The 72,089-nt window shown below is 41.6% G+C and overlaps 1 protein-coding gene across 1 annotated transcript; it reads left to right on the top strand.

The window, feature by feature from the left end:
- Positions 1-402: 402 nt before the first annotated feature.
- LOC146491727 (sodium/potassium-transporting ATPase subunit alpha-1) lies at positions 403-26,775 on the top strand. Its single transcript, XM_085151806.1, has 23 exons — positions 403-656; positions 12,623-12,736; positions 13,441-13,500; positions 15,179-15,280; positions 15,404-15,505; positions 15,691-15,804; positions 16,016-16,150; positions 17,848-17,965; positions 18,040-18,308; positions 18,388-18,696; positions 20,661-20,795; positions 20,962-21,154; positions 21,242-21,417; positions 21,503-21,639; positions 22,034-22,184; positions 23,240-23,408; positions 23,499-23,653; positions 23,788-23,911; positions 24,743-24,888; positions 24,969-25,099; positions 25,784-25,885; positions 26,025-26,116; positions 26,410-26,775. Exons 1-23 carry the CDS (start codon positions 645-647, stop codon positions 26,436-26,438), a joined length of 3,075 nt encoding a protein of 1,024 aa, XP_085007932.1. The 5' UTR covers positions 403-644; the 3' UTR covers positions 26,439-26,775.
- The last annotated feature ends 45,314 nt before the right edge of the window (positions 26,776-72,089 follow it).

Below are 72,089 nucleotides of genomic sequence, written 5' to 3' on the forward strand. Positions count from 1 at the left end.
GTAGAAGACTAGGAAATAAGGAAGGGGTCATAGACTTTGTAAGCTAGGAATTTTCCTCAAAAACAAATAGTTCGTTCAGTGAATGAGCAAAGATACATAACATTTAACATAGAAAATTAACAGCTGCGATGATATTTTAATCGTTAGTATTGTCATTATCATTATTATTATTATTATCATTTTATTTTGGACTACTTTCGGTGCAGATTAGTGCCCATCAGTGTTGAATTGTGTGTGTGTTTGTGTGTGGCGCTTAAAAAGAAAAAAAAGAAAAGAAAAACTAAAAAAACGCCCAATAATGGAGGATGCCCCGCCTTCATCCGTGGGGTTACCATGGCAAATGGCGTCGACGTCACTATGGAAGAAACGCCGTCTATAAGTATTGGAGGGTCTGCCGCGACGACTCGCGAGCTCGGATGTGTGCTGCGGAGGAGTGACACGTGCTGACTACAAAAATAAAGAAAAAAAAAAAAAAATATATATATATATATAATAACAGGCACATCCAGGAGTTTTATTTTTTTTTTTATCTTTGTTTTTTGTTTAGCTTGTTTTTGTTAAACTGTATATAAATTTAAGGTGGAGTTTCGTTGCTCTTTTTTTTTACTTGAACTGGGAAGAATTAACCCCGCATTTTGGCAACCATGGGACGAGGAGTGAGTATAAAAAATGTTTATTTTTTACCTCTTTGTTCGACTCCACAAATGCTCTTATTTGCTCCCGCTGAGAATAAGCGGTAGGCAAAAGGAGATATTTGAAAGTTCGCCATTCAAACAAGTGGTTCGCTTTAAGTCGACGCTGATGCTACACCATGTGTTACAATTTGCTCAAAACGCTTCAAAATGCCTTCTCCTCAAATGCCTCTTGAGGGGTACTTCCGTGTTTCGAACCCTCAGAGAGTAGAGACCCCCCCTTTTCTCGTTCTTCTCCTTCTGTTATTTATGTATTTTGTCATTGACTTGAGCCCGTCAAGGATAAAGACCGCTGTGAAGTAAGTTTCCATCGCTCACAGAGATGCTTTTAAGCGGCGTCCCGTTACGTAACGAGATGTTCTGAACCGCCTGAGCTGTCAAAAGTTTTCCAGTTTTCCAGCTGCGACGGTGCAGCTGTGGAAATAAACCCGCTCGAGAAAGTAACGGTGTGCTTACTTTACTGACTTTAGAGACACTTTAAGCTTCAACTCGAGTGGGAAAGCTCTTCGTGAGCAGCACATAGCACGGAAATGTATGCCTTTAGGGAAGAACTGTGGCTTTTCTTTCTCGCTACTTGTATTTATTTATTTATTTATTTTATTTCAGCACCAGGCGTTTTTATTCTGGGAATAACAGCCTGGCAGTGGGAGGGATATGTTAGCAGCCCGACCCATTTTTCTCTGCCTGCAACTGTGAGCAGCTATCTTAAACTTATCTGAAGTCAGCCGTACCTCCTTTTAGGGAGAATTTCTTCGACTGCTTGCTGGGTAGTTTTGTGTCATGCGGGTTCGCTATTGTGACTTTAACTGCAGGAATATAATGGATGAAAGGGTAATTGTGCTCCACGGTGGCAGCAATCCATCACTGATAGATTAAAATTGCTATAAGCTGCTTGCAGGCATTGTTAAGAGAAAAAAGAAAAGAGGACAGTTTAAGCCCTTTTTGTGAAGTTTTAAAATTGATTTAAAATTCCCACGCCTCCTTGTCTTTTTTCATCATTATTAGTGTCAAGCTTTTTTACATGGAAATATTCAGTCTGTTATTGTTCCCCTGTTGCTTCTTGGTATGGCTGATATCGTCTCCGGCTTGAATTGTAGGAGATGAAACTGAAGCCAGTTGCATGTAATGTCAGCAGTCGCCACACCCTGCCATTCTGCGCAGGGGAAGCACTCATTACAGATTCAGCCTGCAAGGGATGGAGAGGTGGGATGAAGGGGAGAGGGAAGATGGGCTGAGAGAGATCTGGCGGGAGATGTGAAGCAGAACGCCTCATTCAGTCTATTCCTCTTTCATTTTTTTCCCTCCTTCTGTTTCTGCAGAGTTTTCTCCTCACTCTCTCTCAGCTTCTTGGCCACCGCTTCTTTTTTCTCCTTCCCATATGTGATGAAAGCCATGCCCTGCCCCCATTCGAGCCTCCACTTCCCCCACAGTGTCTCCCCTCCTTTCCTGCCCCCCTCCCTTTCCTCTTCTCTCCTTTTCTCAAATACATTCAGTGATGGCACGGACAAATAGCTAGACTTGGAAGAGATGATGGCAACCATAGAGCCTTCTGGGGGGTGGGGGTGGGGGGTTAAGTTGCAATGAAGAAGAAGTGGGGCAGAGAGTGAGCACAGGTACGGGAAGATCTTTTTTTTTGGGGTGGGGGGGAAGTGTGCCTCCCACTCGCTCCCCTCATAATATGAGGATGACATTACTCTTTCGCCCTTTTTTAAAATATTTTCCTCATCACATCAGCAGCAAGTGCAATAAAGAGACAAAAGCAAAGTGAGCTAGGTAGAGGGTGGATTGATTGCTTGAAAAGAGGGAGGTGGGGACACATCGGGGGGGAGCCAAGAGGCACCAGTTGCCGCTTTGCCACTGCCGAACAACTTCCAGACATGATGGAGGGGCTGCGGACATTTCTGTGCAGCACACTCTCAACCTGAATGATCCATTCATGGATTAAAAGCTCTTTAGGAAAGAGGAGCAGGTAGCTGAAGCTTATCTATATTTATTTATCCCCCACACACACACACACACTTGTTTTTCCTTTTGTTTAAATTCGCAGTGCAGAAGCTGATGGGAGGTTACCTCACCTGTTCAAACTGCAGCTTCTGCACTTGAACTAGGCGAGCACTGCGGAGTGGGGGATCTGAACGCAGAGGCAGCTGTCAACGCTTTCAGGGGAGCAATGGGGGCGAAGCAGACTAAATATTTCATAATCTTACCTAACTCAACCTTTAAGATCTTTTTCTCCTCAGTTGGCTGAATTATTAAGAAGTTCCAGGTCCTCAAAATCATCCTTTATCCAAACGCTTTAGCTATAGCAGTTTCCTTTCACCAACGAAATCATCCTGTTCTGGTAAATGGGTGGGGTAGGGTGAAATGGTCACAGTTGCATGAATATTGGGTTGTCAGGTTGAATTTGTTTGTTTTCGTGCAGCATGCGTTCTGCACTTATAGGGAGTTAAACTACCCAGTTGTCTTAATCATACTTGGATGGATGACACATTGAAGAGGAATATTTTGACCTGCGTGGTAGGGGGATCCAGTGGCTTTGAGCTGGCATGGTTTGGGTCCACTGGTTTTGTGTTGGTTTTTTTATTCAGGTGGCTCTCTACGTCCTGAACTCCGTTTCTGGGGGATTCAACATCAGCCTTCCAGCAAGCTGAAAGTGCATCACTCAAATGCGACAAGGGTCTTTCTAACTGGTTGAAATGTCCATAGCTGCCATAGCCTCCTTGACATCTCCCATCAGTTTCTAGACTCTGTGTTGCAAAGCCTCAGTGTTTTGGCTCCCACCCTTCTGGGGTTTTCTTTTCTTTAGTGCTAAAAGTGGCAACATTTGACTTGCGTTTATGAGGGTTGAGTTTTGACCTTTCAACCAGAGCTTACGTCATATTGTTACAATGTGACCGCTGGTCATTTTCATTCTGATGGGAGTAAGCTTCTTCAGGATGATAATGCCCTCTTTGTAGGACACGCATGCCTCTTTTCCACTAGCACCAACTCGACTGTACTGGATTCGACTTGGCTCAGTTTCAGCCTTTTCCCTTTCAATTACCACTCACTGTGGGTGGGGTCCTTATAGCAATGTGGCCCAAAGATCCTATGACAACATTTGCATGTGACATAAATACAACACAGCAATGGAAAACAGAGGCGACTGTATACCTGCTGTTAAGCTGATGGTAAATGTCTGCACCTAGTCTTTGCAGTCAGTCCTATTAGAAAATTTTAGGACGGACATGTTGGGGAGTTCCACCACCATCCTTAGGAATGCCAAATGAGGACCCTAATGGAGTTCTAGAAACTTGGCAAATCAATACAAAGGATGACCAAAGCAGGTGTACAGGAACGTACACCTGCTTTCACTGTTCATAGCATGTACACATCAATGTTTCAACTACACGCTATGAACAGTGAAAGGACGGTAATATTGCTGTTTCCGGATGGCACTCCCATCACTCGTATCAAAGACTTTTCTCTCTCATCTTCCCACCATAAGCTGACTTGGCATGCTAGTCCCCGCCCACTTTTAATCTACACCTTCACATCCATTCCTTACAGTTCGTTTCCCCCTTGTTCTCTGTTTGTACCTGTTTTCCTTCCGCTCTTGTCCCGCTCCCCCTCTTTACTGGGGATTTAACATTCTTTCCGCTTGGCAGTCACTGTGAATTAACTGGGACTTTTGTCACACAGTACCCCTTGTCTGTTTCCGAACACCGTGTACCCCCTTCTCTCTGCTTCTTTTTCCTACGCTCAGTCAATCTTTACCCGTTGTGTTTCCTACGTTCCATCAATCTGTTTGCCATCTTTAGCTCCTCTCTTTCTTTCCTGCTTTGCCATTCTTTCTGGCTTTCCTCGTTTTTATTTTTAATTCCCTCCCCCCAATTCTTCCACATGCCATCCCTCCCTGAGCCTTCCCCTCTGTTTTGCTAAGAAGCTTGAGCCGTGTGATTTGTTTTCCGTGGCAGCTCTTTGAACTTTCCCTGCGAGCCTGTAGCTGAGTAAATGTGGAACATGGACATAAAAACCAAAAACCTGCAGAGAACACATGGGTGGCTGTCTTTTGTGCTCCTTTCCTGCATGAGGAAATATGGGAATTTTCCACGCCATGTTAAAATCCAGATCCAGGATCTGCAGGCTGAATCACGGAGCTGTTGGCTCGTGCGATTATGACATAAGATTGCAGTTTGAATTCTTGAGGAAACACTGAGTTTCCAGCAAAGCCAGACATTCATTCATTCACTCACTTTTCTGTTTTTATGGGGGGAAAAAAGAAAAGCTGAGAGTCACAGGGACGTGGAGGGAGTTTTAAACACGACCCCCCCACCTCCCCCACATGTAAATTAACACACTTTCTTTTCAGTGTTTAAACAGAAAAATGGGTAGTTGGAGGAAATGAAAGGATAAAGGAGGAGGGGGCATGGGAAGAAAGGGGGAGGAGGAGGGGCTGTGACACGTGACTTTGTCCATTCACACATCTCCAGAGGTGTGGCAACAGTCGCTGGTGGCAACCGGGCAAAGTCCCAGGACAGTCTGTGTGTGTTTATGTGTGTGTTTGTGGGGGCACAGTTGAATGAGCAGCTTTTGTATCTGGCACCAGGGTGGACTCACTCACAGGAATTCTGCCTGTAATACGTTTTCGAACACTTTAAAATATGTGGCTGCTCGACCGCTTTCTTCTGATGTCCACTTGAGCCTCTAGGATGTTGTTCTCCCATGCGAGGAGCAAAAGCCGGGAGGAAGGGAGTGGGGTCAGCTTTTGAAGTTGCTTCTGCTCGGAGATGCAAACCTTCACTGTTTTCCCAAACTTTGTCATGCTTCTTTTTCAATCTCAAGCCTTCTTCTTACCGGTTAGTTCTAATAAAAGCTGAGCTGAACTCAATGTCACTGATATCGGTCTGTAATGTTGCGAAATCTTTCTGACAGTTCCTGGACTGTGTAGCATTTTTGCAGACAAACAAAAGAGTGGGGTTTCAGCCTGTTTTGAAATTCCCAAAAACCCCAAAAAAAAGGCTGCAAGAAAAAAAACAATGAGCACTGGTCAGCATCATAACAGATAACATGGCCCACGTGCCTGTGGTCTTACCAAGCACATGGAACGATTCTGTGAGGCTGTTGTTTGTGTGTTTGATGCAGATTTTGTGAGGGTAGTACAAAAGGCCATTGTTCAGGGAGAATTCATACCAGTTTATTATGACGTTTGCTTTTGTAGAGCAGATCCTTCCCTCTCATTTTTTCCCTTGCTCATCATCTGTCGGTGTATTGTCTTCATACCACCTCCTTCCCCACTTTCATCTTTGCATTTTCTTTCTAATCTTAACCACCTTGCTGCTGTAAGGAGTTCACTGACCTTGAATGCTGCTCTTCAAGGTTATGAGAAGCCTCTCAGTCTAAGTGCACTGGACCCCAGAATCCTCAAAGTAGTAGTATTTGTTTGCAGCTGTGCTTCGAGCTAAATAAGCATCAGGAAATATTCAGACAGCGATGTCTTGTGTGATATCCTTAATCTAGTTGATATCTCTGACTCTGTGCTTTGATTTGTCGTCTTGCGAGTGAAAAAAGACCGCGAAAGCTTCAGAGTCACCTGACTCTCTGTTGCCTCTTCTGAGACCAGGAAGATGAGCTGTCAACATGTGACTGTGGAGTAAGTGCAGGTGCAGCGCCGTCACGGGGGATGCAGTCATTTCTGTACAGTGCAAGGTAGACTGGGGGAGGGTGGGTAAAGTCCCAGATGGGATTTAGTTATATGTCACCCTTATTTGGCAGGACCAGAGCAAGTTCACTGGGTTTAAAACTGATGCAACTGATGAAATGGGGCTTTCCCCACACAGAGGCAGGGGCTTCAACAGTAATGCATCAAAGACCGAACAAAGAAATGGCACACAACTGTGGCTGACTTTAAGGCCACGTGTTGGCAGTGAGCTACAGAGGGATCATTAACACTGTTTTGTCTTTATAGTCAAGGCAAATGCCTTTAGAGTTAGAGGCTGAATGCTGTCAGTAGCAATGAGTTGAATGAAATGCTGTGTGATTACAAATAATCTGAGTGTCACTTGATTAAGAATAAACTTCGGTTCCAGTTCAAGGCTGGGAGGGAAAAAAAGTGTTTTGGCTGAGGCGCACAATGACAAATCAACTGACTGAGGTGCGAGACACAGGGAACGTTACTTATCAATCTACTCGGTCTTTTAAAAGAAAAGTCAAGAGCAGACTTAGGGGAGCGGTGCAGCAGCTCCGGCTTGACTGTTGCTTGTCAGCTGCTTTCTTTTTTGAGTCTGCCGTCGGGGACTTTGTGCTCTGTAGCAGGTTAGTGTTTCTATTCTGGCATCTTCTCAGACTCTGATCATTTACTTGAAGTGAAAGACTTGAAATAGCAGGTGTTTAAAATCTCACAGATCACCAGTCCAAGTTGGGGTTTCTCTGCATTGTTGTGGCCTCTTTTATGTATCATTCATATTCATAAATACACTGTTGCTGCGACATAAAATACTAATGACTTATTAATGTCATTTCTGGATACTTCAATTATAAACTTTTATCTTTCCTATTAGCACTAGAGCCCAACCATTACAGCTGACTAATACTGGGTATTAGCCGCTATGTCAGTATCAGTGTCTACAGACAAACACAAAAACCAAGTGTCAACAATACAAATAGGCATATAAAATTGTCATTATCCTAAAACCAAATTAGTAGCTACACATAACAAATGTATGAAGAAACTGGTTTGTGTGCTTGAGAATATCGGCTAATATATGATTTTTCAATCACTGAACATGAATATTCGTCTTAAAAATCCTGTATCAGTCTGACCCTAAATAGAATAATTAATGTAACTACTACTATTCAGTAATTAAAGAACCAAAAACTGTAATTATTTAAGCTAACAGATATTTAATTATTTACGTTGGACAGTCAAAATTAAAATGGTTGCAGTTCAACTTCTTTTTCTGAGGATGATTAATGTTTGCACAAAGTCTAATGATATATTTGAATTGCGTTAGTCAGGTGATACGTTCCTGAGGCCATTCAGCTGAGGAGTGCATGCAGTCCTGGATTATAAATGATCAAATCATAATCACAAGCTATCAAAGACAAATGCATGATTTTTCATTGATTGATTAGAACGGGTGGTATACACAAGCCTGGTATTCTTCATATCTAAAATTCCAGAGGTGAATGAATTTTTATCAATAAAACATTGTTCAGGATATGAACTTTTATACGTGGAGGACATGGACTTTACAGGCTCTTCAAATTGGTGTCATCTCTGTTGGAAACAAATGTGTGTCCAACTTTGGGCTCTGGTCTTCTCTTCATGAGTGTTCTCACTAAAGCCAGATGTCCCCTGAGGGCCCCCTGAGGCTCCAGAGGCTAAGAGCAAGAACCAGGCTCGATGTTTTCCCAGCTTAGCTGGCCAGGGGGCTCAAGCAACAATAACAACATGTGCTAGGATCACACAGTGCTCTGGTGGCTCTCTGGGAAACTTTAAGGGCTAATGTGGTAGAAAAACAATATTAGTTAGCATGTTTCCATGACTGGGACTGTGGATAGGATGTTCATTTATAGTCATTCTGGGTCCAAAATATCACCACCTAAAGAGTGAAGCAAATTGGTAGTCACTTGGTGTTGGACAGCCTCCTTCTCTGCTAACATGCTAACACCTTTAAAGTGCTGTACCTTGTACAGCACTGAATTATTGATGGGACTTAACCACTGATCGATGTCTGCTTCTAGAGTTGCTGTCTTCTGTTACATACCTGAAGCACACACTAGCTTAGCTTTCTCTCCCTCGTAGCACACACCCTGAGAATCAAACATGCGTTTAACCTGTTAAAACACACAGCTAGTGGCCCATTTGGGCAATAGCTACTAAAACCAGAGTTATCCAATTGTCCAGGTTATATCAACATTATCTTACTTGAAATATATAAAAACCTACATCCCGTTACTATGCTTCATATATCTGTGATATATGAGCTGAACTATTGGGTATTTGCCGGTATATTGGTAGTGTCATTGATAACAACCAATAAATGAATTAAGTAATGGGAAAAAGACACTTGAACATGGTATAAGTGTTGCTGTTGCATAGGCTGACTACCAGGTGGAACTCCCCTGTGTTTGAATTGGAACAAATAACAACCAGCTGACTTGATCAGAGTTGGTTGGTTGACTGAGATCAATCTGCAATAAAACAATAATTTTTAAACTAGTGAGGATTCATAAATGCCTGCATTTTACAAACCTGTTTCTTTCAGAAGGGGAAACAGCTGATATGTGGGATTTTTCAAATCTCCAAATATCAGTATCGACTGTAAAATAAAAAATAAAATAAAATAAAAGATGGTGATGGTTATCAGTATTCCTAATCACAGTCAGAGTCTTTATTTAGCCTGCTAATGTGCCACATTAAGGCTAAAGGCAGCTGAAGCGTTCAGTCTCATGGTGGCCCTCGAAGAAGAACAGGAATTTTAATGTCTGCACTTAGTCAAGTGGCCATGTACAAAATAATTGTTGAAATATTTCATTTTGGGCTTAAGTGGATATCAGCTTTTGGCTGATCTGTTAAATTGGACAGTTGGAATAAAATAACAATTTGAGAATTTCGGTTATCTTCCTTTGAGAGTTCAACATTGTAAATGTGACTAAATAATAACTGATCGGTGGTAAAAAGCACATCAGTTGCATTGATTCAGAAACCCTGCAAATCTGAATGAAAGTAAAATTGTATAATTTCCTATTATTGCCAGATTGTTTCATCATATCACGAAGTCTTTCTATAGAGGCTATAACTTTAGTCTTTTAGGAGTATCATAATAACCACTGGGAGTTTGACAGTCTGAAAGCAGAATGTTCATGTCCTCATATATAAGGAGTGGTTATGTTGGCCATCTGGTTATGGTGTCAATAAACTGTAGGCTCATTATTCACCTCATTTAAAACCCTGGACAGGATGAAGGTGTTCAGCAGCACATGGAATTGCCTTGCGATGTTTCTCACTGTTGAAGAAAGGAGTTCATAAGTGCTGCTTCAGAGCTGTGCGTTTTGAGCTTTAAAAATAACGCTACTTCTACCCCTAGCTGTTTCCTGTGACTTCCTTTCTTCCACTTCCCCACTCTGTCTCACCGTCTCTCTAGCTTGGCCATTTAGAAGACGGTCTTTGCGCAGTCTTCCTCTGTCGTGAAATGTAAAATCAGAAGAGTTTCCTTATTTGATAATATTTAAACCTGCTTTCACTACTATGAGTAATTCTATGTGGACACTGCAAGATCCAAATTTAGAGAGATTCTGTTTACTTGCCTACAGCAAGAGAATTTGTGTCCCAGTTGGAGTTTCAAATCAACAAAATAGGGTGATATATATAAGTGTGACTACCAGTAAATGACTAGTGTGGTTTCTTGTTCCACTCTGGTGTTTGGCTGGGGTGAATAACTGTTCACGTTGTGTTTAGAAAACTGGCGAGTGAATAAAGTGCTTTGTGTGTGCATGCGTTTGCATGCAACAGTGACACCTTTTACTGCAAACGTGGGTGTTTTCAACAAGTGAAACTGGTTTCACCCAGCACCGTAATCTGGCTCACCACAGAGAAAGTCTTATCTCGCAACTGACCGGCAAAAACGCGCAAAAACGCTTGCTCCTCTCCGAAGTGAGAATATTGATGCTGGCAGATAAAGATGTGCCTCTAGAGCTCGACTGATCCTTTGAAAGGTTAATTGACTTAAATTTTCAAAATTGTCAGTTGCTGAAACACAATTTTACAGATGGATTATTGTTTATTTTATTATTTTTTTTAAAAGAAGAGGCTTTTAGAAGTTTACTGGAAAAAAAAGAGAGAGAGAGCTGTTTGCAGTGACAGATGGTGTCCACATGTATGTGACAAGTTAAGAGGTGACTATTCTTTCTTGGACTGTCGGCTGAAGTTTGTGGCAGTTTGTCTCACCAGTTTAGGTCAAAGTTTTCTGAGGTTTAGACAAGGCCATGTTTGTTATTTTTGTATCTGGCTTTAAGTGCACTGACCCACATGGAGGCTTAAAGAGACGCAGTATGACAAAATGTCTTCTGGCATTTTGAGTCATGAGACATCAGATGCACCTCGGCAGTAGTCATCGTGTTACTTATGCATGATTCTGTCTGTTTCTGCACAGAAAAGGTTTGGAACATGAGGTTTCACCTTCAAGTTGTAACATTTTATTATTTAGCATACGTGTGCCATCAAGTGGTTGCAGTTCATTTAAATCAGTGGCACGCACCCCCACTTAAAGTGTCATGCAGTGATTAATATTCACTGGCCCAACATTTAAACCACTGACAGGTGAAATGAATAACATCCATCATGTTGTTGCTATGTTGTGCTAAAAAACAAAACTTGGGTTCTGAATGTCATGTGGATGTCACTTTGATCAAACCATCCACCCAAATACCAATGCAGAAAAGGCACCCCACTGTAAGGGCCATGGCAGTTACCAATGGCAACAGTCTTCCCCCAGCAAGGAAATGCACCATGCCATGCAGCAAAAACTGCTATTAAAGGACTACATTTACCAAATAGAGTGACCCAAGCGTTCCTCTGGCCTCTCTAGAATGCGCCCAATACCGCAAGCCCACATGACCCAGATGACCCAAAGAATCCGGGGTCAAAGTCTCAGTGTTAGAAACCACAGGATACTCCCAGAGGTTTTATGTCCTTTCCCCAAAGGATCAAAGCTGGTTTGGCATCACAGGAGGGAACCTACTCACTGTTAGGCTTGAAGATTTGATGTTATATGGCTTTATAACTACATGGTAGAAGTTGTATTATAGGCATGTGGATATAAACCCAGAATGAATTCTGAATTGTCCAATGCCTCAGAATTAACTGCCTCACATGTATCAGTTTCTTTTTATCTGTGCTGGTATGTTGGTGGTGGCACATCAAAAAACGACTATATCAAGGTCATGACAGTAAGATTTTGGGACACTTGGAAATCTGTTTGTTTTTTTGTTTTTTTTAATGTCCTTTGTGTTTATACTCTGAACGATTGGTTTAATGTGTTGATTTAATGTCAGATCTCATTAGGAAACCATTAAAGAAATTCATCCATAACAAAAGTTGACAATGGCTTTATGAGGAAAATCATTATTAGTCATCATCAAAATTTTTGGTTGACGAATATTTCATACATAGGTCATTTAGCAAAGCAGCAGTTTGCATACATTGTTAGCAAAGTGACCGCGGTCGTTGGCGAGTTCTTAAATGTGCGTGGTTGTGGGGGGTGGGGGGTGGCACTTTAATCACCCTCACCCAGCTGAACATGCACATTTTAAAGAAGCTAACATAGGAAAACCACCTCTATCTATCCAGAATTCTGAGCCGGCCGCAAACTAGCAGCCTCGGTATGAGCAGCAAAAAGGCAGATGCACTCACATAAAAAAAATGATGTAATGTAACGTGTAAAAAGAGAAAAAAAAATACTGGAAAAATGTAAATTGCTTTGGGAAGTTTTAGATCCCTTGCTCTTCCAGTGTGGATGTCAAAGTATTCTTGGGCCAGATACTGAACCCCCGATGCATCCATCTCAGTGTGACTGTTAGGTTGAAAGCATTTAGGTATAGAGAAAAAGACTTGTATGAATGTGTGTGTGAGACTGGGTGAATATGACTTGTAGTACGAAAGCACTCAATTAGCTTGCAGTAGAGAAGTACTATATAACTCCTGTGACTCGAGAGAACAATAAGCTTAAGGTTTTTTCATCTTTAATGCAAAATCGTTTCAGTGGTGTCTCATTATTAACACTATACTTTGTACCTTTTGACTGCCAATTTGTGCATTATTGGTATCATTCACAAAGCTTCTTGAGATAATCTAAAGTTATTTCTGTAACTAAACAGTATCTCATTTTCTGTTGTTGTTGTTGTTGAGTTTGTTTGTTTTTTAACCCCCATCTGCCTTGTGTTTCCAGGAAGGACGAGAGCAGTATGAGCTCGCTGCGACCTCGGAGCAGGGCGGCAAGAAGAAGGGCAAGGGTAAGAAGAAAGAAAAGGATATGGATGAATTAAAGAAGGAAGTGGACTTGGTGAGTGTGTCAGTGGTCACTTTTGTTTGGTTTTTTTGCTACGTTTGTTCACCTCAGGACCTTTTCCTGTGATTGTCCAGTCCCCCGCCTTTCATTTGAACACTCTGTCCTCTCCATTGTGTTCGTCTTCTACCGCTACTTCCTTCATATATACCTCTCCACAAGGAATACCAAAACTCAGCCAGTACTAAAGAGCATAAAATTGGTGTTTGATGTCAATGTATTCACAAAGCTGTCAAAGTAAAAAGTTTCATTTGTTGATCTGTCATACCTTATTTTACCAATCGCATGTTAATTTCTCATTAAATTCTGAATAGTGTCCTTTAAGAAAAACATAATTTTTCATCCTGCCACTGCCCAATTGTTGTTTTTCTCCAGTTTTTTTTCCTGCCTAACTCCTTCCTCTTTTCCCTTTCTTGCTTCCTCATTTCATGCTCCTGTTTTGCCTGCTGCCTTCCTTCAGCTCATCCTCCTACTTACTTTACATTTATCTTTTCCTTTCTCATTTTTCACCTCTTCTTCTTCATCATCTCCTCTCTCTGTCTTCTGTTGGCTCATTATCTTTCCATTCATTTATTCATCTTATATGAGGAAGTTGTTGTAAAATGTAGGTAAATATCACTGGTTTTCAGCACATTGAGCCCACACACACATGGATTACATGAACTCTGGTCTGATGCCACTTTGTCTCTGTGTCCCTGCAGGATGATCACAAGCTAACCCTGGACGAGCTCAACCGCAAATATGGAACGGACCTCACCACTGTGAGTGAAAGCTGAAAATGTGCTGCCCTCTGGCTCTCTGTCTGCTTTAAAAACCTTAAACAGTCTAACTTTTGCCAGCCGCTGTCCTCGTCTCCAGACTCTGGCATCGTAATGTAAATTATTTTGGGGCGGGGGGGGGGGGGGGGGGGGGGGGGGGGGAGGAGTATTTCCATCAAAGTGTCTCCATCTATCACGGAGATTAGATAAAACAAGCTGCAATACCAGCTGCAAACTGGCTGCTGTTTCCCTTTAACTCCCCCCCCCCTTTTTTTTTTTTCTTTCTTTTTTTTTTTTTTTTGTTTTCCCTCTTCGGTCTGACAGCTGACATTCAGCACATGAATGATTAATGGTGCTCGGATGAATTAAACACGAGACTTTGTTTAAAGAGGGGAGTGATCTGTGCTCGCGTGACGAAGGGTTGTCAAGCTGCTACTTCATCTTCAGGCTCTGCTGGTGTGTTTCAGCCAGGAGGGTTCAAGAGACTTCTGGGGGCCCAGGGAGAGAGCCCTCCCCCCAGTCATAATCCTAACACCAGTTTTTAGCTGTGTCACTTGATGCTGTGGACTGGCTAAAATATTTGCCTGTGCTCGCCAGCTGGCTAGCAGGATTAGCCAAGCTATGCAGTAGCAGGGATGGTTTGCTGTTCATGACAGATTGATGAGGCATATCAGAGATTATGCAGGTCCAAAAATAACGTGGGAGGGAGTGATGGTCGCAATATGCTAATTTTACTGGTATAAACGACTTATGATTTTTAGAGAAAATATTTCTCCTAGCCCTCACTTTTAAGTTGACTGCATTAAGCTAAAACCTTTAATTGAGAAACAGTGTAGCAATGGAAATTGAACTGAGACAAAGAGAGTTGAATCAAGTTTAAAATCTTTGCTGTCGATCATTTGGAGGAAGCGGAGTTCAGGTATGTTCCCACCTTGTCATAACTGTAAGTTGAAAAGCTCTTGTTTTTATTGTGACAGACCCTGCAGTGCAGAACCTCACATGCCACTGTGTAAAAGGAAATGCACTTAACTTTCTTGGTATTAGCCCAGTGGCAAGACGACTGTATTGTATAATTCATACACTGGCTTTAATGCATGAACTGTAATGCACACTCCTGTCTTAAAGACACTCCCCCAGTCTCCAGCCACTGCCGTCTCAGTCGCACCCTCCAAACGGCCCCCTTCTCCTCATGCAAATGTGCTCCTGGTCATACAGGAGGGATCAAGGAGAGTAGTTAATCAGTGCCTCTAACTGGGGTCTCCGAGCTATGCGTGCGTGCGCATGCATGTGTCTAAAGCAGCTGTGAATAATTTATTAGTCACAGACGCCCCTCTGCCCTGATTTCATATGATCCCATTTGCCTCATCTTTCTCTCCTCTCATCTTCACTTCTTCATCTTCCTCCTACCTGCTGATGAAGTAGATGGCCCTGTTGTTGTTTTTTGTGTGTTTTTTTTTTTTTTTTTTTTTTTTTTTTTTTTTTCCTGTTGATGATGTGTTTCCAGGCAACTAGTAGCACCTACCGTCCCCTCTGGGCTTAAATATCTGGCAGTGTGTGTATTTGTCCCTGGTTGGGAAATGGTGATGAAGACATTTAAAGGCAGACATCGTTGTCCAAGCTCTCTTGCGTGTCAGCTTGGCGCAGTTTTATAACATCCTGTTTTGGTATTTTCTCATGTCAGGGGTTGACCAGTGAGAAGGCTGCTGAGATCCTGGCCCGTGATGGACCCAACGCCCTCACTCCTCCTCCAACCACCCCAGAGTGGGTCAAATTCTGCAAACAGGTAACTTCAAAATCTTCCTTGTTTGGAGATTGTCGGGGGGTTCGGCGTCGACGTTAAATTGTGACACGAGTTTCATAAAGTTCGTGAGTTAAAAGGCAAGTCCTGTTCTCGTTTTTCCTTCAGATGTTTGGTGGTTTCTCCATGCTTCTGTGGACTGGTGCCCTCCTCTGTTTCCTGGCCTATAGTATCCAGGCTGCAATGGAGGAGGAACCTGCGAATGATAATGTAAGCTACAGTCCTTAACTGTGTGGAAAATGATTTCAGCCAGTTTAACATCATAAAGCAGGCAGTGCTAGACACTTATTCCTAATAGGATTTACCTTCAGAAGCTTAACAGAATAAAGGAAGCTAAGTTGGATAAGAAAGAAACTGCTGGGGAAAAGTCTGAACTCGCTGTTTTTGCCATTCAGTTATACCTGGGTGTTGTGCTTTCTGCTGTCGTCATCATCACTGGTTGCTTCTCCTACTACCAAGAAGCCAAGAGCTCCAAGATCATGGACTCCTTCAAGAACCTGGTCCCACAGGTGCCTATTACATTTGAGCCTTTTTTTTTCCTTTGCTATTCTAATGAGACCCCTGCTGACGGATTACATTACACTGAAAGCAGTGTTGTCACAGTGATTATTATTGTGTTTATTAGTGCTTTCTGAAATCAGCTGAAACTGACTCAGACGTTCCCCCGACTCTATTTGTCTCACATCAGCATCTGTTTCTCTCATTTCTCTTCTCTCATAGCAAGCCCTGGTTGTTCGTGACGGTGAGAAGAAGAGCATCAACGCTGAGGATGTGGTGGTTGGTGATTTAGTGGAGGTGAAAGGTGGTGACAGGATCCCTGCCGACCTGAGAATCATCTCCGCCCACGGCTGCAAGGTAGGCGCTCCAAAATAAGTTATTTATATCTGCCTCTATTTCATTTTTAACAAACAATTTCTCATCAGTATCATCCAGGGGAAACCTTTTAATCCTTCAGTTCAGTGCTTGTTAGTGATTCGAAGCTCCTGAAATGTCTCTCTAAAAATAGTGCTTCCTTTCATAAAATCCAGGCTCGCTGTGACCAATTAATTCTGTTTTTGTGGATTTCAAACAATGTCATGCACTCTGTTTGTATTTTTAACACTTCATTATCAGATTGCCATGTGATTGTGAAGTAGAGCATGAAGAACCACATTACCCTCTCTGACTCTTCCTTTGAAGTCACTATTTTAGTTACTTGACTTGTGCCTCATTAATTAACAGGCACTTATTTTGTTATGGAAAACAAAAAAGAAAATCGCTGACTAGGGATGGGTATCGTTTAGGTTTTATCCGATACCGGTGCCAAACCGGTACTTTTGAAACGGTGCCGGTGCTTAAACGGTGCTCAAACCGGTGCTTAAAGAATGGAAAACACAAAAGTGGTCCAAAAACCTCTCATGTTCAGCTGTTTTTTTGTAAAAAGATAACAATGTTAGCCTTTTCTGCAGCTATGGGGCATATATGGTATCACTCTTGGCTGGAAGCAGTGCTTAAACAATGGAAAAAAACACAAACTTTGTCCAAAAACCTCTCATGTTTAACTGTTTTCCACTTTTTCTTTGGTCATTTTAGCCTTTTTGGCCAGGGTGAAGGGAGTATCTGCCATCAAACAAGAAGACAGCTGCATGTAGCTATGATGGTGTTTGCTGTTCACCTTACATACATTAATGTAATAACGTGGTTAGCCTACTCAACGTAAATTACACACGAACAACATTAAGCTACTCACGCAGAGAAGAACGGCTGCTGCTGCATCATCATCCGTCATCATTTCTGCTACACTGGCAGGGCTAGGGGCCAGGACTCTCCTCTTCGGGTTTTTGGGGGATGTTGCTAATTCCGGGTCCGATAACAGGCAACCCACAAGCAGTAGATGTGCTCGGTGTGAGGTCTCGCAGCAAGCTATCAAATACGGCGCATTTCTCGGCTTTAAAAAAAAACACTATGCGTCGCCAGGTGTTTCATCAGATTTGAGGTGTTACCTTCTTTGACAGTATCACAGTATCAGCTTAAAGCACTTGTTGCAGCTGCTGAGTTTGCATCTTTTGCTGTGAAGTACAGCCAGACTTTTGACCGCTTCGCCTTGAGCATTTTTAATCTGTAGCTCTGCTCTAAAAGAACGTACGTACCTGGACCCGCCTACTATTCTCGGAAACTTAAAATGATTGGCTAGAATCTAAAGTGTATCATTCCATACCAGTTGGTGGCGGTAATGCACCTTTCAGTTGTTTGCCAACCGCCAATACAAATGTAAGGAAGAAGAAAGTGTATCACAGCTCAGGAAAAAAAGCACCGAAATAAAGCACCGAAATGTGCGCTGCTTTTCGGTCTGGTTACTACCGTTTATGTCAGAACCGGTGCCATCATGGCACCGGATACCGGTACCCATCCCTATCGCTGACCCGTTTTGGGTCCCAAACCTGAAGTCAAGACCCAAGAGAAATGCTTCAGTTAAGGCAGAGCTTCTTCATGAGCCACTAGGAACCTTTCAGTGATTTTATTTTAACTAAAGGCAGATGTTACCATATGTTTGTTGTGTTGTTTCCACTCAGGTGGACAATTCGTCTCTGACTGGTGAATCAGAGCCCCAGACTCGTACTCCTGATTTCTCCAACGAGAACCCACTGGAGACGAGGAACATTGCTTTCTTCTCGACCAACTGTGTTGAAGGTATAATGACACAGAATGAACAATGAAGCTAATGTTTTACTGATTTTTATTTAATGATCTTATCCCTGCGACAGGAACTGCCCGTGGTATCGTGATCAGCACTGGAGATCGTACCGTCATGGGTCGTATCGCCACGCTAGCCTCGGGACTTGAAGTCGGACGCACCCCAATCTCAATCGAGATTGAGCACTTCATCCACATCATCACTGGTGTGGCAGTCTTCCTCGGCGTGTCCTTTTTCATCCTTTCCCTCATCCTTGGATACACCTGGCTCGAGGCCGTCATCTTCCTCATTGGCATCATTGTCGCCAACGTGCCAGAAGGTCTCCTCGCTACTGTCACTGTGAGTCCAGATGTTTCATGTGTCTTAAAGATCCAATGGTTCTCAAACAGTTGGCTGACCCAAGCATTCTCCTCTGTAGGTGTGTCTGACTCTGACTGCTAAGCGTATGGCCAAGAAGAACTGCCTGGTGAAGAACTTGGAAGCTGTCGAGACTCTGGGCTCCACCTCCACCATCTGCTCCGACAAGACCGGCACCCTGACCCAGAACAGAATGACTGTGGCCCACATGTGGTTTGACAACCAGATCCATGAGGCCGACACCACTGAGAACCAGAGCGGTACCTCTTTTGACAGGAGCTCTGCCACCTGGGCCTCTCTGGCTAGAATCGCCGGACTCTGCAACCGCGCCGTCTTCCTGGCCGAGCAGAGCAACATTCCCATTCTAAAGGTAGGCCTTTCACCTGTCCTTCTGTTTATTTGGATAATTGGAATCAAATTGAGTCATTCTCTGGATTTTTTTTCCCCCTGCATGGATTGTGTATGTGTATATGTATTTTAGGAAATGACTACCTTTAAGAGCTAAAAACAGAAGCCTGTGTGCTCTTAAATCCTTTGTTCAACAGCAAGAAATGTTTTTCTGTTGTTGTAAGCTTTTAGTTTGTGTGCTCATTATGTGGGCAGGATTTAAAACTCCAGTACTGCTGACTCATTATCTAAATTTGAATATGCCCTTTTTCAAATGATTTGAAAAACACAAGTGTTCCTCTGCCCTATTGTTTGGTTTTTATCCTCTAATGTTGTTCACTTCATTCCCGGTGTTTGTAACACCTGTGCGGTTGCGTGAATGCCTCTCTAAATATTCTAACAAAGGACAAGAGACCAGCTCGGTTCTATGAAAGGAAATGTAATGATGCTGCAGCTTTTGTGTATGTTTCATGATAAAGCAGTTTAGGACATATTTATCAAGAGTGTCAAAGCTTCAGTACTTTGTGTTGGCGTTTCCAGTGGGCTGACTTAGCTGGGAGATCCACTGATAATTTCTGTGGCGTGCTACTGACCAAAGAATCCTGTAAAGCCTATGATAAAAGCCCCCTTTTAAATACAGGCCCACATGACACTTCACAGCATTCATCGGTTGGGGGAGGGGTTGCAGATTAAACTCTGGTAAACAACCTTTATTTTTGTAGAGCCCGACTGATATGAGACACAGCTGGTAGCCCATTTGGGCAATAGCTACAAAAGCATGACAGTCATAATCATGCTTTTATCCCAGTGCTCACAATGGCAATTAAAACCCAACTGATATATTGGCAGTATGTCAATGGCTGATATTTGCTGTTTATAATGGCAAATAACTCAAAATTCTAAGAATAGAAGGGAGAAACGGCCTTTAATGGTGTAATCAGTGTTGATATGGTGACATTTGTCTACCAGAAGGGACTTTGCAACTTCCCCGTTGGCATATCTGCCAACTGATCCGAGGAGAGCCGGACAGAGCGTGAACAAGTAATCCTTGACTTGTTGTAACAATAAAACTAGATTATTATGGAACTGCATTGTCGTCATCATCAATATAAACCTAACAAAAGTTGGAGGAGAACTGTTTGTTTCGTGTGTGGCAAAATTGAAGAAAAAAAAAAAAAAGGCCGATATGTTGAACATTTAAATCACCAAGTTATCGGTCTTAAAAATCATATCTTCATATCCAGCTCTACATTATTCTGTTTATGAATGATTTTGAAGCTTCTAACAGGGGTCCAATTCTGTTATTGTGCTTTTATTTATTTTTACCCCTGCTGAGATGTTTTCCTCTTAGACAGACCGGCTTGTTTTCCTTCACATAACTCCCACTGCAGTGGCTCACATAAACACATACACATGCACACACACATGTAACTACATAATTACTGTGTACCCCACCTCCCCAAAAACACACAACAACACACACACGCACGCACGCACGCACGCACGCACGCACGCACGCACGCATGCACGCAGCTGCACGTAGGTCTCTTGGCTCCAAGACTTTTCCCCCGCGAGTCCATAACCCATTACTGTGTGGGAGTCTTGAGTGCGCACATGTATCTGTGTGTGTTAATCAGCTGCAAGCATCTGGCTGGTATCACTTGTATAATTATCAGTCATGTTCTTTTAGTGCTCATTATTTTCCTGTCTGTCACTGTTACAAGAATGAGGCAAGGGTAAACATGGGGTTGGTTTTCATCAAGGCCTATTATTATAATGGGAAGAAAAATTATAACGGGCATTTTGTTTCTTGTGCTATGCCTTATTCCAAAGTAAATTTAACAGAGAACAATTTTCTAAACTCTCCGTACAGTAATTTGGCAACCCAGTTGAATAGTTGGATAATCTACTTAAGATTGTTTGCCCCATTTTATCTTCATCATCCAGAGAGATGTGGCTGGTGATGCCTCTGAGTCGGCTCTGCTGAAGTGCATTGAACTCTGCTGTGGCTCAGTCCAAGAAATGAGGGAGAAAACCCCCAAAATTGCTGAGATCCCTTTCAACTCCACTAACAAGTACCAGGTATGGCAAAAGTATGCAGTGCATTATGAAATGTCACATTTATTGTTATTTACATGAAATCTACAATATAAGATGATCTTAAATGCAAGTTGGGTTCATAACTGTGCAAAAAAAACCAACAGTTTTTTAAAAATTTGTTCCTGTTTTTTTTGTTCTGTGCTCATAGCTTTCCACCCACAAGAATTCCAGCGAAGGAGAGTCCAAGCACCTGCTGGTCATGAAAGGAGCTCCAGAGAGAATTCTGGACCGCTGCTCCACCATCATGATGCAGGGCAAAGAGCAGCCTCTGGATGACGAGATGAAAGACTCTTTCCAGAATGCGTACCTCGAGCTGGGAGGTCTGGGAGAGAGAGTGCTGGGTGAGGCTCTGTGGCTGCTGGAGGTTTAAATTTCTGAGTTCATAATACTGAGTTGAAACCTAAACGACCACCTCGTGTCCAATCTAGGTTTCTGCCATTATCACCTGCCTGATGAGCAGTTCCCAGAGGACTTTGCTTTTGATACCGACGAGGTGAACTTCCCCACTGAGAACTTGTGCTTCATCGGCCTCATGTCCATGATCGACCCTCCTCGTGCTGCTGTGCCCGATGCCGTGGGTAAATGCAGGAGCGCTGGAATCAAGGTATGCATGCGGAGATCACGTTCAAAACAGACATTTAGACTTCATAAATGAGAGCGTTGACTTATTGGACTTACCCTCGTTCTAGGTGATTATGGTAACAGGTGATCATCCAATCACAGCTAAGGCCATCGCTAAAGGTGTGGGTATCATCTCTGAGGGCAATGAGACTGTTGAAGACATTGCTGCACGTTTGAACATCCCGATCAACGAAGTCAATCCAAGGTACCAACTTTCTGTGGGGTTACCTCATGGCCACATTCTTGCTCCCTTTTTCTTTTTAAATGTGGCTGTTACATTCAGCAAAAGGACTAGATGTTGTCGTCCCTGACAACGCATTGCTTTAAATGGCGAGAATCTTGAGGGATGGCTGTTATGAGGAAAGGCAGCCCAGAAACTTTACCAGCAGCACACATCGTTGTGTGCCTCATCTTTTGGTCTTTTACCCAAGCTAATCTGCCATTTTTGGAGGGGATTTGAGATCTAATCGAGGTTATCATATTAAGATTTGGGACATATTATCAGTAGTGGACCTTGGATTCATCGGGTGTTTCGGCCATTATCCATTATAATTTCCACCCTCAGAACATTGAGTATGAATGTCGTTTTTTCCCCACAGAGATGCCAAGGCCTGCGTCGTTCACGGTGGTGACCTGAAGGATCTGACCCCAGAGCAGCTCGACGATATCTTGAAGTACCACACGGAGATCGTCTTCGCCAGAACCTCGCCACAACAGAAGCTGATCATTGTGGAGGGCTGCCAGAGACAGGTATAACAAAACAAATGTGAAAATGTGGCACAGTGCTTTCACCTGTGCTATGGAGCAGACCGTCCTGCTCGCACAAACACCTGCAGCGTTTGTGCTCGTGTTTTTTAGTTTGGCAAACACAGCACCTGCCTTTGCTTTGTCATGTAAATGCATCTGTGAGTTTCTCCCAGTGGTCGGTTATGATTGTTGCTTTGGTCTGATTTATCAAGTTGGCTGAATAATCGAGCGCCAACATCTGTCAAGCTGTGAGCTCAACCGTGTGCATGAATATCTATGAGCGCATCAGTAAGCGGGGAAAACTCTCAAAGTTGTACGTGGACTCTGACTATGGAGATATTTATTAAAATAATTCCTGTTTATAATGTCTGATCAAGGGTTTCGGTAAACAACTCGGCGTCACAGACTCTTCACGGCTATTTGCAGGGCGGCGTTTAGCAGGCTGTTACGACTGTAACGTTTCAAACACGTCTCTCATCTCCGCGCTTTAACAGCCAGTATTTGCCACATCAGGTGCAGTAAAATATAGATCTGGTGGTTTACTGATGCACGTTCGGCTATAAATAATTGAACTGTCGGCTTGTTTCTTTGTCACCGTTTAATAAATTTCAGAAATATGCTTGGTGCGCTGTTCATTAGCTCGAGTGGGAGGCCTAATAATAACACTGTGTGGAGCTAATGTGACAAATAATTGAAGCGCTCACCTTTTTTTAATTTATTTTTTTAATGAAGGAAATCCCACAGGCTTTTGTTTTTTGTTTGTTTGTTTTTTGTTTGCCTCTGTTGGCATCCAACACAGCCACTGAATACTTTCAAAGCCTTGTCACACGTAACACTGGAGTGGCGAATCTTCCTCCACTGATTCCACATTTATGTCTCTTAGTCACTTTTATCACAGCTGTCAAATACAAAAATGGGAGTTTCCCTGAAACCTTTTGAGGCTTTTCTTTCACAAGGCAGGAGATTGTGTCACACGATGTAACGTCATTTGAAAGAAAGAACGTCGCCTTTCCCCTTCTGTTCTGTTTAATTTGACTTTGGCACCGCCTTGTGTGCAGGGAGCCATTGTGGCCGTGACAGGTGATGGCGTGAACGACTCTCCAGCTCTGAAAAAAGCGGACATTGGTGTCGCCATGGGCATCGCTGGATCCGACGTCTCCAAGCAGGCTGCTGACATGATCTTGCTGGACGATAACTTTGCCTCCATTGTCACTGGAGTGGAAGAAGGTAACAGATTGTACAAATTGACACTAGCTTACTTGTGTGTAAGTAGTAGGAGCATTTATGAATACAACAAATTTGCTTTGGTCTCATCAGGCCGTCTGATCTTTGACAACTTGAAGAAGTCCATCGCCTACACTCTGACCAGTAACATCCCTGAGATCACTCCCTTCCTCCTCTTCATCATTGCCAACATCCCTCTGCCCCTGGGAACCGTCACCATCCTCTGTATTGATCTGGGAACTGACATGGTAGTGTTTTAAATTTTTCTGCTGCCGGTTAGGGATTCATCGCTCAATTGTATGATTTTTAAGTTATTTGAAAAACAAGGAACTTGAACTTTTATGTTTTTTGGTGCTTTGTGTTTATGCGTGCTGCCTCTCAGGTCCCTGCTATCTCCCTGGCTTATGAAGCGGCTGAGAGCGACATCATGAAGAGACAGCCCAGAAACCCCAAAACAGACAAGCTGGTGAACGAGAGGCTCATCAGTATAGCCTACGGACAAATCGGTAAACAGATGGCCTCGACTTGAATGCGAATTCTGGAAATTGCCCACTGAAATGACATTTTCTAGACATGGATCTCTGCTAGATGTTTTTTTTCTTTTCTTTCTAAGAGGGCAGCTCAGTGTCTGGGTGGAGCAAGATAACAAGAAGAGAGGCATGCACCATAAATAGTCCTGTAGTGATAGAGTTGAAGTGTATGCGTGTTGTATGTTTGAGTGATGACAGAGCACTGCCTCGGGCTTTTGATGTTTCCCTCTTCGGTAATGAAGCCAGAAATAAACCTGACCCCTCTGACCATTTTTGAACTTCCTTATTAAGAGCGTTACAGACTCAAACAAATTCCTCACCCTCCTTACTGTTTTAAAACCATTATATAACTGTTTTGGGGGTTTGCATTAAGGAGGTTTTGAATATCTGATGATGATCAGTGCATCTTGCCAGACATCACAAGTATCACAGCATCTTTTTATGGATTATTCATCTTATCGATAATGATTTTAAAATGAAATTTAGTCGACTTGTAATTTTTATTCTAAGTCGTTAATGCCTCAAAGACTGGTTAATCAGATTTATTTACTTAATTACTCACCCATTGACAAATGGTTTGATCTGGAAAATTACCCAAAGAACTGGATAATCATATTCACCGACTCAGACGGCGACGTTCTCATTCGTCTCGTTTTTTCCGAAAGAGCACAAAGCTGATCTGTTTAATCAATAAATGATTGATCCCAGTTTAATTTCACACAAATTAACTGCATGTATTCATCATTTTAGTATTAAAACATCAGAATGTTATGAAGTGTCTGATATAATGATCATCCCCTCTTGCAGGTATGATCCAGGCTCTGGCAGGCTTCTTCACCTACTTTGTGATCTTGGCTGAAAACGGCTTCCTGCCGGCCACCCTGGTGGGGATCAGAGTTTCCTGGGATAACAAGTACATCAATGACCTGGAGGACAGCTATGGACAGCAGTGGGTGAGTAACATTTGTAAGGAAGACTTCAAGTAACAGTTTGTTCCATCATCAGCGGATGCAAACGATGTGTTTTCCATCAGACTTACGAGCAGAGGAAGATCGTGGAGTTCACCTGCCACACTGCCTTCTTCGTCAGCATCGTCATCGTGCAGTGGGCCGATCTGATCATCTGCAAGACCAGGAGGAACTCAGTCTTCCAGCAGGGCATGAAGTGAGTAAAATGCCCTCCGTTTGTGAACGCAGAGGCGCATCACTGTTCTCAGTCACCTCTGTTTGAACTTAGCCGTGGATATTTCATTCTGAAATGGTCCTGAAACAGCTGCCACCTTTAATGTCATGCTTATTTATCCACAATGCAGTAGCAGTGCTTTTTCACTGGGAAGAACTCCAGCTAACCTCTGCATATATTCTGGGCTCTAAGAAGGATATACTTGATTTAAAAAGCACTCGGGCTGTGGTTTGCATCGGTCGCTCAGATCAGTGTCAGTTGTTTAAAGGGAAACTATTCTCATCATTTCAAGTGCCACATTGTTATTCATGGACTTGACTGGAGTAGCTTTGCCCATTTCACAGTTCAAAAGTCTTTTTTTTTTTTTTTTAAATAAGTTATTATTATAGACTGGACGAAGGTGCGTCTCAGGTCAGCCACTGTCTAAAACAAGCAGTCTTAAAGGCAGTCCTTACTTTTCAGTCAACATCCTTGTGATTGGCCACCACAAACAAAGTTTAAACCAGTTCTATGGTCACAATTGAAGTCTGCGAGCCTGACATAACCCTATTAAGAACTTGTGGAGCTCTGGTCATATTTAATGTGTGCATCCACCGCAGCACAAAGACAATAAAACCATATAAAACTAGAAATATTCAGTCTGATTTATTTCTGTTGCTCTTTCAGGAACAAGATCCTGATCTTTGGACTGTTTGAGGAGACCGCTCTGGCTGCCTTCCTCTCCTACTGCCCAGGCATGGATGTTGCCCTCAGAATGTATCCTCTTAAGTAAGTAAAGCCCTCCCCCAGAAACCACCAAGAAGTACTTTACGGACTCTAATCTGGTTTACCTACCACATGTCGTTCATCCAGACCTGGGGCTCTGGATCAGTTTCTCATCCTCTTTTGTGTTTGTGTGCGTTTCCAGGCCCAACTGGTGGTTCTGCGCCTTCCCCTATTCCCTGCTTATCTTTATCTATGATGAAATCCGTAAGCTGATCCTCAGACGCAGCCCAGGAGGTGAGTCCAGAATCCATGCCTTTATTATCCTTTTTATTCTGTGTGCGTGTGTGCGTGTGTGTGTGTGTGTGTGCGTGCGTGTGTGGACTAATTTCTCTACTACCCATTCCTCTCTTCTTTCCCTTCTCCTTCTTTTTTTTTTGCTCCCTGAGGCTAGTGGCTAAAATGGAAAAATTGGCATCTCCTTAATCTCCTGCCTATTTCCATGCTTTAAAATAAAGTGTATAATGAAATGTGTCCAATGAGTTTTCCTCTAAATCAAATGAGTTTTTTCTCCTCCCTTTTGTATCCAGGCTGGGTGGAACGGGAGACCTACTACTAAAGACCTGTCAGTCCAGTCAGCTCGCATCTTCTCCTCCACTCCCGTCTTTGCATGAATATTGTCTTGCTGCTCGGAATAAAATTTTAACCTCTGTGGAAAAAAAAATAAAAAATTGGAACGTGTTTTTATATTAGGGAATGCTTGATACTACTCTTAGACAAATACTGAGATGGAACATGCTGATGATGATGCTGATAAATGATAATGCTAATAATGACATGAACACTGAACATTGACATGACTATGCGTGCCTTGTTTCTGAAACAGGACCAATTTTATACATGTTTTTAACAGTTATGAACGTTAAATAAAAATGCGCTCGAGTCAGGTCCCAAAATGTTTCCTGTCATCATTAATCGTGTGTGCTTGTCTGGGAAATCTCCAGCCTTTTTGACTGAATCCATGAAAATGTAATGCAAATGGCCTGAGCTGCTTCTTTGTTGTTTCTTTTTTTTTTTTTCTTTCGAAATGCAAACCTAAATCTTAAAAAAAAAAAAAAAAAAGTTGGGATGTAAAATGTAAAAAAAAAAAAAAAAAAAAAAAAAATTGAATGATCTGCAAATCTTGTAAACCTTTAGTTATTCTTAATAGAACATGTATCAAATGTTCAAACTCGTTTTTAACAATTTAATTAAAAATTGCATAAAGGGGAATTCGACAGCAGGGCGGGGGCAACAAAGGGCTGAAGAGGTGATACTAAAGGGTAACATCTGGAAGATTTTCTGACTAACTGTTTCATTGGCAATAGGTCAGTAATGTGATTGGATATAAAAAGAGCATCTTGGAGAGGCAGAGGTTCAATCTGCAAAAAGACATCGATAAGTTATTGAACAGTTTCAGAATAATGTTCCTAAATGTGAAATTATGAGAACTCTCCTCGTCTACAGTTTTAATATCAAATGATTCAGGGTATCTGGAGACATCTCTTTGCGCAAGGGACAAGGATGGGGAAACAATATAAAATGCCTGTGAACTTCAGGTCCTCAGGCAGCACTTCATCATTAACAGGCATGATTCAAAGATTGCATGAGCTCAGGAAGTACGCCATCCACAAATGCAGGTGAAATCTCCATCATGCAAAGAAGTCATCTGTGAACATGATCGTGATCGAGCCAAAGCTCATTTGAAATGGAAACTATGGGCACAGAAATCAAATGTTGGAGTTCGTTTTGGAAAAGATGGATGTCGTGTCCACTGGACTGACGAGGAGGGGGATTTTCCGGCTTGTTGTCAGCGCTTCAGTGTCTATGGAAATGGCAGCTTGCACATCTGGAAAGGCTCCATCAGTGCTGAAAGGTATACACAGGTTTTAGAGCAACAAAGCTCTTTTACAGGTCTTGCATGTTTGAGCAAGACGATGCTTCACAGTCAAAGAGTCCTGGTGCTGAACTGGCCAGCAGTCTTGACATTTCACCAACTGAAATCATTTGGAGCATCTTGAATGGAAAAAGATGTGAATGGGACACATTACCTCCCAACAGTCCAGCAGCTGCTCTCCTTCAGCTCCACCACAATTACAGACTGTTGTTAAATGAAGAGGATGCTACACAGTGGCAAACGTGGTCCTGTCCCAACTGTTTTAAGATGTGTCGCTGCCAGCATGTATGTTTTGAAAATGTATGTTTTCTTTGTTCTGTCATGAATAAAATTTGTGCTTTGAGATTTGCAAATCACTGCAATTTTGTGTTTTAATTTTACACTGCATCCCATCTTTTTCAGAAGCAGGAGTGTTTATTTAAAAAAAAAAACAGCACGACAGACACCAATGTACTGTTACCATTTAAGAGATCACCCACTCATAAAGATGGCTAGATGGGAACTCTCTGTTACTCGTTCTCTTTGAAATGTAAATAAAGGGGATAGAAACACAATAGCATTGACTTTATTCATTTCTTTTTTTGCTCGACACGAAATTGCTGCTATGGTTTGTTTTCCTCACATTTCTTCCCTGCACATCAGGTGACCTTAATTAGAGTTAAATATAGTGGTGAAATCCAGGTCTAATTAAAACAATCCTACAGAAATACAAAGGTGTCTTGCACCCACAGCAACCCCAAAGCATCAACACATGTCCACGAGAAACTACACTGCAATCACAGTGCATGCACTAAACCTGAATTGTGTGTAAACACTGCTGTTGGTAAAGCCTTCATTTTTAATAAAAAATCTTTTGGATTTGTGCAAATATAATCTTGAAATAATGTCTTTTATGCTTTTAAACTCAAGGTTTGTCACAGAATATCTGAACAGGCTTTGATGAAGTGACCTTGATCAAGTGGATTAGAGTAACTTACTGTATTTCCTAGCAGGCTAATGGCTGATAGAGTGACTTCTTACTGTGCAAATCCTTGCTCTTCTTATATGCAGCAAATCATTCATAAATTGAAAACTTAAAAGCCTCCTTTTTTTGTTGCCTTATTACCTTATTGCCATCTTGGCAGTGTTAACCCGTGGGTCAAATTGTGAGCAGCCTTTTATCAGCACAAAAAGGGGAAGACTTATCAACGAGTTGCTCCCAGCTGGTTACCGATCTCATTCCCTGTCTACATGCAGTGTGTGCTTACTGCTGCGCTACTAAAACACTTTTCAGGAGTCAATCAAGGAATGCTCACATCAGACCACTTTGATGCTTTAATGAGATTACCCAAAAGTCTTTCAGAGTGTACCTGCTTTTTGCTGTTCAGAAATCACACGGGAGGTCCAACCATCTTTGCAAGACAACCCCAAGAAGAATATCTCACAATTAACCCCACAGCATCCATCAGCCTCCCAGATGATGCTACTTTTTTTTTTTTTTTTTTTTTTAAAAACAAACAAAACAAAAACAAAATAAAACACAGTTTACACCATTCAAAGGTGCGTTTGCAGCTCCTGCAGCCATACAAGTGTTTCTTCTGTGCTGAAGCCCTTTCATTTTGGCTCAAGAGCCAGATGTTTGTTTAAAATAAAGGGATTTCTAACTTTGCTTGACCTTTAAAGCAGCAGCACTGTCTCTGAGTTGTTTAAGGCCATGGTGGGTGTTTGAGTTCGACAAGATGGACCGGCGTGCCAAATCCGATTTCCATTATGTTTCAGGCATCTACTGTATGTGGTCTCAGTCCTCCCACTCACTGCTTGCTGAGTCTTGACAAGCGCACACACACACCAGAACCCCCCACACAGAAAAGGAGACTTTTTAAGACTTTAAGAAGCAAAGAGCACAAACTCGGCAGCTCAGCATCCTCCAAAAACACAGTTACAGACGAGGAAAGAGCATTAACACTGCCAGCTCTCTGATGGATGGCAATAAAAAGTAAGAGGAGACGTGAATGGTTCTGCCCAGATATGTAGCTGGTTACTAACAGGTGAAGCAAAAGCAGCTTACAGTCATCATTTCAACTTTGCATGCTTTTTATGGCATATTTTCAGGACTTCTGTGTTACATAACTGTAAGAGCAGCTGCTACTGCCAATACCACCACTGCTGTGAAGTAATTAACTTATTAATTAATTTATTGTAAGCCAATTAAATAGAGAAGAAGTAAACACCTCTTCCATTTTCACTAGGTTATTGGGACTTAATTATTTTGTCCCGCACCCCCCTCAGCCTGGAGCCACTGGTTTAGTCCACACCTGCACAGGTTGGAAGTAGGGGTGCAACAATACACAAAATTCACGGTTCGGTTCGGTTTGATACTTTGGTGTCATGGTTCGATATTTTTTCAATACAAAAAAAGAGTTCATGCCTTTTTAATTTGTCATTTATTAAAATTATAAATATATATTTTAACTCAAAAGTAGAGTTTTTAAATTTAATGTTGCTGAAACAACAAAGTAATAAAATAATAAATCTATCTGATCGAGGAATCCCTCATCTTTGGAAAAGAGAGTTTATTACAGAGAAATGGCTCTTTCCAAAATAAAAGCTCTACTATACGCTTCTTCTGGGCTATATTCTCAGCAGCATATTAAACATATCAGGTCCCCATAAGAAGAATCATGTGCTAACGGCTGTCTAAATGACTCAGGTAAAGTTTGTAGCACGCGTGCTTGTTGTTTTTGTCTGCTTCCACTTGTCTTTGCACTAGGATGATGTTGGTGTAAATGTGCAGTCATATTCGTTGTGTTCCCACTAGTGCTGTCAGTGTTAATCTCGCCACAACACGGCAAATCTCCGTTAACGAGCTACCGCGGATCGACCCGTGCGCGGGGCTGGACGGCATCAACACGTTAACGAGCTAACTTGCTAACGCACTAGTTCCCACCAATGTAATTGAGCATTGCGTGTCACATCCAACATACTGTTTTACTTTTGTCCATGACGCGCTTACCTTCAGGGTCATACGTCACATGAAAACCAAAAAAAACCCACATCTCCCCCAAAAACAGCAAATTGTTTTATTACACACAATATAATGCAATCGCTGAAGAGGAGGAAGAGATCAAAAGAAGATTGAACACCAACGAATCAGTCTCTAAAGATGAATTATAAAATTAATTGGTGTATCAATTTAAAGCAGGACACTGAGACTCAACAACTTGGTTGTCGTTTCGTTCCAGATCTGAATGAGGGTGGGGGAGGTTCAATTTGCCATGTTGCAAGGAGAGCTCAACTTCTGTCTCGCTAGCTTGCCCTGCGCTCAGTGAATCTGCGTTCGACTACTCCGCCTAGGCTGCACTGTCGAGTGCAGATCCACTGAGCGCTCAACACAGACAGCACCGTCAGAAGAAAAGTTGATAAAATAAATTAAAAATGTTGTATTGTTCGATACATATGCGTACCGAACCGAAAGCACTGTATCGAATGGTTCAATATCGATATGAGTATTGTTGCACCCCTAGTTGGAAGCTAATGTTAGCACGAGGATATGATGATTACCAACAAATAAAACGAAAGGTGAGCAAGCTTTGAAGACTGCTAAAGTAAGTGGTAAGTGTAGATTTTATCAAAATTACTGGTAAAATATGTACATTCAAAAATATTCTCACATTTTTATTGTTCATAAGGTCACAAGTACATTTTGTGAGTATTGTTCTGTAAGCGTTAAGTGGGCTAGCTAAATATAAACAATATATATAAATACTCAAGTAGAAGTGAGTACTTGCTTGTTGAGTATATTTACAGACTGCTAATAAATAAATGAAAAAACACGTGTAGCTAATTAGCTTGTTTCTGTAGACCCTGTTCCCAGCAGACACATGTGTTGCTGTTGACGTTAATCAAGGGTTAGATTGTTGTTTTTAAAGGTAAAAAGCCTTAGTTAATGTGATTAGTAATAGCTGTGTTTACCTGCTATTTTGTATCAAAATGATTGGTGTGAAAGAGAACTCTTGGATGCACCGGTTATTTAAAGAGTAGAACATGTATTGATTGTTTATAACTGTGTTTGGCAAGGAATAGCCTAATGTCCATCTAATGTAGCTACAGCACTGATCAGAAGTTTACATCCACTCATCATAAACATGAATGTCATGGTAATCTTTGGGCTTTTAATGATATCTTTAAACTGTTCTTTTTCCAGGGTGGAATAATTGTACAGCATACATCTTTAATGACTTTAAAATAACCCCAAAGAAACAAGAGTTGAGTTCACAAGTTTGAATTTATTTTGGATTTTCTCTAATCCATACAGGCTCAATATCCCTAAGTAAGTTACACCATAATCAGATTCTTTTGGTAGCCATCAACAAGCTTGTGCTGTAATTCTGGCTGGATATTTGACCATTCTTCTTTGGAGTTCATTTGGTAGAGTTCATTTAAACCACATGTGTCAAAGTCAAGGTCCGCGGGCCACATCCGGCCCGGCATACATTTATATCCAGCCTGCGAGATCATTTTATATAGATGTACTATTATTGTACTATTAGATGTACTATTATTATTACTGTTTGATAGAACAGTAGCAGTATGATGGCCTTGCAAGTGGATATCAGGCCCTTGTAGAGCAAAATTGAGTATTTTGGTCTAAATAACCCAAAATGTTATGTGGACGCCAGGTCCTAGGAGGTTAAATCTCAATGACATTTAAAGAGATTTCTCTCAAGATTTCTCTCAAACCCTCACTATGTGCATCTGAGAGTTAATATCAGTCTAATTTAAACTAATACTAGAAGCACACAACAGCCAGCGGACACACACATGCTCACCATACACACATACACTCTCTTGGTCACTCCAAGGGACAAGGACAGACTGTGAGGCTCTGCAGTGTTTGTGTGTCAGTGAGCACTTCAGCTCTGTCAAGATATCGCACATCTCCCCACTGACCCCAGTGACAGCTCTGGCACTCTGATCTCCAGAGTGCGTCTGTGTGTGTGTGTGCATGAACCCGGTGCTCTACAGAGCATGTGCTTGCATGCTGACAATACAATGCTAACTCAACTTGCATCGCTCCACTCTGTCTCTGAGGATACACTTTGCTCAGAGAGGGAAAGTTTGTGGTGACAGATGTCATATAAGCTGGCGAGGTCGCAGGATTGAGAGAGTTACAGATACAGGGAAAAGAATAGGATCCAACCTTCAGGCATTTCTAAGTGTATCTATCCCCAGACTGAAAACAGCAGTGAGTTCTAGATAATTCACTTTTTCAAACTGATACCAAATCATTCAGGTATGCATGGCAGATTAGGAGTCACTCTAGACAAACCAGCGTGCTCAGAGGAGGGCCTCACTTTTCTGCAGGCCTTCTCTTAAGATACACTCTGACTTTACCAACATTTCTAAGTGTTTAGGAATATCAAGCTCTGCTCACAGTACACATTGTATGTATATGTAACTAGAGTGGCATCCTTGGAAGCATCCTTGAGAGTGAACATGTTGCAAGAAATTCTAGTTATAGTAAGATCTTTTCTTCTTTTGGGCAACAGGAACACACACTCCTGTCTCTTGTATAGATTATAAATTGTAAAATGAATTCTTGTTTTTCAGATTAGTTGCACCATATAGCAATTTTAATGCATTTAGAATAAATATTAAAGGAAAGAGTTGGATTTTGATGATTATACTTCTAGTTGAATAATAATGAAAAAAACAAAACAAAGAAAAATGGAGAAGCAGATAAATTGATAGTACAGACATAAAATCCCATCCATCTTCTTAAGCTAATCTGGGGCTGGGTCACCGGGGCTGCAGTCTAAGCAGAGAAGCCCAGACCTCCTGCTCCCTTGTCACCTCCTCTAGCTCCGCCAGCCGAGAGATATAATCTCTCCACCGTGTCCTGGGTCTTCTCCGGGAACTCCACCCTTCGGAGAAACCCCATTTCCACTGCTTGTGGAAATCTCGTTCTCGTTCTTTCGGTCACTACCCACAGCTCGTGACCATAGATGAGGGTAGGGACATTGGTCGACCGGTAAATTGAGAGCTTTGCTTTTACACTCAGCTCTGTCATATAAAATTCATAGATAGTAAAGAATATTAAAAGATGATTAGGTCAGAGGAAGAAAGGTTAGTATCATTACTATAATACTGCTACCATAACAGGGAAAGAAAGATAAACATGATCTGTCATTATTCAGTTATTAGTTATAGAACAGTACATCATCAGTGAAGAGTTTGAACTTGTGGGTTACAGCATTTTCACCGAAGCAATGCATGTGATCTTGTGGTAAGGCAAGTAAGAGACATGAACATTTACCAGTCTGATAGCATCTAATAAAAGGCTGTATTCAGTTAATGCAAGAGCTGATGGTAGCAATTTCCAGAAGCTAAAACTTTAGTGCTGTGCTCACATTAATGGTAAAGATGCGACTAGTAATTTCTATTTGTAGTTGGTGACCAGAAGCTGCAAACTGACACCCAGCTGCTCTGTGTGTAATGTGCATCAAATTACTTCTAAGGGAGCAGGGAAAGACAAGGAACACATGTAAAGACAGCTCTTAAAACATGTGGTTATCCCAGCTGGGTCTTTATCAAATCAGTGAAGATGCACAGGAAAGAAGGTCACTAGGGACACCAACTAGGGAGAAACAGAATGACGAACAGAACAACATAATCTTCCCTAATTTAGCAGGTTTATCAGAGAGCCACACCCTCAGACAAAAACCGGTTCATCCCAAAGACAACTCCCAAACACAAACTAAACACCAGAGTGTATGCTGTGCAGTGCAGCGAGGAGTACTTAGACCTCTACATCGGAGAAACCAAACAGCCACTCCATAAGCGCATGGCACAACATAGAAGAGCCAACTCGACAGGTCAACACTCAGCTGTACATCTGCATCTAAAGGTCAATGTTTGCTCTTTCGAGGATAACAATCTTCACATTTTGGACAGAGAACACAGATGGATTGAAAGAAGAGTAAAGAGGCCATCTTTGTCCACTGTGAACAACTACTGAACAGTCTGCAGTGCCATTTTAAGATCCCTTCCTGGGCCCCTCAACCCCCTCTCACACCTTGGCTTTTGTGATGATGAACATGATCAATAGTCTCCCTGGGGCACTCCACCATTTGGTGTTAGAACTGAGGAATCTTCTTGGATGAGAGGTGAAACGTCTTCAGAAAACTTGAACAAGTTCATTCACTTTATTTTGAAGCCTCTCAGAGTACCATGACCTGGATGACTGAGAACCTACGCAGAAATATGCAGCAGATCATTTTTCTTGTGTTCTGCACTCCAGTAACAAGGGGAACCATCAACCAGTCATGCTTCGATGATTGAAAACGCACACATGCCGGTGGATGACGTGAACAAACTCTTGAGCAACTCCTTCAACCTTGACTTGATGACGGTGTAGCTGGTCCCACTTATAAGGATGCTTATGTGTCTGCTGCTTTGATTTTGATAATTTGGCCTCTCACGAGTGTGTAATTATATGATCTATCTATCTAGACATAGTCATTTTTTTAATAAATAATCATCAGCAGTATTAATATAACCACTCTTATTTCTGTACTTGTCAGATCATTTGGTGGCATGTGTGTAAGGGCTGCTTCAGATAAAGAAAAGACATACAAGGAGACCTAGAGAAAAACTCAATATCCTTTGTGATTATGGTGACCACAGAAGCCTTTAAAGGTTTCTGTTGCTGTATTTAGGAATGGCTTGTTCTCCCTGTCTTGTCTGTGTAGCAACATTAGCAATACTGCAAAAGGTGAAAGGAAATGCCAGCGGGTGCTTTTCAAAGCAAACCAAAGTTAAAGCAGGTTAAAAATGACTGTTTTTTTTCTCTATTAAGGTTGTAGTCCTCTACTATAAGACAAAGATAATGTAATTGTAGGTCCCAGCGGCTTTGTCGTGTCTCTGTTTGTGGTTATTCATAAGGTTGCTGATTGCTGGATCTATATCCGTTATTGCCTTCCTGTCTAGACTTTAATTCAATCTGGATTTTAACTTTGTCTGGTGGATTTGTACCTTTATGTCGTAGCGAAAGTCTAGATTGCGGCTTGGCTTCCTCCCCTCATCCTGTCCTGCTCTCCGCTGTCTTGTTTTTAGTCATGCTAAAACATAATCATGTAAAGAGGAAGCCTAGTCCAGCTGAGCTCTGAGATTTGACATTTATATCATCATGTCATCATCATATCAATGCACATAGACGTGATGAAACGTCACATAGACAGAAGATGGGTTCCTTTTGCTAGCTTTGTTTTGCTCTGATAACACATAAAACTGTTTCACTTGTTTTAACACTGGAAGTCCCAGGTGATTGTTTTTATCTAGGGATCGATTGGTTCCATAGGTAAATTGATAACCCTGAGTTGCAGTTTATACATGTATATGCATTTGTCAGTTGGTATAAAACAGTATAAATATATCAAATTATTCTTGGTAGTTGTAATAGTTTGTCTTCAAAACAGAAATTCAGAACTTAGGGAAATATGAAGTTTGTGCTGTTTGCTTGTTAAAGTGTATGTGCAGTTGAGCATAATTTCACTGTATTTGTCCAATTGCCTTTCCGGACTGTAACGGCGGATATGTAAAGCTAGCTCATATACACGTAATATAATGTGTGTGTTTTTATTGTGGTAACTTCCTATGTAACCGGAAGTGAATGTTGCTAACGGTAACTAGCTTGATGTACAAAAAAGACGCAAGAAAACGGTAAACTATCCGGTCGTTAAGTGATGACGTGACGAATCCTACTTCCGGGCCTAAAGTAGTCTGCGTTTAATATGGCTTTTGTGTTGTTAACATGTTTAATGTTTTGTATTTTCTTCTATTTAATCTCAAAAAGCTCCTAAAACAGTCAGTGATCACTGTTGACCTCCCTGTTGACTTTTATTACCGCTAATCATTTATTTAAGCTCAGTTTTTAAAACCTTAGGATGTAACTACAGCCCAGCCCATGCAGCAGTATATGAATGACTAACTTCGTATTGTGGATGGATTATCTCAGTTGTTCTCCTGCTGAAGTTTAGTCCTTTTACAGCATCCTGCCATGCGATCACATTTGTTCCTGACCACCGAGAACACTCATGTTAACTTTTATCGAGTGGAAAAAAAGTTAGCCTGTTTATATTATGCTAGCATAGCTGTGTCGCTAGCGGTCACGTAGCACATCATTATATACCAGCTAGCCAAACTTCAGTAACCCTACAAACGTCACTGCTGTTTAGTTTTCTGTCTTCATTTATGTTGGAAGTGATAACAGAGCTGTACGTTTTAATTTGTTTCCAAAACCCCGCAGTCAGGACATGCTATATTGTATTTAGATAGAAGCTAGCGAGCTAACTTCCTGCTAACTTCTAACTCCGTTAAATGTCATAAATTCCATTTTCATGGATGCCTGGATGTTAAACTCAATTGTTACACCTGGTAGAGCAGAACGCTGATCATTTTATTAAAGATGAAAGACTTTAGACAGTTTTTCAACTCCCAGTAATGCCATAATGATCGTTTGATATATGGACCTGCAGCGGAGTTTAGGCCCAGACACGGCTAGTGACGTCAGACTTAACGACCGGATAGACTATGTGCATGTTAGCATATGCTACTTCCGGTGCGGAAAATCCTGTGGGGAGCTTTGTTTCCGGTGTCCTATTCGCGCCTTGTTTACGGTCCAAAACAAGTTAAGCAAATGAATGAATCAAGCGGTGATTTACATTTCTATAGATGTCTTGGGCATTTACCCAATATATCTGTAAATGATGTTCATCGACTTGTCGATATTTTTCCCCCGCGCCTCAGAGCAAAACAGAAAAGGGATTCAAATGTTATATTTCTCAGCTGTCCCTCGTTTATCGCAGGTGTTATGTTCTAAAAATAACCAGCGATAGGTGAAATCAAGTAGCCAATTTTATTTTTTGACGGTGCAAAACATTTCGTGGACATGGTGGACATACAGCACTGCACTTCACACTGCTAGCGATCGATGCAGCGATTCTGTACTGTACAAGATAGACGTCAGGGAGGAGATCGTCTGCAGCGATCAGGATGCAGGACACAATGTGACGTAAAAATAAGCATGCAAACTTGCAATAAAAAATCTGCGAAACAGCGAGGTGAAAGGTGAACCGCCTTATAGCGAGGGACCACTGTAATTTTGAAGGTAAGTCACAACATACCCTTCGTAAATACATATATATATAGAAACCCTTACCAGCAATCATTCATTTTTTGTGTGGCTTTTTTCACGGTTTGTTAACATGCTGTGTAGGTGTGTACTTGACTAGCTGATATCGAGATAACGGGGAAACATCTGGTTTGACTATTCTTCACCTGTAGTTTGAATGCTGAACATTTGCCTGTTTAAATCATAAGACCAGTCACTATACAGAGATGTGCTTCTGAATGTGGACGATGTGTCTTCTGATTTTTTAATGCAGTTCTGCTTGTGTTGAGTGATGTAAACAACTGATCGATCTAAACTCTTTAAACGTCAAAATTGATCATTGGATTTTTTATTTTTGGACATGATTTCGGAGTATATCTTCGCAGTAGCGATTGACCGCAAAGTAAAGCTACCGAAAATGTACAACCCCACATCCTGTCTCAAACCAGGAAGTTAGCATTTTCTGTTAAAACGAATGTTTCTAGCTACAATCGACAGAGGGACAAGGTTTGTAATGAACATGATTTAATTTGAGCAATCTGAAACGCATAATATGTATTGTATAGTTTAATAGAAAACGGTTAGACCAACGTAATGAGTTAAAATGGTGTTACACGAATAACGTGGTAATTGTTTTATTTGTTTGTCTAGCTCTTACGTTGGTTTGTTGTCTGATACACGGCAAGGAATAATAAAGGTCATTCAACAACCATCAGTTCTGGCCTTCTCAATTCGACTGGATGCTACACGGACGATGTAGTTTAGTGTTATATATTTAGTTGAGATAAATCTGTATCCTCTTCTTATAAAGCCATGTGGCATAGTGAGCGAGACAGACGGAGACACACACACACACACACACACACACACACACACACACACACACACACACACACACACACACAGAGGCATAGATAAAAATATGCAGCTATTACAGCCCAAAATCTGAACATTGCTCAAGCTCCATACTGTGGATATTAAAATTGTCATATTAAAACGGCATTATGGGATTGAAGTGGTGCGTTCTGGATTCTGTGCTTCCAGTTTTCACTTTTTGTCTTTTTAGTTGCAGATTAATGGGAAAGTAGTAAAAAGATAGGAAGTTGTGTGTGAGTGAGTGGACCTGGTTACCGTCATAACCCTCGTTAGGAGCTCAGGAAAGACCTCTGCACACTTGAGATGAAGTTTTGTAGCAAGAATTGAATTTGCTGAGATGGCCATTAGCAGGATAACCCTCTTCAAGCGTCAATGAAGCAGATGACAGCGTCACAAATGGACTTGTATTAATGCCTGTACAGCATCTTTGTCTCAAAGGGAACTCAGGTCCAAATGTTACTCCCCTTTTTCCAGGTACCGCATGATGATAAACCTTATATATGAGAAAATCTGGTCGCACAGCCTTAAGGGAATGCTCAGAGACCGGATTGCTTGTGAAGCAAATACGAGCCGAAAGAAATAGGACAATAAATAGACTTTCATGGGTTTATTGGTCTCATTGTCGTTCTGGTTGGGGGCAGCATCTTGTAGCGGCTGCTGCCCGCCATTTCTAAAAGAACTCAATGAGGCAGAAAATTTGTCCAGGAGCAAAGAAGTAGCCACTTGTCCCTGCACTACTCTTGGTTTCACATTGTATGTGTATCTGGGAGTAGATTGGTTTCTGTGTCGTTGTTTACTGCAGCTAAACCAGGTTGCAGAAATGTTTCCCTTCCTTCCGTACACTCAGACTATTTTCCACTCTCCATCCACAATCTAGCTCATAGTAAGAGCGAGGAGGAGGCGGCCCTGAGGCAGGACTTAGGCAACTACAGCTGTCTACTCTCAGTGCAGCACACAAACACACACACACACAAATGGTGAGACTTTACAGATGAATAAACCATGTCACCGCTGCAGAAATAATAACAGGAACTGCAGTGGGATGAGAAATCTCTCTAATGATGAAACTGTCAGCTGCAGGAGCGTAATAATGTCAAGTTTAGGGCTGAATTAGAGCACACCGAGATTGCATAGATCTGCTTAGATGGTCATACAAGATGAGATGAGTTAGCTAGCACTGTGTATTGTTCCTGTAAATGGCATAGCATCTTTAATTTTTAATGTTTGACAGTTTAGATAGAGACATTAGTACTTACTTCAACTTGTGTTGCTGCTGACTGTATATAAACTCACTTCACTATGGTGAAATATGTGACAACATCCCAGAATTGGGGGCTCTTCTGTGGAGACAGCAGATATCCGTTCACGTGTGCTGGTCATGGTTCATAACTGTAGATACATTTTTGTGAAGCTTCTGTTACAAGAAGTCTTTCATACATTGAAATATTGAAATGCAGATGATATGTATGCTAATAAAGATTGAACATACTTTCCAGCATGACCAATGGAATTATTTTCAAATGATGCCTAATTAAATGTTCAGTGTTGACTTAATAAAATTGTTCTGTAGGAATCTACTGGAAGATGATTTGTTTATTCTAGTCTTGCTAAGATGTTATAGCTTGATTAATGGTGATTCAAACTCACTGGACTGAAAACAGCTGACTTTACTTTCATAATATATATTTAAAAAGCATAATGAACTAGATTCAGGTTGGTCTTGCTCCAGAATCCCTTTTATGGGCTCATGCACTATAAAAAGACTCAAAAAGCCTTAAAATTGAGTTGGACTTGTATGACATGTTGGCTGAGTTGAGTTTACGGCACACTGAACACTAATTAACTCAGGTCTTCGGCTCAAGATTAATGGAACAAATGAGGATGAATTGTCTCTCTGAAGTCTTATTGCTCTTTGCAAGCATTTCCTTGTTTTTAAGCCGACAATGTGCTGTGAAGCTGGTTCAGCAGGTGAACTGCAATACTGTGCAAAGCCTGGAGCCAAACCAATTTCTTAGTTTCAGCATTAAGGGGCTTGACTAACAAAAAAATCCTTCCTCTTAAAATGTTCAGGTACAAGGACTGCACTGAAAATGAGTGAAAAAGCAGTGAAAGAAAGCCTTCGAAGGACGTCCAGAAAGCCTGAAGAACTGTTGCTCAAGAGCAGTTTAAAAAACGACAAGAACGTTTATATTTTTCTTCCAAGCAGATAAAGGAATGAAGGGTGGCTCAAGACTTTTGCACACTACTGTACTGTTGAACCCAGGGTCATATATTTTATGGGGTTGGTTAGAGATATGACACAGAATCAGCATCCTGTTTTTCTGTTTGAGTATCGAGCTGTAATTCATGGGCACATCTGTTACCGTGATGTCAGCACGCCTGGAAACGTGGATGCCTGATATTTGCTTTAAAGCTGCACATAAAGCTCAACATTATTAATACTGAGCCGCAGCTCTAAAGCACATGGTTAGTGATGTTTTCGCCTTGTTCCATAGCAAATTGTAACGAGTTTAGTTTTTAATATGAATTCTACACATAATTTTGCCCTTAGCATAAACAAATGAAAGTAACGTTGCTCAGTTATATTATGTGAATAACGTAATCTAGACGATGGTGTTCATGTTGACTTGCTATCAAACGTAAACTAAATTAATTAAATTTATATTCTTTTAGAGAAACAAATATTTGAGAGGTGGAAGGGGCAAAGCTGTGCTTAATTGCACCAAACATATGTGTGTGTGTGTGTGTGTGTATGTGTAAACCCATGGGGGAAATGTAGGCTGGGTGGTTTGATTAGATTAAAGCTAGCTGAGATCTACAAACTGTTAATTACCTGACCCAGTTTATGTTTGTGTGTTTCCGGTGTGTGTGTGTGTGTGTGTGTGTGTGTGTGTGTCCTTGTTCTTTGTGCTGCTGCTGAAGTGGGTGAATATAACTGCAAACTTCCAAGCAGCAAATGATTGGCATGTGTGTCACGTGCATTTGTGTGCTTGCAAGTAGTTGTGCGACATTGCAAAATGAACATAAACATTTCCTAGTGGTTTTAAATGGAGCAGGACCAACCCACAGAGTCATATTGTTACAATAAAACCTCGTCGCAGCTTGAAGTTACACTTCACTGCTCTGTGAGTTACTAAAAGTGTGACAGTGAATGTGAAGCTTTTTTTTAAATTAATTGTGTAGTTTGTTGAACTGCACACTCTTTAGAAAGTGGATTAAAAGCACTATTAGTTACAATCAACTGGCAAAAAATGAATGTGGCATTATAGCTGACTAATTCAAAATAAAGCAATAGGTTTTCTAGACAACACAGAATATTAAAGATAGAAATGAGAGGCCTGTTTTGTCTAATTGGGTATGTGCCACAGTGCTGTATGAACTGAGTTACACAGGAAGTCTCAGCTGGAGCCATTGAAAGAGAGAAAAAAGAGCTGCAGAAGGTCTGCTGGAGTGAGTGTTTAGTCAAAGAGTTGAATAGGTTTTCAGGAAGTAGTTTGTTCTTCTCTGCTCAGCCAACGTCATCGTCTCTGGCTCGCACATTTTCCACTGCCTCGGCCAACTCTCTCTCCGCTCCTCTCACAAACACACACATGCCTTTAACTCGGCACAGATACACAGGTAACAAATGTGAACCCCCAAACATGCAAGTTTCTGAGCAAACTAGCTTTTCCGAACCGCTCGGCTGTCTGTGCTTTCTTCTTTAACCACATTAATTACCAGCAAGGACACGCACAGACGCACACAAAGTTAAAAGCCTGTGCTGGGAAGCTCTTTTGTGTTTTTCTGTGTGTGAGTAAGACAAACATTTAGCCACCAGTGTGGCTGATGGCACCAAAACAATGTGGTCATTATTGGACTCGACAGCAGGCCTGGTGCCAGCAGGAGGACATAGAAACAGAACTCATAGAACTTCCACTAGCTAGCTGCCCCTTCCTAGCTTTTAAACAGTTTTATACACACTGATGGTTATGTGAAAGGAAACTGTTTTTTCTCAGTGTGAAAAAAACCAAACCATAGGAAGAAGCTACAGGTTTACAAACTCATAAGGTGTTTAGGTAAATAAATGACCTATACGTGTGAAAATGCCCTCAAAAAGCACAGAACTGTGCAAAAGTCTTGAGCTACAGCCCATTTATTTATAAATGGGCTTCCAAAGAGCCAGATTTTTGTAATTTTTGTGGTCTCAAACAGTAGCTCTCCCTGATTTCTGAAGTTTCCCCCTCTGGACATTGACTGCTTTTTCATTCATGTTCAGTCCAGTCCTTTTACCTGAGCATTTTCAGAGGAAGTCTTTTTGTTTTTTTTGTTGAACCACATACCTATGATGAATCATTAAGGAACAAAGAAGGCACCTAACCCAAGGGATGAACCAGTATTGGGAACATATCTCAGTATGGTGTGCATGATTTGAGAAAACTGGACAAGTGGAGGAGAATGAAAGAAGTGTCAGGCCTTACAAAAAAAAATCTACAGCTGATGAACAGTAAGAAACAGGAAAAAAATACCCGAAGCCTCATTAGAAATGGTCTCAGTAGAAGGGTGGCTGTCAAGAAGTCATTCTTAAGGAAGGGAAACAGGGAGAAAAGGCTGGTGTATGAAAAATACACAAAAACTGGACTAAAAAATCAGTGCCAAAAGGTCTGATGGAGTTCAAATCATTGTCAGGAGGTCAAACCGTGGAAGCTCTGTCATGGTTTGTGGCTGCATTTCAGCCAGTGATGTTGGAGATCTTGATAAAGCTGATGAATTATGAACACTGAAAAGTACCATCAGATTTTGATCCACCATGTATTTCCATCTGGAAAATATCTGATTGACAGCTGCTTCATTTTTCAGCATGATGAAATCTGATGTGACTTTCAGATTTTCCAGTAGATCGATGGCATGCTGGAGGCCCCATGTCAAAACATATCGATCAAACAGTTATTTTTTTTTGGACTCCAGACTTTCATCTCTCCTCCTTGCACACAGGAAGCAGGTGAAGCCAAAAGGCTTTGCATCTACAGTAGCCAGGCGACCACCTGTTCAGCAGTATGTTACCTAAACAGCAGAACTAGCTGATATGCCAATGCCCTCCTAAATAACAGTCAACTAATATTTAGGATGCAGGAATGTGTTTTGCATGGGCGTATTTTTGTTGTCTTGCTTGTCGGTGTGACTTATTTACTCACAAACTCTTTTTTAACACTATTCATTTAAAAAAAAATAAACACAGCATGCCAGTTTGCCAGTGTAATGTTCTTCACACCTTGAAAAATGATATAACAACTCAATGGTTAAAACTACTCCTTTGTACAGTTTCAAAAGTTAGAATAAATCACAGAAATGTTAGCTTCCCTGGTTTTGGTTGGAATATTTTCTAAGCAGTGTATTTCTATGAAGGTGACTGGGTTCATCATCAGCAGGAAGCATTGTGTCATCCTGGTTACACACTCCTGCACTTTCACTCTCTCTCTCCTGTTCTTTGTGCTTTGGGGTTCCCCCCAGTAATTATTGTGCCGAGCAGCCTCAACAACAACAACAATTGCAGCGGCACTGTTGCTGTGTGTCAAGGCAGGAAACTAACTTTCAAAGACAACTCTGTTTAACGAAGTGTTTCTTCCCCTTCAAGTATTTTTGTTAATGTTTACTCAGTCAAATCTGTGAAACAGTGCAAATCAATGAGACTTTTTCTGTTGTGATAGTGGAGGACATTTACCCTAAAACTTGTTGTCCATGTTTGGAGCGACACAGCATTTAGCGCTTGATAACTTCTCATTAAAACTGTGCAATATTAATCATGCAAGAAAATAAAAGAATATATCAGAGGGCTCCAGCAGTAATTGTACAATACAAATGTGTCTTTCGAGGAACTCTTCGAGTGTTTCCTCGAAGGACCAAAACGCAGTTATCATCAATTTATGGAGCTTCTCTAAATGTGGCAGAGGAGGAAACAAATCTACTGTGTCGGTGAGTGATAACGCATCATCCCAGGTCCTCAGGAGCTGCACATCTCCAATTACTTGCTTAAAGCAACTAATACAGTACAACAAAATAGCAGCTATTTTGTTTGATGGTTTTTTTTGGAAGGTTTTTCAAGCACATACTTTCTTAGGGTGTTACAGTACCAACTGAATGACTTGTCTTTATTCCAGTAACGATATAGTAGTAGCTACAGATTAACCCCCCCCCCCCCCCCCACACACACACAAAAAGCCCAAAAAGTGTTGTATTGGGTCACACGTGATGTGCACTGCTTTAATACTTTGTTTGCATCTGTTGTGCAACTGGCTTTAGGGTTTAAGGTTTTAGAAAACCCTTCTTGTTCCTGGTAGTAGGCTGGTAAACTCAGTTAGGCACCACCAGGGAATGAGAAAATAAGATTTAATGGTCATCTGAGCGCGGGTGAGCCCAGACAAAATAAGATTTGAGTGTCCTCTTGATATCAAGCCTAGAGCCAAAGTAGATAACAGATCAAAGTTCGAGAGTAACAGGAAACATAAATTCACTGAGAAGATGATGGAGGAGAGACAAGAGAGGGGGAAGGGTGGATGCTGGGTGTTGGACGTGGAAGAAAAACTGGTGTGAGGTTAGACTGTTAAGTTAAAGGCATGAACTATTTTGGGTTAGCCTCTTTTTCTTTAGCCTGTACGGGAAAAGCTGCTTTGGATGGATTTCTTTCATAGACATTTTAAGACTTTTGCCAATGCAGTGTGTTGTGTGACAGATCCTGTAGAATACACAACTGCCAATGAAATAAGGCTTTAAAACATTAATTAAAAATGCAAATTTGGGGATTCCAATTTTTGGTTATAGTTACTGGCTTTTGCCAGCATGCAGATCATAAAGATCGTCAAACTTCAACTTTACAAGAAAATAAAAGTAAGACTCAAAAGCTTCTCCTTCCTAAATGTAATTTCATTCAAACTCATATCAATAACAGACCTGCCTGGAGCTGCTGCACCCTGGTATTTGTCTGCACTGGGCTGGCCATCTAATGCTGGCAGGACTGGGAACTGTCAACAAGTAATGCCACTCTCCTCTCCTGCTGCTGTGCATGTGTCGGCTCAAATGATGATGTGACTCTAAAGCTAAGATGTAAAGAGAAGTATAATGTGCCTTCAGTACTGCTGTGTTCTCCAGTGTATTATCATTTAAATATGTTAGCTGCTCTCTACACTTTGTTATGATTGGTTGCTTATGCCTGGAATCAACATACAGACATGCTAACAAGGTTAAAATGCATCATATTTGTCAGAAGGACTCCAATCGTTTTCACAAGTCAGTATTGTTATTCAGAAACTCACACAATTTTTTCTTTTAGAGCCGGATGAATCATGCAGATTTACATAATAATTTCATGATAAAAATGAATTTTAAAGCACTAACAGCACGAACTAACTGCTTTTTTAAACGTCTGCTGTGGGTGTTGATGGTCGTTTTTAGCAATTTACACAGAAGCACACACACAAAACACACACAAGCATTCACAAAAGGAGTAATAGAGAGTGTGTTTGTGCGATTGTTGCTTGGCTGGCTCTCTTGCTCTCTGTCATACCTGCTCACAGGGTCCCATTTATCAGGTGCTGCAGCACGCACATTAAACAAGTGTGTAAGTTTATTGAGACAGATGAATGTTTAAGAATAGAAAGAGTTATGGCAGTGCATTTGTAGGCTGGGCAGGCTTTGGCACAACATACAACAAGGGACCACCCAACCTAACCACTGCCATTCCTCATTTGTAACGAATAATGTGTTTTTAACGGTTGCAGGTGGGGTAACAGAGACATGACAAAACCTTGGCCTGACATAAACAAGAGAAATTATTTTGTATGGGATAAACGTTCGGAGACGATTGTGCTGAGCAGAAGAAAAAAAAAGATGCTTTCAGATAAATTGCTGCAGAGAAAAAGTTGAGCTGTGAATAAAAACTTTGGCAAAGCCCACACCTGACTGCACAAAGATATAAGCATTATATTTGACTTAACTTTGGACACAAGGCCCCCGTACTTAGGGCGGCCGAGATATTATTAGCAACAGATTTGTTGAAGCAAAACCAGAGGTGTCACTTCAAATATGTCCACACAGAAGCAGTTAAGAAGTCGTCTTCCTTTTCAGATGATTTGTCTGGCTCAGCGAGAGCTTCATTAAAATTGAGAGCATATGAGATGGGAGAGGAGACAAAGTATTATTTTTTTGCCTTAATTATGATATATGGCCTCATTAATTGTTATACAGCTTCAGGGGAGATATTCAAGGAGGTGGAGAGTATTGTTGCAAAGGAGGAGTGGAGGACGAAATGGAGACTAAGAGGGGGAGAGGAACATGTTTGAGAGATTTTTAAGCGGAAGGAAAGAAAATGTAAATACGAGCAGGTGTAATTGATGAGTCTGGGGGCAGTTATATGAAGTAAGGCTACAGCTTAAATGTAATTTGCTTAATTTATAAGTTTAAGGTCAATTTAAATGTTATATATTGAAAAGGACACAAATGTTGAGCATCTGGCCAATAGTCATCAGGGATTTTATGTCCAGCAATGGCACAATTAACAAGATTTTAGAAAGAATTTAGGGAGATAGCTGTGTCTCCAACATGTAACAGAAATCTCACTTAGAGTTGTTGCAAGAAAATAACGAGAGTGCGAGAGTAGAGGTGGGCGAATCCATCCAAATATTGATAGCAACACTGGTATTGGATCGATACTAGTGGGACAGGATCAATACTTATCCACAGTTTGTGGTTGAGTATTTTCAGATTGGAGCAACAGAAAGAAATGAAACCCTTTATAACAGTTTTGCATGCTCCTCTTCCCTCTTGGTCTTTATTTCCTGTTTCCCTCCTTCACACCTTTGGAAGACAGGGATGTGACAAAGACCTGACGCAAACAACACCCTGCCACAAGGCAGAAGTAAAAATTGTTAGTCGTGCTACAAATTAGGGCTGCACAATTAATTGAATTTGAATCTTGATCACAATTTTGAAATCCTACAATTAAATCAGCAGTACTGTGCTCCACCACTAGAAAAGTAAGGCAAAGCAAATCATGCGCTCCATAAATCACTGTCTGCATGTGTCAGTCCAAGCTATTTACCTAAGCTTGGAGTTTCCTGATTATAGCTCGAACCAGTGACGTCACAGTAGTTTTCAGTTTTATTTGTCATATGCAAGTTAGCACAGGGTCAACATTGCAATGAAATGTATTTGATGAGCAGAAGACAGTCACTCAGCAGAATGGTACAGTAGAAGAAAAAAAAAAAAAATATATATATATATATATATAAATATTAGGGGTGCAACGATACTTTGGTGTCACGGTTCGATATTTTTTCGATACAAAAATGTTCATGCCTTTTTAATTTGTCATTTATCAAAATTATAAATATATATTTTAACTCAAAAGTACAGTTTTTATATTTAATGTTGCTGAAACGACAAAATAAAAAAAATAAATAAATCTGATTGAGGAATAACTCATCTTTGGAAAAGAGAGTTTATTACAGAGAAATGTCTCTTTCCAAAATAAAAGCTATACTATACGCTTCTTCTGGGCTATATTCTCAGCAGCATATTAAACATATCAGGTCCCCATAAGGAGAATCATGTGCTAACGGCTGTCTAAATGACTCGGGTAAAGTTTGTAGCATGCGTGCTTGTTGTTTTTGTCTGCTTTGCACTGGGATGATGTCGGAGTAAATGTGCAGTCATATTCGTTGTGTTCCCACTAGTGCTGTCAGCGTTAATCTCATTAAAATGACATTAACGCCATAACGCGGCAAATCTCCGTTAACGAGTTACCGCGGATCGCCCCGTGCGTGGGGCTGGACGGCGTCAACACGTTAACGAGCTAAATGCGCTAACGCACTAGTTCCCACCAATTGAGCATTGCGTGGCACATCCGACACACTGTTTAACTTTTGTCCATGACGCGCTTACCTTCAGGGTCAAACTTCACATGAAGACCAAAATAGTTCCAAATGCCAGATCTGAATGAGGGTGGGGGAGGTTCAATTTCAGGTAGCGTTGAGGCAGTTGCCATGTTGCAACGAGCTTAGCTTCTGTCTTGCTAGCTTGCGCTGCGCTCAGTGGATCTGCGCTCGACAGTGCAGCCTAGGCGGAGTAGTCGAATGCAGATCCACTGAGCGCTCAACACAGACAGCATCGTCGGAAGAAAAGTTGATAAAATAAATAAAAAATTTTGTATTGTTCGACACATATGCGTACCGAACCGAAAGCACTGTATCAAACGGTTCAATATCGATACGAGTATTGTTGCACCCCTAATACATATATGTACACACTAGTGACTAAATAAAGAAAATCTTAAATAGAAATGTGACGGGGGGCGGCAGATGTGATATTGCACAGTGGCAGGAATGAGCAGCATTACAAACTGAACAGTACGTAAGTAGTAAGTAGTAGCAGTAATAAGTTTTTTAGTGGCAGTTGTTACAGTATTACACTTTTTTCTTTTTTAAATATAAATATCAGTAAAGTGGAGTGACCAGTGCAGATTATACAGAGTACCTGTGAAGCTGCAGGGTAGCTTCTGAGTGCGTTCTGTGGACTGTGTTGTGTGTGTTTAAGTATTGTGGTTGAGGTGTCGTATGGCTTGATGGTAGAACCACTACAACACTACAAGACTACAAGTCAAGACAGACTCCTGTAACGTCTGCCAGATAAGGTAAGACAAGGTAAACAGTAACAGTAAAAGACAAATATGAAACAGATATTAGACCGCCTCTCAATCACACACCTTTTCAGTCTGCCTACGTCTGATTGGACCAGTGGAGGCTTTTAGCAATACAGTGTATGTTTCCAGTAAACATGGTGGTGAGTAACAAAGGCTTCGAGATAATGGACAAACAGTATGTTTTGCACTTGCACAACATTTTGCAAGGAAAAAGGAGAGGGATTTCACAGCTGCTGAACACTTGCTGAAAGACTCAAGTTTGCAGCACAAAGTAAAAATGTAAAAATTCATTTTTTTATGGTTATTCTAAGAGCTGCTGAATTTAAGAGAATATGGAGGACTCATTTTATTTGGATGCAATGATTTGGACATGCAGGAATGCAGCACATCGTGGTTGTGAATGCAGTGTTTTGTTTACATGACAGCTCAGTAAAACTGTTTTCCTCACTAATGATCATAATAAATAACTCAGTGTGATCTCAGTGTTGATCACAATAATCCTGATAATCAGTTTAGCCGTCATCGTTCAGCTCTCCGCTGGGCTGAGCTTCATATTTTGTAACCCACATTTTGTACTGTCTGCTTGACCTACTTAATAATATAAAGAAAAAATAAAAGTCAAGAGGTTTTAGCATTTTGATGGCACCCACCTGTAATTTTACCTGTAATACTCGTAACCCATCGCCCACTTAATCTAACAGCATGATGAAAATAGGGCATTCATAACAGATGTGCAAATAGAGGAAAAGAAACAGGGCACATGTGGAGAAATGAAGGAAGATGGGCTGGAAAAGGGGGCAAGAGGGAAGGTACTATTCTGGTTTGTAATGAAGGGCAGGATTTAGCACCAAAAACTGCAATCGGGGTGTTTCGTTCTAATGAAAGGATTCATTAAAACTGCTGGCGCTGTAATTGGTTTGGTTGCTCTTGGGGAGAGAGTTACTGTCACACTGATAACGGCAGGGATAAAGATCTGCAATCTTTATTTCATGAAATTGTGTAACTGTGACTGCGAACCTTTAAGCCTTTTGCCCAAAAAAAGAAAAAAAAAACCTACCTAGGATTTGCTCTTCTCTCCTGGACAACGTTGTCAGACTGTCAGAGGTGGCAAAAGCGTGTGTGTGAGAGAGATGGAGTCACTGAATATTTTCTTTCATTTACTTACTGTTTAGTCTGTTTGGTAATTATCATATCCACCATCTGTTACAGAGCATATGATAAGTGGGAGAAGAGTTGGTGGTGCCAAGAGGAGACGGAGGGAGAATGGGAGCACAAAGGAGAGACGTACAGAGGGTGAGGGTGGGGTGGGGGGAGAAAGACGAGGGACAAAAGAAAGGAGAGGAGAGCGTGACCGTGGCAGCATGTGCATCCACCTGTGTTTGTTTATGTATGAGCGCGGCTGCTTGTATGCATGTGTCACTGAATACATTTATGCATGAGTGTGTGTGTGTGTGTGTGTGTGGCATGGAGGGTGGGTGCGGCGGGTACGCGTAGAGCTATTAATAGCCGCTCCCTCACCTAGCTGTTAGCAGTGTGTTTACCAGGAACCGAGTGGGATCATGGAAGTCCCAGCAGACTGAGCTCTGCCTCACAGCATTATGTCACAGCTCTCCCCTCCCCACCGCCTCCTCCTCCTCTCTCCCGCTGTCTTCTTCTATTCTTCCAGGCTGAACGGGCTTCCAAACATGCCCATAAATAGTTAAAGTCTCTCTGCACTCGTTGCCTCAGCAGATCAAGAGCCTCCTGCCAAATTGGAAACCATGCCACGGTTTGAAAAGGCAGACTGTTGGAGGAGTCATCATTCACAGATGAGCTGATTATCATGACACATACACAGTGAATGATCTTTTATTGGGGGGGTGGGGAAGATGGGGTTGGGAGATGGTTACACTTGGTGGCTTTCTTTAATTAAACAAGGAAATTTAAGGAAAGTTGATTTCATATTAACTTCTAGCCATGATTTGAGTCTTTAACTAACATCGCAAAGGATAGCTGCGCAACAAGCACCTGCTTCTCTTCTGAGAATAACAGAAAATCTAAATAAATGTAAAAAAGAGTAAATAATCCCCCCCCCCCCGCGCCTCCACAAAACCTAAACAGTTGTGTCATCAGACTTGTGACCAAGAACATACAGTAACCTTAGGAACAAAAAGACTGAACCTCAACATGCATGGTTTAATGCTGTCCATGTTCCTTTCCCACTTGCACGATGTGGCTTTCATGATTACCAGATTTTCTGGATCCAAGGAGCAGACATGACAGCACTGAGCAAGTTTAAGGGTTTTATTTACAAATCCTGAATCTTTCAAAAGCTGAGTGGAGAGATTGGAGACCGGAGCTGAAACACTAGACTGTATGGGCAGATGTGGGTAGTTTAGATCCCTTGTTTGGGGCGGGAGAATGAATAATGAAGAGGGAGATGGCTGTTTGAGGGCAGGATGTTAAGCAGGCAGGTTGGAATCCAAAGTGGAGGCGGCAGACTGCGAGGGTAAGACGAATTGAATCTAGCTCTGAATGGAGAGCTCCACAGGAAGCTGCAGGTAAGCTATGCATGTGAATCCACTGGAGAGCAGAGCTGAAGGAGAAACAGGAAACAGGAGCTCCAACTTTGCTAAGATCGAACACAGGGGAAAAAACATGGAATCAGTTTACCACCATAGTGGCTGGGACGAACTGTGATTCTCAAACACAGTTGGAGGTACATACACCACCCTTGCTTAATAGAACCAAATACATCACAGTCATTGTTCTTCTAGTGGGAATACAAATAAAAGAATATTGTACAAAATGAACACGTCTTACTTTCACCTTTACTACCATCTGTTTATTCACTGGTGTTATCTAAGACAGAGGTCAGACTTGGCACTCAGAGTGATTTAGAAACCAGAAGTAGAGCGTTCATTAGTCACATCTGGTCATGGCAAATTACTAAAAGCCAATTTGTCAGCATCAGTGAACCTCCAGACCTGACTGCGAGCTCCCAGAGATGATTCATTTCTTCCACAGTTCTTATAGTAAAGCTCCTTTCTGTAGCCCCTGTTTCACTATTTCAAGAGGTACAACTGATATCCATGTGTTATAGTTGTTACTGCATCATCATAACAATGTTGGTCCAACATTGCAAGTGACCAATTATGTAATTGTGATGTCATAGCTTTGGAATGTGGTGAGAAAAGAAGAAAAAAAATGCTTTTGTTAATCAAAACCTCATTTCTGGAACAAATGCTAACCACTTCAAGCGTTTTCTTTATTTGTCTATGAAAATGTAACAAATATATTATCAAGTTAGCTTTGCTGTTAGCCGGATTTAGGTCACTCATGTTGTTTTGTTTGTGATAGTTTCTAATAGCATTAGCTAACTTCTCAGCTAACGCTTTCTGAATGCTCAGACAGCATGGCTGGTCAGTTGCTGATGTTATTATGATGATGTAGGAAAAAACAGCAACACATATACAAGAGTAGAATTAAAATTCAACTCATGTATATGCAGCATCTGAAAAACAAGATGCTGAACCGTTCAAACGGCACCCGAAACATTTTGGAACATATCTCAACCAGCTTGGACATCAACATCACATGGACCAGTGGACAGAGAAAATTTGGATTACAAATGCAGGCACATGTGCTGCCAACTGTCTGAATGTTAAATAATTAAAAAAACAGAGATGTTATTTCTTGTATTTGTTTTTCTTCGAACAAAGAATGGTAGCATTTTCAAATGAGACCTCTCAGAAATTCACGAAGAACAGACAGTTAAAGCTTTGCACACAGTGTTTCTAATGCTTTGCCTCTATTACCGAACCTGACTGAGAATGAGAACTATTTTTAGCCCATGAAAAGCAGCTTCACGTGTTACTTGAAATGAATTTCGAATGAGTGGGCCCCCTTTGAAGCTGCTTCAAACAGCCTCCTACAATACTTTATAGGAGATGATAAAACAGGTTCTTCTCTTGTAGACTGAAGATGAATAGATGCAGATGTGGCGAAATAAATTATCAGATGAGCATAATGTGTCTTATTCAAATTAAAATTAAATTAACCCAAAAAGGACAAAGCATTGGATCAGAAATGCTCACATAGTACAAAACACACAGAGCAACAAAAGCAAGAAAGTTTTGAAGAAGGTCGGGCTGCACAACCAAGATCTGCTTAATCTGCAGATGATGTGCTTCTCAATCATAGTGATTAACATAAATGGGTCTGTCTGTGCAAATCATACTGGCAAATAGATTGTGCTTGATGAATAAGTGGGTGAATTTAAATTAGCAGCATGTGTGTTTACATGAGTGGGTGTCTGTCGCTTTGTATTAGAGAGGACCAGCGGAGCCTGGGGCATAGCAAGATGTGATCATGGGTACAGTATGATGGTTATTTATAGGCATATACACCAACCATTGAAACTAATGACAGATGAAATGAACTACATTAATCATTATGACATTGCAATGTTCTGCGGTGTACTTACAGACGTCTACTTAAACACTCTGGCAGACTAACCTCAGTCCCTGCAAAGACTGAAGATACTTGTGCTTTGCTGTTTTTATTACACTTTACTGCCAGTATTATTCAGTCACCTATCCAGATCATTGAATTCAGGTTTTCCACTCACTTCCATGACCACAGGTGTATAAAATCAAGCACCCAGTCATGCAGACTGGTATGGGCTCAAATTGTGGTCATAAATATGTTGTACTTGTAAATCAGGATTTGTATGTGTAAAAAGAATTTGTGTGTGCGTAAAAAAAGATTTGTGTGTGGACTTAGCCAAAAAATATGTGTGAAACTCTGCAGTCAAGTTACAAGTACGAATTTTGAACCTGTTTTTCTTCCTTTCATCTGATTGGCCAATGTCATGTCAATCACAAATTAACTATCCAATCAGAGAACAGGTGGGTTTGGCTGCTGGAGGTGTGCTTTATGGAGCTTAAGGTCCTTGAAGGGAATAAATGCCCTTTTACATGCCAGCCCAGCGTTTCATCGCCACAAAGGAAAACACAGGTTTACGTGCTTAATACAGGGACCTCCAGAGCCTTTTCAACAGCGCTGCGGACCTGGTGGGGGTCTCAGTATTGTCATTTTCTTCGTTATGAATTAGCATACATGTTTTTATTGAATATTTGAAGAACCAGCAAAAAAAAAAAAACTCTTGTAGAGGAAATAAAGTCAGAGATAGAAACAACAAGGAGCAGGTGCATCTAGTACAGGTAGAGCTGCTGCAAAAACCCACAGAGCTCAGCAGCCAGCGCAACAAATTCTGGATCCTTGGCTTTTAGTTAGCAGTTAGCATTAGCAGCACATCCTGCGTCCGATGTGAAAGGACCTTTATGCTGCGCACTGTGACTCACAGCAATGGTCCCGGGTCAGCCCTGACTTTGTGTTAAACTAATCCTAAAGTAATAATGGTATTTCTAACCACTGATATACCACAACTTTATCCGTTCAACAGCTACTGAAAGTTTGGGGACCTAGCTGCTATCAGATATTTACATAGAGATCCTCCAGCTTCAAACTGTATTACCCTTAAATGACCTGCAGTTCAAAAAAGTGCCCCTCCTACAGTCAAACCCATCTGTTCTCTGAGTGGATAGTTAAATTTGTGATTGACATGACATTGGCCAATCAGATGAAAGGAAGAAAAACGGGGTCAGAATTTGTACTTGTAACTTGAAACTAGAGCTGGGCGATAGAACGATAACGATATGTATTGCGAAATAACTTTTTCTCGATAGAAAAATGAAACTATTGTGATAGACCTCATCTTTCTCTATCTTCCTCTCTTATAAAAAAGATGAATGGCCAATACAAGTTAAGTAGCACAGAGCCGGACCAATCACAGCCGCAGCGTGATAAGCAAATGGATAAGCATGTTTGCATTTCTATGTTTTATTTATCCAGATGAGAATATTATTTGCGAATCATTAAATGGTTTTCAATTCTTTAAAACTCTGAAATGCATGTGTTGCAGATTGGCTATAATCTAATCTTTTATAAACCACCATCTCCCTCTGGATGCAGTTAATAAGGTGTGACAATAGTTTAATATTACTAGTTTCTTTTTTTTTCCTTTTTCTTTTTAACATACAATACCAATGCAATACAAGTTAAGTAGCACAGAGCCGGACCAATCACAGCCGCAGCGTCACGTAACTTGTTACGTACAGCTCAAGTGCCAAGCCGCACATGTGTATTTGTTTGGGAAGCAGCCAGCCACCGTGCGGCTGGGTAATGGAGGAAATGAGTATGCCGACTAGAGAAAAATCAACCGAGAGCTTGGGTGACCAGGTTACCGAAGAAAACACAGATGACGGTTCCAATGCCGGAGAGATTGTCGAAAGGAAAGGCCAGAGAAGTTCCATAGTGTGGAGGTATTTCGGCTATTTGAAGTCTGACAAAAAACAGAGTAACGCGCACTGTAAATTGTGCCGAAAGCATGTTCCCACAAAGTCTGGATATACAACAAACCTTTTTTATCACCTGAAGCAGTGCCACCCACTAGAGCACGGTCAATCTCTGACTGAAAGCGCTAATTCGTCATCGAAAACAACCAGGGGAATCCCTGCGAAGCAGCAACAGTCGGCTACCATATGACAAAAAAGTTAAGAGACATAGCAACATAACGAATGCCATAGCTTACTCTCTTGCTAAAGACATGCTACCAATAAACATGGTCGAAAATGAAGGATTCAAGCTGCTAATTAAGGTAATGGATCCTCGTTACCAACTCCCTGGACATAAACATTTCTCTCAGACAGCGCTTCCAAAGCAATATTATATAAGTTAATCAATTTTGTCTCTTCTTCTGTAAAATAAACTAAGATTTATTTTTAGAATTAATATTTTGTTTCTAAGTGGAACTGATAATTTAGTAGTCTGTTTTGTTTGTTCTATTTTGAAACTTAAATGCTTTAGCGGCTACTTTTTGTGTAGTTTGTAATATTTGCCTTTATTTTGCCTAAACTGAAGCCTCATTTTAAGTACATCTGCCCTGTTGAACTTATTATGGGAAATAAATATTTAAATCAAAACAAGCTGCTGATTATTTCACATTTTACTTGTGAGCAACAGCACATTTAAATCCTACATATATAGTTATTTGGCTTATCACCTGAAATGAAAAAAGCATATCGTGATATGAAAAAAATCTTATATCGCCCAGCTCTACTTGAAACTTGAGTGCAAAGTTTCACACATATTTTTTGGCAGCAACTCAGCCACAAAGTTGTAGGCCACATAAAATCAGAGTGGGGCTGGCAGAACAATCAAACTGTCAGATGATATTTAGCTGTCAACAGTATAGCTGTATCTGCTATAGATCTTAAATGAATATCACTGAAGTCGCTTGAAGTCATAATATTTAACAAATCTTCAAAAAAAGAGGTCTTTGCATGTAATTATCAGCTAACAGCTCAAGGGTGATGTGAAAAACAGCCAATATCCTGCTATGGTCATCTCAGGTGCTCACCTGTGAGCGTATAAGCCCCACCCACCTGGTGATTAAACCTTTAGTTGTAGTAGTAGTAGTAGTAGTAGTAACCTAAAGTAGCTGTGAATCATGCAGAAAGTATGACCGTAATAAAAAATAACGATTTAATGATTCGTGATCATGTCGAGTGATCATCATGAGAGGGAGGTGCCAGGCTGTTTTGGCTGTCTGTGGTTCTTCCACATGCTACTGACGACCCTGTTTGTTAAAGGAGTAATGTGTTAATGTGTGTCAGACTTCAAACATCCGATCAAATGAATGACACCAAACAAAAGTCAGTAGCAGCATATTGTGTCTGGCACTGGCAGAGATGATGTGGCAAGTTTTTCATGAGCACAGCTCTGCTGCTCGACCCATAAATGCATGATCCTTACAAATGTGGCACCATTTAAGGGGAAATAAACAGGTTTTCCAACGGTATAGCTTGTAATGCCAAGAAGCATTCTGACAACAAATAAATAATCAACCAATTTCCTCACAATTTCCTTACTTTTTACTCTGAGTTTATTTGACTTCTTCCTTGCCTGGTGCATGTAACCAACATAGCACTTACTCCGTTCACCGCCACATTTTCAGAAAGGCCAGAACAGAGTTAAAAGTGAGCTTGTCTTTGTAAGCTGGTGTAAATTTCCTGTCATGTTCTTGTGATGGAGTAAACCCAAGAAATGCGGTTGTTTTATTTGAATTTGACATGCAGACCCTCCAGAGTCCCAGTCACACAAGCAATCAGTCCATTCATCTCCCACCAAGACAGACCAGGTAAACAGAAAAAGAAACTAAATCAGGCAACAAGATGCCTTTTATTTATATGAAAACTCATAAAATTGGCTCCACGTTATCTGTAGCTGTCACAGATGTATGTGCTCTGTCGGAACATTTTGTGCTCAACCTCCCCTGTATTTGCCATCATTTAACATTCAGCATGACTATTTTAGTAGATTTTTCTATCTGTACTCTTTAGTCAAGCATTCGAAAGTCTAGTCGAGCACACTGCAGTAAAATCAGTCGGAAGCTGCTTCACTTCACCAATGCAGAGCTGAGCAGAAGACGAACGCACACGCATTCAGGCAGAAAGGATCCTCTTCATGATGCAGATGTATCTTTATTCTTTAGTTTTTTTTTCAATCTGAATCAGGTTCATGAATAATAAATGACAACACATTGAGAGTTGGACAGATAAACAAATGCAATCTGTAGAGAGATAGGATGAAAGTGACAGATCAGAGGGATGTGAAAAAGAAAAAAGAAAAAAAAGAAGAAAGGGGGGAGAGTGTCATTAAGACCATGAGTGATGCTGTGAAAAACTGGACTACTCGGCAAGGAGATGGAGGCAGGGATTTCAAGGCATAAAAATAAGGACGAGATAAGCTAAAAGTGCGAGGGGGAAGATTAAGAGAATTGAAGCTGCAGCAGACAGTAAGATGGAGCGGGTTGACGATGGGGAAGAAGCATGAGTGGGAGATGAGCTCCACTTTTGTGTGAGAAAGCAGTCAGAAATGAGCGAAATCATTCGCCTAATCCTGCTTCTGGTTCTTGATTTTATGTCTGATGTAATGACAGGACGATTTGGGTTTCACGATTGCCCCGAAATCGAGAAAGAATAGCTGCTTAATAATTCAAACCCCTTTTCTCATTTGGCACTCGTTGCCATTACTCAAAGGCTTCCTCCTTCCGATATATTCACATCTTCTTCCTCTCACTTTCTTCATTCCTTCTATCATTGCCTTGTCCACTTTAAATCAGAGAGAGCAGAAACATTAAATGTTATATAGTGCCTTTAGCCCTCGCTCTAATGGTTGTTAATGGAAGCTGTCTTTCTCTCTTGCACAAAACAGTGTTGTCCTTTTTTATTATGCACAGTGAGAGTGGATGGGAGATAAGAGGTGAAACAGACACTATCATCTTTGTCACAGGTACAAACACTGGAAGCTTGATGCAAGACGTAAAGGGGAGGAGGAAGGAGGAAAGACAGAGTAGTTTATAAAGCATTGAGCAGAGACAGAGCTTGTTGGTGTCCCAGTGTATGATAATTCAATAGAAATATGGAAATATGGAAGCGTAGAGGATACTTCAAGGCAGTCATCAGCATTAATTGACCTTTCTGTACTTTTGGGGCGATCGTGGCTCAAGAGTTGGGACGTAGTAATCGGAAGGTTGCCGGTTCGAGCCCCGGCTTGGACAGTCTCGGTCATTGTGTCCTTGGGCAAGACACTTCATCCATTGCCTACTGGTGGTGGTCAGAGGGCCCAGTGGCGCCATTATCCGGCAGCCTCACCTCTGTCAGTGCGCCCCAGGGTGGCTGTGGCTACAACGTAGCTTGCCATCACCAGTGTGTGAATGTGTGTGTGAATGGGTGAATGACTGGATGTGTAAAGTGCTTTGGGGTCCTTAGGGACTAGTAAAGCGCTATATAAATACAGGCCATTTACCAGGCCATTTAGCTAGAAGTGTTAACCGATAATTTTCATTGTTTTTTTTCTATAAAAACAAAACAATACCTAATAAAAATGAATGCATGAGGACAAAAACTATGACAAAATTGACATACTTAGAATAAAGACAAGATTAAAATGTTCTGGAGAGACAAGTTTGGAAGTAGTCCAATCAGAAGTAATCTCCTTGCGCATTAAAGCTAGAAGTGCTCATGCTCCCTGTTTCTCATGAAAACTCGACCAAACATCAGAGCTTGGGAGGAAGAGCAGACTAAACCTATGGACACATTTGATCCATCCATCCATCTTCTTCCACTTCATCCGGGGCCGGGTTGCGGGGGCAGCAGCCTAAGAACAGAAGCCCAGACCTCCCTCTCCCCAGCCACCTCCTCCAGCTTATCCGAGGGAACACCAAGGCGTTCCAAGGCCAGCCGAGAGATATAATCTCTCCAGTGTGTCCTGGGTCTGCCACGGGGCCTCCTCCCGGTGGGACATGCCTGGAACACCTAACCCAGGAGGCGCCCAGGAGGCATCCTTGTCAGATGCCCGAACCACCTCAGCTGGCTCCTTTCAATGTGGAGGAGCAGCGGCTCTACTCTGAGCCCCTCCCGGATGGCTGAATATCTCACCCTATCTCTAAGGGAGAGGCCAGCCACCCTTCGGAGAAACCCCATTTCCGCCACTTGTATCCATAATCTCGTTCTTCCGGTCACTACCCACAGCTCGTGGCCATAGGTGAGGGTAGGGACGTATATCGACCAGTAAATTGAGAGCTTTGCTTTTACACTCAGCTCTCTCTTCACCACGATGGACTGGTGCAGCGTCCGCATCACACCAATCCGTCTGTCGATCTCCGGCTCTCTTCTCCCATCACTCACGAACAAGACCCCGAGATACTTGAACTCCTCCACTTGGGGCAGAAACTCATCCCTGACCCGGAGTGGGCACTCCACCCTTTTCCGGCTGAGAACCATGGCCTCAGATTTGGAGGTGCTGATCCTCATTCCTTCACACTAGGCTCCGAACCGTTCCAGTGCAAGCTGGAGGCCCTCACCCGATGAAGCCAACAGAACCACATCATCCGCGAAAAGCAGAGATGAGATTCTGAGGCCACCCAAGTGAAAGCCCTCCACTACTTGGCTGCGCCTAGAAATCCTGTCCATAAAAATTATGAACAGAATCGGTGACAAAGGGCAGCCCTCATCCCTCATCGGGAATGAGTCCGACTTATTGCCAGCAATGCGAACCAAGCTCTTGAAACGGTTGTATAGGGGTCAAATGGCCCATGGCAATGGGCCAGACACCCCATACTCCCGTAGCACCTCCCACAGGACACCCCGAAGGACACGGTCGAAAGCCTTCTCCAAGTCCACAAAACACATGTAGACTGGTTTGGCAAACTCCCATGCGCCCTCAAGTATCCTTGAGAGGATAAAGAGCTGGTCCAGTGTTCCGCAACCAGGACGAAAACCGCATTGTTCCTCCAGTATCTGAGGTTTGACTAGCGGACAAACTCTCCTTTCCAGCACCCTGGGATAGACTTTCCCAGGGAGGCTGAGGAGTGTGATCCCCCTGTAGTTGGAACACACCCTCCGGTCCCCCTTCTTAAAAATGGGGACCACCACCCCGGTCTGCCAGCCCAGGGGTACTGACCCTGATCTCCACGCAACTTTGTAGAGGCGTGTCAGCCAGGACAGCCCTACAATGTCCAGAGCCTTCAGGAACCCGGGGCGGACCTCATCCACACCAGGGCTCTGCCACCAAGGAGCTGTTTAACTGCCTCAGTGCCCGCAAATTGGCGGGTCATCCCCCTCATCCCCAGACTCTGCTTCCTCCTCGGAAGACGTGTCAGTGGGATTAAGGAGGTCCTCGAAGTATTCCTTCCACCGCCCGACAATTTTCTCAGGTGAAGTCAGCAGCGCTCCGCGAGCACTATACACAGTGCAGGTAGAGCACCGCTTTCCCCTCCTGAGACGCCTGACGGTTTGCCAGAATCTCTTCGAGGCAGTCCGAAAGTCTTTTTCCATGGCCTCTCCGAACTCCTCCCACACCCAGGTTTTTGCTTCAGCCACTGCCCGAGCCGCATTCCGCTTGGCCTGTCGATACCTGTCAGCTGCCTCCGTAGTCCCACAGGCTAGCCAAGCCTGAAAGGACTCCTTCTTCAGCCAGGTGGCTCCCTTCAGCTCATTTGGTTCAGAGGTTACCACCACGACGACCACCTTGCGGCCGCAGCTCAATGCAGCAGCTTCGGCAATGGAGATGCTGAACATGGTCCATTCGGACTAAATGTCCTCAGTTTTCCTCTGAATTCTGTTGAAGCTCTGCCAGAGGTGTGCGTTGTAGATCTTATGGACTGGGGCCTCTGCTAGGCGTTCCCAGCACACCCTCACTATGTTTTTAGGTGCACCGGGTCTGTCCAGCGTCCTCCCCTGCCACCTGATCCAACTCACCACCAGGTGGTGATCAGTTGATAGCTCAGCCCCTCTCTTTACCTGACACATTTGATGTTACGGAAAAAAGGTTCCTTTGTAAAGCACGACAAACTTTTATACGTTAGAGTCAGTCTAGAATAATCTTTAGATGCTCACGTTATGAGCTAAAACTAAAAGTCAATGAGTAAAAGTGAATCAAAGTTTGCTGTCAGAATTAAAACTGCCAGCATGTAGTCTCAGATTGATTTACTATAACTTAGAAGTGAGGTGCTCTTATAGAGACAAGTCAAAGTGTTCCTAGATTTAGAAACAACATTTATTAATCATGCAAAGTGGAATAAATGACATCAGAAATGCTACATACATGCTACATACATACAAAACATTTTACCTACACACTAAACATTTACCCTTCCTCCATTGGAGACTTTCGCACGACAGCTTAACGTCTCCTTCATAATCTGTCTCTCTGCTTATCACTGACTTTCTCTCTCAGCCTGCTACCACATACCAGAGAGTGTCAGCTGATGATATTGATTGATGGGACATATAACAACAGATAAGATTCATTAAATGGACCAATAACATCTGAGTGAAATAAAATGAACATACATGCCAGTATTTCTGAGGTTTTCCCCTGATTTACATTCATTTGACCTACAACTGCTAGATCTTATTGTCCACATACTGTACAATTTGTCACCTAACTGTAGGATTTGCATGACCAAGGGTTTGTGCAGTGTACAGAACTGCCCTAATACTGTGAAAGAGTATTTGACTAAACATTTAAAGAATTAGAATGAAGCATTTGTGCAGAAAACCAATGGCTTCCAGTGTGTTTATTTTTTATTTTTTAAATTTAGTTATTTCACGGAATGATTTACATTTTCTTACGCTTGATATAAATATGTGCCATTATTATTATTATTATTATTATTATTATTATTATTATTATTATTTATTTATTTTTTTTTACCAGCACGCTTTTTCCACTTTGGCCAGAAACACACATATGCACAAAAACACACCTGCATGCAACAGACAGATTTTGGAGGAGCATGAAAGAGTGCCATTCTGATTAAGTTAATTAATTCCCCTGTGGCGGCGTGCCGAGATAGAGAGTAACTTGAAACACGCCCAGAAAACAGATAAACACACACACACACACAGACACACACACACACACACACACACACCAGCCTTATGCAGCTCTATTTCGCTTTTCTTTGTCACAAGTCAGAGAAATGAACAATCCAATCGCATGAAACCTTTTTTTTTTCTCGTGTACCTTTTGATTTATTCTCAGCTTCCTGAGGTGAAAGGCTTAAAGAGGCAGTAAGTAATTTCCATGAGGATAGAAAGTGAGCTGTAGATTACAATAAGTCTCACATTAGGATGTATAAAATATAATTGTTTTATTGGCAACACAGAGTACTGATAGTCGGTAAAATGAGAAACACAGGGCAGCATGATTATTTCTGAGAAAAAGTCAAGAAAACTCACAGGTGAAGTTTTTTTTTCTTTACCTTGAAGTTTTAGTTTATAACATCTTCAAGAAACAAAAAAAAAGACCAAAAATATGTAAATAATTAGACTCACAAAAATCTAAACTGCCAAGTGTACAAATTGAATCCACCAGGAGTAACAAAATTATTGCAGATTGGAAGAAATCCTCTGCAGGGGATTCATCTGTGATTTGAGTATCTGTGATATCTCTGCTTCAAAAGTATAAAAACCCTGGCAGAGAACAACAGTGTCGTCTCCTTTCTCTTCCTTGATTAGTACTAGGATTCAATTAAAATACTGCTGTTTCTTATGCTCTCATTTATGCTTCAATTGCTGTGGTAGGTGGTGCCTTTCTTCTCCTTCCGCTCTCTTGACTTTAAGCATTGGAGGGTTTTTTTCATCATATCTTTAGGGTGTTAAATAATCTAATAATGATAAAGTATAACTAGAAATTGCAGGGAGAGTGAGTGGGTTGTGGCATGTAACATACATGCACTTCCAGATCTGACAGTGGACGTTCCTGCTGCTGAATGAACAGAGGAGGTGCTTTCCCTCCTGCAGCGGAGGAGGAATCTGGATGGATGTGGGCGGCATGCATGAGATGCATGAAAAATTTAATAGCAAATAAAGGATGCAGCTGGGGCACACACCTACACAGAGGCATACACACACTCACACACTACTTGTGTGTTTGCTATGGATGTTTACATTTCAGAAGAAATCTGCCTGTGTGTGTGTGAGTGAGTATGTGGGAACAGTGAGAGTATACATATAGTAAACCACAGCTATATGTATAGAGCATAGAGACCATACAGCGTGGCCTACATAGAGAGACTGTGAGTGGGGTTGAGTGGCGCTTTATTATATGCTCATCAATATGCTGTTGATTGAGTCTCTGAGAGCCACTCTAGCATAACTTACTGATTGTACACATGCACAAATGAAGCGCAGTAGATCCACTGAATCTGTCACTTCTATTCAGATTCTCATGTTATACAAGTACAGTATACAATAGAGGAAACTCAGTGAATCCAAGTTGAATATTACTGAATATTTCCATCCATTTTCCCTGGTTATCCAGGTAGGGTCATGGGGGTGCTGGAGCCTATCCCAGCTTCCATGGGGCGAGGGGCAGGGTACACCTTAGACAAGTCCACAGTCTTATCGCATTCAAGCACACATTCACACCCACAGTCAGTTTAGAATTAGCATTTAAGTTAACACACATATCTTTACACATGGCAGGAAGCAAGAGTATCTGGAGAGAACCCACCCAACTGTGATTTCCATTCGACCTAAATAAACAGAATGTTCTGTGCAAAAGTCTTGGGCCACCCCGTATGTTTTTAAAAAAATATATTTTTCTAGGAAAATGGGTCAGTGCAGTCATTTTCTGAAACGTGCAATCCAATATAAAAGGCAAAAACAGAGTTTTACAATTTCAACAAGCTTGAAAGTCAATATGTGGTGTGACCACCTTTATTTTTCAGCACAGTCTGAATCTTTGTGAATAGCGGTGTGCACCAAAACCTCACAACTGCTGGCATAAGTTGTGCTTTGGTATTGTTTTGGCATGTCGTGCATCTCTGGATTTTGGCAGCCTTGTATGGGTCGCGTGGCCAGATTGAAAACACAAGTGTGCGATCCTGTGACTTTTTACCACCATTTCCCAGATTAAACAGAGGGAAACGCTTATTTTTTTCTTCCGGTATCGACTTCTTCTGCTCAGCGGCGCTGATGTGCAATTTTTGCTTGGCTGGGTACACCGATCATTCACGACAGTATTGCAGTGTGTCTAACAAACTCCCAGGCCCAGTAAAAATGTTTATGGGGATGTGGTGATGTCACAGTTGGCACGCCTCACAACCAATGCGACAGCTATTAACAAGGCACTGGGAGAAGTGAAAGACATCAGGTGACAGGACTACAGTGGTCAGTGGTATAAGAAACTTCTGGGTAGCAGGGGCTGAAGAAAAAGCAAGGGGATTGTCCGCTGCTAAAGTGATAATGTTGCTCTTTCACACAGATGAACAAACACAACATCTGCATGTATGGAGCACTCCAATGTTTTTTATTATAGTAGACTAGAGTACCATTAAATAAACAAATAGCTTACGTCTTAGTTCTGAGGATCCATTTTCTCATTCACAGTTTCTAAGATATTCATACGTAAGTTTGAGGCACACACTAAAAGAAACACCACGTCTTTCACAAACCCGAGCATTTCCACTGTCTGAGGAATTTTCTGCTGTGAAAGTACCATAGCAATCAATGTTTAATGCACACTGACGGTAAAAAGAGAAGCTGAGCAAGCAAAAGCATAAAGGGCTGAAGGACTGTGGCTATTAATCGCGAGAGAGGCAATAAAACTAAACAAGTGAGGGGAGCTCAGCAGTTTGGAGTGGTGGATTGATGATCTGTGTATGGGAGCAAACACTGTAATTAGATGCATTATGCATTCATTATTTGTTGTGGTCACGTTGAGAGAAACATGTATGAGCATTCAGAAACTCAAACCCTCCCCAGCAAGAGTCTAATCGGCAGTCGGGGTGTTTTACTGATAAAATCAATTCTCTGAATAATCCCCCCATCCTTCATCTGCTTTATACCTCCTCCTCCTCATCACTCTTTGCAATCTGTAATTCTCTCCTCATATTCCTGCATGTAATTACTGTTTTGGCATTATTTCACTCACTCAAGCTGACACTTTTATCATTCACTTGTTCACACTCTCTCATGCAGACCCCGTCTCACTCTTTCTCCACCCCCACCACCATCTCTGTACTGCAGGGTATTATGTTATATGGGTGTGTCTTCCCCCCCGCGTCTGCCTGCAGTGGAGAAAATTTCCCCGGAGGCGAACAGATGCAGAGACAGACTGAGCAGTGCAGCATAGTAGCTGTAAGGCAGTGATCCATTAGGCTAGTTTTATGGGCATTTAAATGAGGAACGCTGCCATCAACAGTGAGTGTGCTAAAACTTAATCAAAAGTTTTTATACTTTGAAGAGATCGTCTTCCAGCCAAACTACTTGAGGGTTGTGTCTCAGCAGCTTTTAAATCAAGCCGCAGCTCTCAGACTCAGTTTTTTTTTTTATTTTTAAAAACTTGCTTATGTAAGTAACTTTTTGTTTTTTCTCATAGAAAACATAAAAACCACAGAATCCATTAGAACTCACTACAGCTTAAAAGGCTTTTGTATCATATAGTAACTAGGGGATGCCCCGGAGCATGCTTTCATAGGGCAAGATTACATAAGGAAGAGGAGTTCAGGTCATTCTAAAGGAAGGGAAACAGGAAGAAAAGGCCGAGATATGCCAAATTACACAAGAACTGGACTGAAAATCAGTGACAACTATAAGTGTCTATAGATATCTGTAAAGCACGGTGGAGGCTTTGTCATGGTTTGAGCTGCATTTCGGCCAGTAGTGTTGGAGATCGTATCAAAATTGATGGAACTGTGAACAAAGAAAGTGCCACCAGATTTTGATCTAGATACTTTTCAAAGATATAAAACAGAATAGAATAGTTCTTTGTTGTTATTGTACATGTACAGTTAAATTGGGGGTGCTCCACACCAACTGTGCAGGAAATATAAATAGTAAGACAGGAATAAATAATAAACAAAAGGAATTTGTATAAAACTAGAGGAAGGCACACATTAAAATGTCAAGTTGCAAAGTCCTTGAATCCAGCGCAAAGGACTTAGTTTCATCTTTAAAGTCTGTGTGAGTGGCCTGAGGGATGAGGTTTACTCAGACCATGGTTCATATTGGTGTATTTGTGTGTGTGTTTGGGGTCTCCTGTGATGGAAGATCAAAAGATGGCTTCCAGGGGTGGCAGAGGGAAGCCAGTGATTTTTTTGGGGTGGTGTTAATTACCTTCTGCACAGCCTTCCTGTTCTCAGTAGTGGCCCCTGCGTACCAAACACCCAGGCAGTAGGAAAGCACGCTCTCCACTGAGGAGCAGTAGAAGGCCAAGAGCAGCTTCTGGTCCAGTTTATTCTTCCTCAAGACACAGAGGAAGTTGTTGTGGGTTCAGGTGAGATCAGCGGCGATGTGAGTGCCCAGAAACCTGAAGGTGGAGGAAGATTCCACCTGTTCTCTATTTTTAATGAGAGGGTAGTGGACCTGTCTGTGCCTCCTGAAGTCCATGAGGAGTTGTTTAAGGATGTTCAGCTTCAGGTTATTTTCTGAGCACTAGTGGGACAAATTCTCTACCTCTGATGAGCCCAACCACGGTGGTGTCATCAGCATATTTGACGACGACGTTTGTTGGGTGGGTCGGTGGACAGGGCGTACAGTAAGGGGTTGAGAACGCAGCCATGTGGGGATCCGGTGCTGAGTGACAGTGGAGGGGAGAGGTGGACTGAATGAGGCCAGTTGGTGAGGAAATCTTTGATCCAGGAGCAGGTGGGGTGTGGAGCTGTAGCAGTTTGGTGGTGAGGATGTCTGGGATTATAGTGTTGAAGGCTGAGCTGTAGTCCACAAAGAGCATCCTCATGTAGCTCTTTCTGTTCCCCAGATGGCTCTGTGGAGGGTGATGGTGATGGCATCCAAAGTGGAGCAATTTGCACTGTGAGCAAGCTCGAGGGAGAGGAGTAGACATTTCTGATGTGCTAAGAAGCTATCCACTCGAAACACTGTATGACTAGAGACGTTAGAGCTATATATCTGTTGTTGTTGAAACACATAAACGTTGTTGTGCTTTTTCTTATTTGCTGAAAGCGCCTTTACACATTTATTAAATGGAACATTTTAGAGATTGCTAATTAGAAATAGTTAGGTATTTATTTTAGTACGTCATTTGTGCTTAGGGAAAGCAGGAGAACAGAAGGTGCAGTATACAGTATAATAGTACAATATCTGTGTGTGTGTGGGTGTGTCGCGTTGGTCGAGCCATTAGTGACAGCAGTGGGGAGGAGAGGAGGGAGTGACAGAGCAGGGAGGAGTGGAGGGGTTGATTACGAAGAGGAAGAAAAGTCCGCCATCAGCAGGAAAACTCCTAAACTGTCGATTGCTTTGTTGCTGCAGTGTGTGTGTGTGTGTGTGTGGATAGTGGTGCATTGGGAAGCCCTGCCCACAAGAGCTGTCTAGCTGTTGCCTTCCAAATGTAATCCATTTACTGGCTGATGTCGAAGCAGGATACCCAGCAATAAAAGGAAAGAGAAGAGGAAGAAGAAAAACATCCACTCACTCTCACTAAGATTTTGTTGGCATGAGTGTGAGGAACACGAGCTCAGATTAACACTAGCAGACTTAGCACTTACAAAGCAGATCTGATTTCATCAATGAGATCCAAATTATTGATGAATTTCTCATCAGGACTTTGAATGCATGAACAGGGTTTAGTTTAGTTGGGTTATTCTGCAGTGGATTTTTATAAAACCAGCAATAAGCTTCAATATTTAAATGTGTACACTTATTATTTTAGTCTGAATGAGAAAACTGAAACTTGTTTTTTGCTTTTTAAGAGTAAGCACTACTACATAGTTTTCATGCTATCAGGAGAAACTGATTGCTATGGCTATCAAACTTTTTTTTTTTGCATAAAAACACCTTATCTTCTTCTTCCCTAGACTGCGTCTGTTGTCACGAGATCGAGTGAAACCAAAGATATGTCAAAGATAACGCTGCATTGCTGCAAGCAACGTCTCCATCTTTCAGATGGAGCAGATTGATGAAATCATAAATTAGAGCACGGCCTCGCCCCGTCTGGCTTTATAGCTGTGGTAAGAAAGAGCGGCTGCTGCTGAGCTGCAAAGAAAATGCTGTGCATCTGCACCAACATGAAGTCACATGAAGCCAAACCTGAGTCAGGCTCGCTGTGCTGCAATGGAATAAAACTGAAAAAATAAAAATGGAAAAAATTTGATTGTTAATTGTCTCGATTTAAATGCAATTTATTGAGCTTTATGCATCAAAGCCAGTGGTAATAGTTCAATTTCAATTTACAGGAATTAGGGCATTAATTTTAAGTTGATTAGCATACTTTAATCTGCTCTTTATTTAATCAAATAAGTAAAATAAATAAGTAGTTTCATGGCTCAGAAGAGGTAAATCAACGTGAGAGTAGGATTTGAATTTTCAACGCTTCTAAAACACGATATATCAAACTTTCCACATAGATGCTTTCTTAGGTCCTTTATCAGTAGGAAATACTTTTAAACCTGTTAAAAAAATAGAGTTAAAATCCAAACTCTATTATGCCCTCTTTCACATTTTCCAAAGCCATCCGGTAGAACCATATTGAAGTCTTTAAGGGGCTCAATCTGGCCCTCGGGCCTTATGTTTAACAGCCCTGCATTAAAGGCAAGCGAAGTCATGTGTGACAGGCGAATCACTTCCAGTGTGGACGCAGATTTAAAATTCTGTGGTTTGAAAGGTTGTGATATAGTTTTCTCGGCTGTGTATCATTTATTTTCAACATGAGTTTAATGGTGTGGTTTGATGACACCGCGAGGATAAAATAATTGTCCGTAGCTTCAGACTGACACTAGTCTTGTTCTGGAGATGGATATTTGCTGTCAGGCTTTTGCTGCCCTGGGGAGGGATTGCATGCTGAAAACACTGCAGGATATCTTTGCGCTAAGATCGACCGTACTGCACACACCAGCAAAAAGACCCTGTGGTCTCACCAGCTAAGTACTTGTACAACCACCATCATCTTTTAATTCACTCTGTTCGACGGGGCAAGCAAAACGTAATAGAAGAAGAAGAAGCCGCTGCAGAGCACGAGGTGGGATGTAGTGTCCATAAGTTCAAATAAAGCTTCAAATTAAAACCAAAAATATTTTACTTTCCAGTCCAAAATAACAAGTTTCCACAGTTTACAGATGATTCAGTTCATAAATTCATGATTGCAGTGGACATGCTCTGGAGTGAAGCTTGCTCTCATCTTTGAGATGATGTTCCCAGCTCCTGATAACCATGATCCTCTCTGTCATGACTTCATCGTTTGGGATGTGCATGAGCATCTTTACATGACAAACTCCCCTATATGCCTGTGCCAACACGTTCTCACTCCCAAAGCGTAACATTTTACGCTAGGTGACAAATCGTCAACATATTACATTTTCGGCTACCCACCACGTTCCTAAATGACGACCTCGGAAAAATGAGGAAATATGAGAACCATATGGACTCAATCTACACATGTTCGCTCTTTTTCTTCAAATCACTTAGAAACACGCTATTTAACATCATTAAAGTCCTGGTTAAGCTCAGGAAAAAGGTTATGGTTAGGGCTAGGGATAAGGTTAGGTTTAGGGCTGGAATACAGGGCTGGAACGTCTATTACCGCGGGAGCGTCATTGCACTGGATTTCGGCCATAACCCGCCGCGTCCCATAAGAACGCCGAAGGTCTCCTTTTGCGTTCCTCAGGAACGCCCCGGGACGTGACAAAACGCCGGCATGTTACGCCTCGGGAGTGAGAACGGGCTGCCTGTGCTTAGTACTAGTAAAACAGAACAAAACTGAATTACAAAAAGACCATATCTAATCACAAATTTGGTTGTATATCATAGTTCCTCAGTTGGTGTAGCATTTAATCCCAATTAAACCTTTTAACTGGTTTTATAGAATTAATTATTGATATGGACTCACGTTAGTTGGAAGAAGTTTGCTATTCAGAATAAACGCTAATATTAATGTGAGAAGAAGAAAAAACAAAAAACTAGGAGACATTATGGCTACTCCAGTTTAATGGTTTCCATTTCACTCATTAGCTAAAAAGAACTGAAATGGTGGTCGCTAAGCTAGCATCATCCTGGCAAGTTTGTGACAGCTAAGCTAACATAAACATTAATGTACAAACATTAACATAAAGAAGGCATCAGCAGTTCGTGCTACGTTCTTTGTCTGCACCAATGACTGTTTTCTACAGTCATTGGTCATACAGTCATTGGTCTGCACTCTTGGCAGACAATATAGGCAACACTGCCCCCACAGCTTCCAGTAGTGTATTGCAGTTACAAAAACACGTATTCGTGACACATCCACGATAAAATTCCAGATTTTTACAGTCGATTTTATCGATCGTGTCGACGAATTGTTGCAGCCCTAGTTTGGAATAAGAAATGTCAGAATGTACTGTGTTTTGTGTTTTTATAGCTCGTCTTCTCCTTAATTTATCATCACTCCTCTTTGTCACCTCATGGCCCTCTTTTATCTACCTTTGTGCAGTGCAGTGTAAATCCCCTGGTGTTTCCTTTGCAGCTTCTCAGCCCCTCAGGCTATATAGGCCATTAAAGTTTAATTATTAATAGACAAAGGGGGGCTGATCCTGCTGCTTTTAGGTTAAGAGCAGCAGGAAGCCAAGACTGCACACACAGACACATACACAACGTTTATTTCCGTTATTTCTTTTACATCAACACTGCTTACCTAATCCGTACCCGAATTCATGCTTTCACCCTTAAATCAGGTTATTTATGTCGTACTATAAGTGACTGTGCCCGACTGCTACATGGGTAACACAATGATAACATGGCCGTCTTTAGTTTAGTTTAGTTTAGTTTAAGCGCCTTGAGGCGACATAAGCGCCTTGAGGCGACATTTGTTGTGATTTGGCGCTATATAAATAAAATTGAATTGAATTGAATTGAATTTAGTTAAATTCACCTATTTTTCTGGACTATAGAAAGACCAGTGTACAGAGTAAATGCTTAAACACTCGCAGCAGGGTCTTGAGGGTCTGAAGCACACTCGAGCTCACAGTGTTGCATCTTTAAGCCTGATATTGAGGCAAGTTTTAGCAGCAGGGCTTCCTTTTAGATGACTGGAGTTT

This window comes from Neolamprologus multifasciatus, chromosome 23, assembly GCF_963576455.1.
Source record: "Neolamprologus multifasciatus chromosome 23, fNeoMul1.2, whole genome shotgun sequence".
Lineage (NCBI taxonomy): Eukaryota > Metazoa > Chordata > Actinopteri > Cichliformes > Cichlidae > Neolamprologus > Neolamprologus multifasciatus.

What these genes read in the sequence shown, in the direction of transcription:
- LOC146491727 (XM_085151806.1), top strand. An exon ending in TCTCCGCCCACGGCTGCAAG is followed by an intron (nt 16,151 to 17,847) that starts GTAGGCGCTCCA and finishes GTTTCCACTCAG; the next exon opens with GTGGACAATTCGTCTCTGAC. An exon ending in TGTCACTGGAGTGGAAGAAG is followed by an intron (nt 23,409 to 23,498) that starts GTAACAGATTGT and finishes TGGTCTCATCAG; the next exon opens with GCCGTCTGATCTTTGACAAC.